Source organism: Punica granatum, chromosome 2 (assembly GCF_007655135.1).
Source record: "Punica granatum isolate Tunisia-2019 chromosome 2, ASM765513v2, whole genome shotgun sequence".
NCBI lineage: Eukaryota > Viridiplantae > Streptophyta > Magnoliopsida > Myrtales > Lythraceae > Punica > Punica granatum.
In genome coordinates, this window is record NC_045128.1 from 27,049,927 (window position 1) to 27,110,874 (window position 60,948).

Below are 60,948 nucleotides of genomic sequence, written 5' to 3' on the forward strand. Positions count from 1 at the left end.
TGGTTGCGTTCCCCTCACGGGACCCATGCTTCTCTGTATTGTAGCAAAGCTCAGTAGCAATATGCCACAGGAGAAGATACTCATCAATGTCATCATATTCGACATCTTTGAGGAAATCAGGTACAAACTCCTCCTCTCCATTCTCCATTTTGGTGGTCATTTCCCACAGATTGTCATATATGAAATCCCACAGTTCCTTGGTTAAAGGACACCTCGATACATATATGGCTTTATGAAGAGCACTGCCCCTGATGACAAGCTTATCGAGACAACGGCTTAAGGGAATTCCAGCCGCAACCTGTGCTAAACAGCGGATCCTCGCTATGCAGGCTCCACATGCATTGCATAGAAAACAGAGGATCTTCGCTATGCAGGCTTGACATCCTCCATGTGGCTTGGGGATTGTTCGAGGAGGAGAATCTCCTAGACAATAGCTAACGAGGTTGTGACAAAAGATGGCCTCCGACCATTCCTGAAAAAATATACATGTATCATTCACGTGGAGGTGAACACCTTCCTCGATCTGAACCTCCTTCGGCTTCCTTTCACAGATGAATCTTACGATGTGATACAACATATTACATGGTTTGAAGAACTTGCTTTCCTTGTGGTGTGACTGTCTAATCAGTGGCTGCGAAGACTTCCGAACCCAATGAACTCCCTGGCAGATAATTAAGTCAAGCACAAGGGGTACAACAAACAAAGCATAGCTGATTCTGATATCAACATGATTAAAATCTTGCTTCCCAGCATGAGCAAACGTGCCGAGCGCAACTGCACCCAAAATCATGGATATACACCAACAAGATGCGCCATAAAGATCCCAGAATGCCTCTTCGTTAGTGAAAAACACCTGGTACATGTAGTGGAGTTCATGTAACATCACCTGAAATGCATCCTCTGACGAGATATTATCGCGGAAAACCTCCACGATCTGCTTCTGCTTCTTTTCCAGGGGCTTGTACTCTAGGTTAACAATGAGTCCCTTGAAGATTTGAAAATAGTGGTACGCAACATCGAGCTTAAAAAAATATCCAAGCGGTTCTTTTCTTTGCTCGGACAGCACATCGAGAAGTTTTTCAGTATTGCCCTCCACTTGCCGAGAAGTCACAATCCCTTCCCGGTACTTATCCAAGGATGCAGAATACATGGAGAACACCCGATAACCATAAGAAATGGAGCCTCCAAAAAGTGAGAAAATGGTGGGGACTAGAAGCTTGTTGTTGGGGAGGGTGAAAAGGAAGGCGTAAAAAACCGTTGCGAGCTGGATTATGAAAACAGCAACGTGCCTGGTCCAGAGCTCATTATCTTGAAGGGAAAACGCTTTGATGGTGAAGGAGCCACCGAGGCACCTCAGCAGAGTGGGTGCCCATAATGCCAGGATATCATCATCCAGCCGACGAGCACTCACTGAAGTGCCGGAAATGCCCTTGCTGGCTCTCACACTCTTCAGGATGAGTCCAGTGGTGAATGTGGGAACCCAGGTGGCGAGTAGATAAGCAGACCATATAAGAGAATGGAATGCCTGATTGCCAGTTTTCCTACGAAAAGGAGCCAAAAGGACAAGAAAGACCTGAAGTGAGAGGCTCAAGATGACAAGGAATGGAATGCTACTTGAGTACCAGATGGTTATCACGTTCTCGGGAATCAGGTCGTGGTAGGTCATGCTTGCTAAATCCCTGGCTTTGCTTGAAAAAATGTGTTCTCTCTTTGGATTTGGAAGGAAGGCCAGTCCAGCCGCGATACTTTGTGTAGTATTTCTTAGATGGAAAATGACTGACTCACAGATCACCTCCATATTCATATGTATATATATACATTACACACACATGCTTTCAGGAGGAGCCTTCAAATTTTGAGTTATTATCAGTACGATTCTTTTGAGTCGTGTAAATGGAGAAAATCTACATGCGATTCAGAAAACCTTACCTTTATCTTGTTGTTAAGCAACATAATATCCTCTGCTAAGAAAGTGATTTGACGAGCGACAGCTTTAATGGATCTCAAGCATTACCAGTCTTCATCCTTAGATAATGAATGAAGAAAAAGTTCAAACTCTTCCGAGGATAGAGGAAAGATCTTCAAGGCGAAGATTGTCTCGTGAATTGGAGCTTGTTTTGATCATAGATGGTAGAGAGAAGAGCAGAGACAAAAATGTTTCTGATTATATCTCCCAACTTTTCCTTTTTTCCCGAGGCGGGTATGTGCTTTGGCATTTTTAAATCTAGGCTTCCTTATCAAAAGAGAATGTGAGTCACGGCAGCGTGGCGCACATTTTCCTTTGATTATCAAAAGAGAATGTGAGTCACGGCACCGTGGCGCACATTTTCCTTTGATTATTAAAAAATTTTAAATTTGATATTTAATGGGACTACCCGTGCTCATTTATTAATTACTTGGAATTTATATTTCATTATACTAGATCACGACCTCCATTATTTAAAAAAAAAATCTATGAGTGCTTAAGACTATCCAAAAAACTAAACCTTGAACTGATCGAAACTAATTCCAAAATTCAAATATCCGAAATTTGGTAATCGTTACGGTGTGTTTTTTCTTGAAACTTCCTGATGTTATTTGGATTTTGGTTTTTAGACTTAAAAATTGGAAAAATCGAACTGAACCAGATGATATATATTGGATTTTTCTTCATTTATGGCCTTTATAACTTTTATACAATTTACTAAAAACCATTGAGCTGACAACCCATCTCAATTCATATTTCAAGTTAATCACGAAATTTACACAAAAAAAAAGTTAATCACGTGATAAAAATAAATAAAGAATGCGACACTCAGCCCCGAGAGGACTTTAGTCCATATGTAACTTTCAGACGAGTAATGGCTTATTATGAACGATTGATGGAGTTATTAAATTTATGAAGTGTATTCGATCAAACTATTCAAAAAATTCGCATGTAATACTTTGATTTTATTTTCTTTTTTGATAATTAGGGTGCTCAGGATTTTTCCTCCAATCCCCACAATTCACATGAATACCTTGCAAGACAACGGGGCAAGTCAATTCGGCCATATTCTGTGTAAGTGGCCAAGATAAAATATTCTCTTAAATTTTTTTGGGGGGTTTTACCATAAATGGTTCATGGTTTACTCGTTTTGTCAAATCTATCATTTTTTTTGTCAGCTTTATCTTATGATTTACATTTTGCTTCAAATCTATCCCGCCATCATATATCCGTCAACGTCTAACGGTTTTGCTATAGTAACACCTTTTATGCGGAATAGATTTTAGAAAAAATTAAAAATGCGGGATAGTTTTTAGGAAATAATTAAAATCATAGGATATGTTTTTCCAAAAATTGAAACCATTGGATATATTTGGAGCCTATTAACATTTCATTAACGGACAGCAAAAATTGCGGGATAGATTTCGAGCAAAATGTAAACCACGGGATATATCTGACAAAAAAAATATATGATAGATTTGACAAAACGCGTAAACCATAGATCATTTTGGGTAAAAATCCAAAAAAAATTTAATCACGTGATAAAAATAAATAAATGAATAATGTCAAACTCAGCCTCGAGAGGACTTTAGTCCATATCTAACTTTCAGACAAGTAATGGATTATTATTATGATTGATGGAGTTATTAAATTTATGATGTGTATTCGATCAAACGATTCAAAAAAATCGCATGTAATAGTTTGGTTTTATTTTCTTTTTTGATAATTAGGGTGTTCGGGATTTTCCAACCGATCCCCACAATTCACATGAATACCCTGCAAATCAAATGGGCAAGTCAATTCGGCCATAATTCGTGCAAGTGGTCAAGAGAAAATATTCTCTTACATAATTTCTAGAGTGATTTTTAACTTGGGATATCACTAAGGAAGTCACTCCCTTGAACCTCCATATCTACCCTTAGGTCTGTTTTTGGTATTAGGCATTCTTTGTAACAAAAAAAAAACCTAGATTTATTTTAAAATTTAAATTTGAATAGGGTCGGGTCTTTATCGAAATTTTCTAAAAACCCAAGAATGAAATTAAGGTATGAAGTCGTCCGAAAGTGAAATCGGGTTTTTGGATTAGTTTCGATTTTTGGCCTTCTACTTTCATTGTGCTCGGCAATAGGCCACCCCGTCCTTCTCTTTATCTGTCCTTTCTAATGGAAGCTTTCAACTATTATTATTATTATTTATTTTAAATTTTTGCTTCTTAAACAAAAGAAAAAGGATAAATATCATGTATAATCATTTTGTTTAATGTGAACTTTATTTAGTAAAAAAATAAATGTATACAATATAAAAGAAAAAACTAAGAGTTTTGACCTTTATTAGCGTTTTCCCAAAAATTAATGATATGGGTTAATTACGTCAAATGGGACTAAGTGCATATTTTCTCAATAAATAAGGTTAGGGTCATTTTCTTGAAAGTTAGATAATCTTTATATTGTTGCAAACATTATGACAAATAATGATAGATATACAATAATTAGAAGGTAGTATGTAAGATAATAGAAGGAAAATCTCACCAAGTCTTCTTTTTTATTTCAGTTATAGAGGATGTCCATAAGCCTAGTAGGTTAGTAAAAAGAGTACAAATAGTCTTAATGAATATCGAACCTAAAATATTATGGTTACTAGGCTTGAGCGTGCGTCATTGCGTTCATCCTCTTTGACCATCAGACCTTTCCTCTCCTATGTAGGCTTCTTTTATATATCTTAAATAGTCAAATTATGTCCTTAGATGGACAAGAAAGTGGTAGTATGTAGATGTTCTTAAATTATAACCTTTCCTCTTATTTTTTTCTATTTTATCTTTTAAAACTATTCAAAAATAAAATTTAATCAATCATTTTTTATATAATTTTTCGTTTAGTATTCTGTATCCCATGTATCAGTCATGACAAAGCCCCCGGTACTTGCCAAGAAATTAATACAATATTCTTGTCCATCGACATGCACTTTGCTGTTGGAAAGACGGGAGTGAGATTTTAGAATACGATTTTTTATCGTGTTATTGGTCATTGCAAAGCCACTTAGCCAAGAATTCCTTTTTCCTTTTCTTTTCTTTGAAAAGCAATACGCCCTATTTTCTTTTCCTATTTGCTTCTAAATCAACTTTACTAGGCAAGGTGCCTGCGATTCGTCACCGGTAAAAAAATTTCTTCAAATAATTTGTTAGAGAAATGTAATATTAAGAAATTATTATGTCTTATACTTGCATTGTTTTATATGATTATAATATCTTAAACCAATAAATTTGGAATGTTTATGGGTCTTTTCGTATGGATAACGGAAAAAATATTACTTGTAATTCAAAAGTATGTGTATAATGAGTATTATATAATTCCTTATGAACGATACAATATAGAAGAAGTCTATGTTTGTGAATGAAAATTTATATATATAAAAAAAAAAAAGAAGGCATGCCTATAACTCCTCAGAAAAGGGTAAAATAGATAGAGAAAAATAAAGTAACGTGCATTGTGTCAAATCATATGTGATCAAGAAAAAACATAGAAAAGCTTGTAGCCATCATTTTTACTTGGGAACATGGCGTTATATTAGAACTTGCATAAATTTATCTGGATAAGCATAAAAATGGAAGAACTTTCATATGATAAGCATAAATATATCTATATAAAAAAAGGCAAAAAATAATTTTGTAGAAATAATTGTTTAGAACGTAATGATCGAATCTTTTGACTTGATGAGTTAATCGGGTTACATTGCTACATTGTCAGGCCGAGTTTAAAAATTCTAGATGAGAAAGAAAATTAAAACAAAAGGCAAAGACATCTAAGAGAGGGAAATGATTTCCCACTCAGAATCTAAAATTTGAAAAAAAAAAAAAGATATTGTATATGTCCTAGTTTGTATATCTAGCATGAAATTTTTTTTAAAAAAAAATTTCTAAACAAAAGTCGGGGAAATTTTCTTTTTGGAAATAAGTGGTTCGACTATATGATAGGATTATTTGGTATAAAGGATTGACCGAATTATCTAATAACTTATTTGCATCGGGAAAAAAAAAGAGAGAAAGGTTGTACACCATATGCGTGAAAATTGTGATGTGATATTTACTTATGGATGCTAGAGGTTTGCATCCATAAGTTTGCTTCTAACCATAATAATTGGATCATTTGACGTGACCGATCAACCAAATTACACCATTAACTTGCTGGCCCAAATTTAAAACATTGGACCAAAGAAGAAAAATAAAACAAAAAAAGACATCCAGGAGAGGGAGAATGTTTCCTACTCACTATCTACTATTTGTGAATAAATGTTGCGTATATATATAGTAATTTTAATATGAAATTTCTTCTAATTTTTCATAATAAAAAAATTGGGGAAAATATGTTTTGAAAATAGGTGCTCTTATTGTAACGATCATTTGGCCTAACGGGTCAACCACATTGCCAAATATCTTATTCGGGTCGAACTTGAAAAAAAAAACAAAAAGAGAAAAAATGGAGAAATTTTAGAAAACTTGGAAGCAGTGTTATAAGAACTGGATCGGATCGGGCGGTTCAACCGGTCGGACTAGAAACTGGACCTATGTCCGGTCCGGTTAGCTTAAAAATCGAAAATGCACAAACAGACTTGTGAACCCAAAAAATCGAGCGGTTTTTAGATAAACCCATCAAACCCATTCGAACCGCTCGGCCGCATGGGTTCATAAATTTTAAAGGAAATCCCCCAACCCGGACCCGAAAATGAGCTTCTTCTTCATCCAGATGAAACCCTAGCCAGATTGACTAGCTTATGCTAGAGGCCGAGCCGAGCTTCATCTTCTCCTTCGAGCATTGCAAGATTGCAATAGGTTCGAGCTTCCTCTTCTCCTTCCGTCTTTTCTCGGCTTCTCCTCATCCAGATGCAGCAGAGCGACAACTTAGGAGCGAAATCCTTAACGGCAGGGGGACACCATCAACGATCAGGGGGAGAGGGGGTATAGAATCAGAAACCATTCTCCTAATCAGTTGAATCTGAGTACCGAACAAATCCCCAAGAAACTTAACAAAGTTTGCCGAAAAGGGTCGATAGACACGATCTAATTCTAGCACGCAAAGCTTCGAATTACAATGGCGAGGGGAAGAATTACCTAAGAGGAAGTTGAAAAAGAAGGAAGAAGTGAAGAATAGGAAGGATTCCTAGAAACCCGACTTTGCCAACTTCATCGCATAAGCCATTGTTCTCCCAAGCAAGAACAAAACTAGAGAGAGAGAGAGAGAGAGAGAGAGAGAGAGAACCACTGAAGCTTCACGTGCTACAGCTCTGTTGCTTAGAGTCACAGGAACGAACAAGGTGAGGGGTAAAAAGTAGGACTAATATAAGATTTCATGTCACTACAGCCCTTAAACTTCTAGGGAAGTCACAAATTGCCCCTCTGGGCTCTTTCTCAAAAAGAAAGGGGGCAGAAAGTGGAAACATACTAATTATTATCTAATATTTATTACTATTTTCTTGTATTTTATATTAATTTTTTAAAATAATAAATATTTATTTATTTTATAATTAAACATGCGGTCCGACGCATTGAACCCCCAGTTGGACCCATGAACCCATACATCGGCCGGTCCGATGTCCAGTCCGATTCTGATAACACTACTTGGAAGTTTAAAAAGTTAAAAAAAAAACCTATATTTTTTTGTAGAAAGGAGTGATGCAACTATAATGATTAAATCATATATCCTAACAAATCCATCAGATTTCATGATATATCTCATTCGAGTAGAATTTGAAAACATAGATAGGAACCAACGTGGGATGGTTCAAGCGGTTCGGCGCTTGTTCTGCTTAAGTAAGGTCTCGGGTTCGAGTTTTTGTGAATGTAGAAAATCCATGCCGGAGAGCTTTACCCCTTAGTGGGCCGACTCGGCTCGACTAGATTAGTTGAGGCCCAACTAAGCTTTCGAATACCATGATTCACACTTAAAAAGAAAAAAAAACCATATATAGGAAATTTAAATGGTTAAAAAAATAAAAAAAAAAAACTTATATTTTCTATAGAAATAAACAATCTAACTATAACGATTGAATCATATATCCTAACAAATCAATCATTAAGTGATATCTTATTCCGGTCAGATTTGAAGACATGAAAAAATAATCCAACTATAACGGTTAAATCATATGTTAGAACAAATCAATTAGATTATATGTTATCTTACTTGTATCGGATATCATAACGTTAAAAAAAGAAAAATTGGAAAATAATATATTATTATATATTTGTATCATTATTTCTAGTATTATTATATTACATTGTTTTTGTTAAACACCCATTATGTTGTGTTAAATACGAAATATTCAATTTTCCTAAAATCAAAAGCTAATTTCAACACTTTCAATTAGTTTCAAATACGATACCATAGTTTATTGAATAAAACTTTCAATGATTGGATAATACATGAAATATTGCTGCGTTTGGATTCAAAATAACATTTTAAAATCGGATTTTGATTTTGAAAAAAAATGGTATAAATGGAGTCCACTATTTGACTTTATATGAGTTATTTTATTTTGTTGTTGGTAGAATTAAGTTAAAGTTAAATTTTAAAATCACACTGGGAAACCAAACGAGCCAATGCTGCGTTTGAATTCAAAATAACATTTTAAAATCAAATTTTGATTTTGAAAAAGAGCGGTATAAATGGTTATGTATGGGCCCACTTTTTGATTTTGCATGAGTTATTTTGTTTTGTTATGGAAAAAAAGTGGTATAAATGAGACACGCCCTTTGACTTTGTATGAGTTATTTTGTGTTGGTAGAATTAAGTTAAAATTAAATTTTAAAATCACACTGGAAAACCAAATGAGCCATTACATATATATTTATATAAACTAGTGTAATAGCATGTGTGTTGCACGTGCCTCTACTATTATTATTATTATTATTATTATTAGGTTACATAGTATGAGCCCATATGAGCAAATAAAATTCTTTAAAATTTGTCCAGGCCATTCATATTACTGCTCCATGAACGAGGCTGTGAGTCAAGGAGAAGGTGAAGGCCTTCACATTGACACCGGCAGCCTCCAGGAAGTCTTCCTCTATGTCGGAATCCTTGAAATTTCTGGATCCTTGAAATTTCTGGAAGTCGATCTTGAAATCCTCGAGATATACATTCTTCCCTTTGATGCCATGAGATGGTCAGGTGAGTTGCAACACCCGCATGATGACATTTCAAAGTAGAGCGAAGCTGGCAATATATATAGTGAGGGATAAGATTTTGACGGCGTGCATTACGACTTTGTAAGCAGTGACATATAGTGTGGGCAAAAGAAGACATGGAGGCGAGGGGCAGGCTAAGGTTGGATGGGCTGGACATGCATGGAAGAGCAGATATCACTATGAGAATTGAATGATATATATATTATGAGGACACCTACTGTCACCAATCATACAAACATCTCCCTAAAACAGCTTGTGATTGTAGGGTCCAGCAGCCTCAATGGTGTTCTCTAATAGTCTCATCTACAGTGATTATCGAATATGGACCATCACTTTACATAAGACGTTCAATGTCGACCAAGAACAATCACTATTTGTCATTGATAATTGACTTCTATGTATAATAACCTCATCGTAGGTGGTCTTTAATGATAGTCTTGAAGTCAAATACCTTTATTGTATATATCAGTAAATCTAGTCAAGTATACCTTCTTTGAGCCCCAAAAAAAAAAAAAGTCAAATATACCTTCTACTTCAAATGAATATATAAGATCTATTGTATCGTATCTACTGTTCCAGTAATCTCAAGCATATTAATCAAAAAATAGTTCTCGTTAATTCACCTAAATAGATAAGAATAACAAGACTCAAGCATATTACTCAAATCCAGTATCTTAAAGCAAAATTAACAAATTGCTCAATGTACAAATTTCAGTTCAAAGTACTTCAAAGAAACCAAAATGAGTGAGTTTGAATAATTAGCCTACTTCCACCCACACTACTTTCATGGACATGTATATATATATGAAGCTATGACTTAAAGATATTCCTGGAATTAATTTTTTATTTAAAAATAAATAAATCTTCCAACTTGGATGGCATCATCGACTTGAATTGGCAACATCTCCGAGTGGTCCTAACATCTTCCAGCCCTCTAATTTGCACGCCCTAATAGGTCCCAACAAACGACAGCAATCGTTGTAAGCCGGCTGGAAGGAAGCAGCCGTTCAGAAAAATTCTGTTCAGAAAAATTCTGTTCAGAAAGCTCCTCGTTCTGCCCAGACCATAATAAACAACAGGCCATAGCAAATACACTTGCCCAATAAGACGGGGCAGCACGAGAACAACACCTCTAGAGAGGAAGTTGAAAGTAAGCCAGTCCAAGAGGGGAGGAGAGAAGAAAGAATCACGGAATACCTGCGGGACAATGGTCTCCCACATAGCTTACCCATAGACACAGTCCCGGAACACTTGAATGAAAGACTCCACCCCTGAACTGCAGCAGCTGCACAGGCAAGAGTGAGAAAAGTTCCACGAAGCATGAAGACTATTAGTGAGAAGTCAATTATGGGCCGCATCGCAATCCAAAGGAACTTTTGGATTCTATGAGGCCCTCCCCATCTCCATATATATGAGTTTCCAGATCAAGCCCTCATTATCCCAGAAGTCTTTAGCAAGAAGATTGTGCGGTGATGAAACCAAAAAAAATCCTGATGGATCTAAGGATCAGCAGATCTGGTCAGGCTGGTCGCATGGACTTGGAGGGTTAATGGCTGCGATTTGCAGAGACATGTGATGATAAATTAGATAACTGAACAGTGAACACCCACCAATTCCAGTAGAAGATGGGATCGAATGGGCCTGGGTTCTGTTTCTCTAGAAAAAAAAAAAAAAAGAAGAAGCTGGGATTGCAAAACCCACTCCTAAAGATGTCCCTGCAATACCTCATAATGGAAACATCATCACTCGAAGAATTTCTTCGACACCAATAATCCATAGAAATCGATTTGCTTCAATCACAACTCATGCTCCTTCAAGCAGCAGAGAAAAAGTGAAAATAAATAGTTAATAAAAAAAAGGAGAACAGAAAACTATTGACTATCAAAAATGAAATCGACCAAATGGGTATTAGCTACATTAATAAAATAATATGAAATATAGTTAAGCTCCTAATCTATCATCTTCAATCCATAGGGGAATACTATCTAAGTGAAAACAGCGGTGTTAATGCCAATTTAATTTTCTATTTGGGTCAAGCCCAACTGCCACTGCCAACTGATGGTATAAGTAATTGAATAAGATGAAAGCGATCAATTCTTAGGGCCTTAGCATAGATGGGCACTTATCCGATGAAAGATTCAATACCTTTATGGTCCTGATTCATGAAGTAAGACCATTTAAAATAAAGCTGATCTTGACCAAAGATAAGCATGTAATGGGCCCATGATGCATCTTGTGAAAGTTTCTGATTCATACAAGGCAATAATAAAATTAGAAGTTCGATCAAACATTGGCTGAAGCAAGTGTAGAAGAAACTTAAAAGACAATAGCTTACAGATTTTATGCAGACCCATGATCATTATTATCAGCACTCCAGTAAATAGAATAATCCAAAAGTACAGCCACAAATGTGCAGTTTATTAGCTAAACTAAGGTATCCAGCTGGAATAAAGTGGCCTTGTCTTCTCATAATCAACACTCATTGATGGCGCCCTCTCCTTGGGTGCATCACCACAGTGATCAACTTTAGTTGAAAACCCAGAATAAATCCTTATAAATGATGGGTAAAATCGTATAGGATATTGACGTCATTGCAGAGTACCTCATGCCATAAGATTTCTTAAGCCTTATATTAGCTGGTGAATTATTTGCCAGAGCCCCATTAATAATGAAAACAAGCAGAACAGAGTTCATTTCCTTAGCCTAGTTGGGCTGTTGGTGATGATGTAATATGTAATAAAAATGGTTTTACTGCCATTGAAACAAGTATAGGTGAGGATAAAGGAATACCTTGCTATCGAATGGCATCAACAAGATCCCATTTTTTTGCACAGCATTTCTTGATCCTTATGTCAATGAGGAAGAGATACATAAGTTGCCCAGGCTATCATGAAATCACAGAAAATGATGCCATGAAAATATTAATATTACCAATTAATAGGTGGATTGCAGATCCAAAAGAATGGCCAAATGCAAAAAGTTGGAAGGATCGTGTATGTAACTGTGCAGTAAGTCGGTACAGTTTCCTTTTGTTTCTTTTCTGAAGTGATAGATTACACAATCACTTTTAGAATTTCAACAGGGCAACTCATGTCTCCTGTAGAAACCGAAAACACCGATAAAAATTGAAGTGACACTTCATCTCCAATAAAGAAGTGATCAAAACCATGGGGCTACGGTTTCAATATCAAGACAATACTCCCGTATCATAACAAAAAGTTACAATGATGCTTTTTTCCCGTAAGTGAATGGACTCCATCACAGTCCACCGGCTAATAAACATGTATATAGGCAAGAACGAACACGACCATTCGTAAGAACTCCGAACTTGCAAATAAAGCAAAAGTATCCCGAGCTTACCTATTTGGTGCAAAATTCGATCAACCGGCGCTGAAAAGAATGGGATGACTGTGATAGGCATTTGATCAAGCAGCTTCAGGGCGGGAAAAATGGAGCAGTTTGGAGATAGACATGGAGGAGAGTCTGAACGTGTGTGAAGCAATATAAAAAGGCACGATTCGCGGGACCACTCCGTGGACAGGGACGATGGGGAATCGGTGAAAAGACACGTATAGGTTAGCGGGTACACGCACGGTGGTTGGGTAGGTAGAAGCAGCCAACCTCAGCACTGTGGCGTTGAAGGGTAGGCGTGGGTTGGGCCAAGAGGAGGCCGGTGGCGAAGGCGGCTGCACGAGGATCATAGGCGGAGTGTCTGGTCGGAGAAGCCAGAAGCGGAGAAAGTAATGGATGGGGGAAGTATAAATACAAGGCGTGAAGGAAATTGTCGGGCTGAAGGGATGGCAGTGGACGGAGGAAGTCCGACGAATGAGATTGATGGCAAGTGGAAGGAAGCAATGGGAAACAACATTGGTGAAAGTGGCGGGGAGAAGAGCAACGACAGTTAAAAGAAGCAGTGAAGAAGACAGAGCAGGGAAAGAGTCGCTCGAGGAACAGCGGCGACGAGACAATGGATGGGCCACCCGTGACTGTAGGATGAGGCGGGAATGAGGTTTGGCGGCAGTGCAACTGCAAGCAGTGAGAGGCACTGGCGTGACTGGCGGGCGGGAGCCTTGTTTTATTATCTGCTGAATCGAGGCGTCTCGTCTCGTGATTGCCGAAACGGCATCAAACCAGTGAAGGGTTAAGAGTTGAGGGGCAGGGATATTTTCGGAATATTAAAAGTATTGAAAACATCTCACCCCTTTTACTTGAATACTAAAAATATTACAAATTTGTATTTTTAAGTATTGGGGTGGAAATCTATATAAAGAAATTTAATTTCTTAGTTATACTTTATATATTGAGAGGTGGAAGTGGAAGGATTTAATTAAAGAAAATAAGTTAGGAAAAGGAAAGAGAGAAGAAAGAAACCGTGTAAATACTATTAAGTATATTATATACATTTATATCATTATTTTCTGAATTACGATGCTATTCGAAACATCTATGTTACTGTATAAAATACCAAATGTAAATATATGGAATCAAAATTTACTTTGACAATATTAGTCCAAAATATATGAATACTTGAGTTCACCAATAAATTTATTGAAATTAATTGATTTTATAATATATGAATACTTGAGTTCACCAATAAATTTAAGGATTAATTAGCAGAGATCTTATAAATTTATTACTTATAATGTTATGAGAAAATATATGTGAGAGAAGGATTGAATGATAATAAATTTTGCCTAAAAGAAGAAAAAATAGAAGAAAGAATTGCAGGATCTGTTAGAGCTCGAGACACTATAATTGAAAATATAAGACTCTAATAGTACCAAATTCATTATTTCATTCTCTACTAGTTTTATTATAAACAAAAGCTATGCATAATATTGTATTGAGGAATACAAATATGCATGTGAGTGTCAAAATGATGGTCAACTATACTTTTACATGATATGGATGTTTAGTTAAATTTTAATGTAACTAAGACGTATTAACTTTGAAATTCTTTTGGATGATGTGAGAAGAAATCAAAAGAATGGACAAAAATGAAAAACATTTAAAGTTTACTGGAAAAATGTTAAAAGAGCAAAAGAAAAGGGTAAAAATATATTTTTTTAAAAAAGGAAAATAAAGGACAAGTGTCGTCATTTCCTTGCAATGAACAGTAAACAATAGCTTTTAGTATATTTAATAAAGATTCCAAGAACCTCCCACAAGCTGGGGGCCGATCTCCAGGTAAGATTCCTAAAAAATTCAACAGATGTATATATTATGATTTACAAATATTTTCTTAATTTGATTATTTTGGTTCCCTCAGATGCACCAATAGATATGGTGTACAATGCAATTTTGATCCCATGTTCTTTGAAATGTGAAAAAAGAATTACGGGTCAAATATAAAAACTTTCGCTCAATTTATTAATTTGGGCAGGAGATAAAGGCTTGATCAGATCAAGTTTTAAAATTTTAAATAGACAAAAGTGAGGGAAAAAGAGAGAGAGCGACATCAAAAAGGAAAAATAAATTATAAATTTGCAACATGAGAGTATACATGTTAAATATGAACCACGGTGTTTAGTGGCATCGACACTCTAACCCGCTTAAGAATCACGATCTCGCTTAAGAATCACGAGATCTTGAGTTCAATTCAAACTCCCAATGAATGGCATACCCCGGAGTGAAATGAAGGAAAAGATATTAAAAGGATGACAATCTCATAATGGTGTCATAATGGTAAAGAATGAGGACAGTAAAGCTTCCATCCATTACAGAAATTACTAACTATAAAATCTCGAGGACAGTGAAGCTTCTGAATGAATAAAAAAGAATAAAAATAAATGATTAATTACCTAAAAAATTACAAACTTTTCACATTTTTCTAATTCTAAAATGAACTTTTTATCTTAACTTAAAAATACACGAACTATCTATTTAATTTCAATTTTAGCATGTCATCAACTTTTTCGTTAATTTGGATGGAAATTGCAAACGTGTGATTCCGATGGCACGTGACACTTAATGATAGGACGAACATGACCCATCAGATTTTTTAATAAAAATTTTCCAAAATTTTTTTAAAAAAATTTTAAAAGGAAATTTGAAAAGGGGACTTGAGGACGGTGGCTGGTGGTAGGGGTCTTGATTCAGGTCACCACCTGCCCTATTGGGGTTTCCAATGACCACATAGGCCACTAGCAACCCAAATTGGGGGGAGGGGGTGGTGGTCGGAATAAGGAGAACCCAAAATTGGGTGTTCTCTCGATTCTAGCTGGTGGGGACTCGTTCGAGCCCATCACCCCCCGATCGGGGGATCAGTGCACAGGTCCGTATAATACTAATGCCTTACAAAATTGTGATTGCTCCTCGTAACCATAAGGGTTGATTTGTGCCCCCTCTTCGGTCACTTTCTTTGCATTATGGTTAAGCCAATACAAGATTTCTTCACGCTAGGCTTTGGAGGTGGTGGGTCTTTCTCCTTATGCTCAGCTCAAAAGTTCCTAATATTTCTCCGGTGTGAATGCGATTTAGGCAAGAACATTCTATGGCAATCGAACCAAGTGCACTTACAACCATTCCTGAGGTGGGACGCTTTGCTATAACGCATGCAATGAAGGCAAACCAATTTCCTTTGGGTTACCCAACCAGACAACATTCCGCAAGTCAAAAAATCATTTATGGTCCACATCAAAGATGCCCTTATGAAGTTTTACTTTGTCAAAGCATCATAAATAACCATCACAACGTTCCACGGTTGCTTCAACTCATCGATTAATGACTGCAAGTAAACATTTATCATTGTCTTTGGATTTTTGGGACCTGGGATGATACATGTCAATAGCATATATTTCGCCGTCATACACATCTCCGGGGGCAATTGTACGGAGTCATAATAACAGGCCAATAGGAGTACGACTCTTTCCCTCTAACAAATAGGGTGAATCCGTCCACACACAAACCAAGTTAAACATTACAAGGCTCCCGCGCAAAATTTGTGCACGACGTTAAAATCCTCCCGAGCTTTTCCATCAAACGGATGACACATAATATTTTCTAGTCGATTCTCGTAGTGCCATCTCATTTTTGACACTAACCTCGTTGGAGTATACAATCTTTGCAATCTCGGAATGAGAAGCAGATAGTGCATTTTTTTCCTCGCTACCTCCTTTGGATTACCGAGCTTGTCTGAATGTTGTTTGTATCTAGTCTACCCACACAACAACTTAAATCAGAATCATCCTTGTAATACAACATCCAAACCTTCGGGCAACAATCATTTTTTACTAAGCTCAGACCAAGAGATGACAATAATTTCTTTGCCTCATAGAAATTCTTAGGGACATTATTCATCTCCGGAGTTAGCTCATTGGGTAGTAAGCGAAGAAGGTCATCCACGCCGCCCTAAATCAGTACTCGCTTTGCATTTTAAATATATGTATCGATTTTCGAGCATACCTCAAGCTCAATATAGGAGAACGCTCCCAAATGCAATCCACAAACCTACAATATTTTAAGTTTAATTTGTTAATTAATTCTCAAATATTTGCAATTAGAATTCTCGTTGGGAAACGGTCGCTGGTTGCTGTGTGGGGCAGAGGGGCGGTAGCTCGCGGTGGCGGCGTGTGCAGCAGGGCAGGGGCAGCAGCTCGCGACAGCGGAGGCAGAGGCCGGGCCATAGGTGGCGGTGGCGTGTACTTCGCAGTGGGGGCAGGGGCAGCTCGCAGCAGCGCGGCAGAAGGACAGCAACCCGCGCAAGAGGGGCCGGCAGTAGGTCGCGGCAGCGATGTGCAGTGGCCAGGCAGAGGGCCGAAAGCCGCCCGGTGACCCGACAGCAGAGCTAAGGCCCTCGGAGGGCTGCGCTGACGACAGCAGGGGGAAGGATGGAGGCAGACCGTGTCGATCAGAGGAGGCGGTGCTGCATGCACGGTGGGAGAAGCATAGAGAGAGAGGGAGAAGCTTAGAGAAGCCGAGGAAGAAGACAACAGACGATAATGTGTCCCGAGTAGAGGGCAGCCGGCCAACGGTCAAAGGTTGACCAAGTTAAATTTTTTATTTTTAAAAGTTAGCGAGGGATTGGCCCTTGCTAATCCCCCGCTAACGGAACATTTTTTTTTAATTATTCGAGGATTAGATAGGGGAATTAGTGAGGGATCTTGTCCCTCACTATTCCGCCGGAAAATTTAGCAAGGGCCAGAATCCCTCGCTAAGTCCCCTCGCTAAAGCCTGCATTTTTAGTAGTGTTAATGGATAATGAATTTCATGGAAATTAGATGACCTCATAATCTTATTTAGTAAAAGTTGCTCAATGCCAGTATTAAATCTACCATGGGATACGAATAGTCCATGTTTTCTTTAATCTAATGAAGCGTAGAACCCTAAACCAGACGAGTGCTGATACGTGAGATTTTACTTCATCGCAATTTAGGATTTAATTATCAAGAGTTGGTAGATGTATATATATGCGAGGGAACTTATGTAGAGAACATTTTCGGTGCCCATATCTTAAAACATGTATTTGCCGATGGCATTCATGCTTATTATTGTCTGTAGGTGGTGGAAAAAGTGATCTGGACCATCACGCGAGAGGTACCGGCGGCTGGACTGGTGAAAGGAAGGGAGGGATTGGTGGACGGGCTGCTGGCGGCTGAGGTGCTGGAGGCAAAGGTCCAGGAGCCGGAGATGATGAGCATTCTTCTAGGCAGTCGAGGATTGTGCTGGTGCATTGCTGAGCGCAAAGGAAAGGGTCTGGAATGGGGCCTTGGGTTGCTATGCAGTCAACCAAGCACTGCAGAGGAGCTTGGACCAGGCACTGGAATCCACACTCGACCAAGCCGCTCCCACAATTCGTGAAACACATTGGTAGCCCGTAGGGGCTGACTCTAATGCGCTCGTAAAACACATGCACCGAGGATGAGCCCGTCAGGAACAGCGCCAGAAGTACCACACGCAGGACTTGTCTTGCAATGGTCGGATCCATGACCAAGCTACTCATGCGGCAGCTGGCTAGATATATATTGCCTGGTATATGTTTTTGTTGTATGTTGGTGTTGCTAACTTGCTTAGGAGTAAGGACCTACGCATACCGAAGTGAAGGATGCAGCAATTTTATAAGTTCTGATGAGAGTGACATGATGATCTAGCCGGAGAGTTAACCGTTTGAAAAAGATAAAAAAAAAAAAACTGTTTTTGCTGTTATCTATATGGTTTTTTAGTAAGATCACGAAGTGTTTTCAATTCATTGAATACAAATAATTTCTGTTCAAGTATCGGCTCAACCCTAGCCTGCACCAGGCACGTTTACATCTTCTAGTGAGTTTGGAAACTCGGTATTGCAGTAAAAATCCATTTGCGAAAATTTCTATCTGCGGTGATCAAAGTAGTCCTGGTTATTTTTTATTTTTATTTTTTAATTTTGGTTCTTTTCTTAAACCATGAAGGATGTGTGATTTGAGCTGAAATAGCGTCTATAACAACGCAACTGGAGGACCAGTGAATATGTCTTTCATGAGTTCCTTAAAAGTGCTCTATTTTACGGAACTTACAATTGCCATGTATGTGTTGCTCTTGCTATTACTAAACTTATAAGATGTGAATTGTTATGAATATAAATCCTCCATACATTCGCGTTTGGCTCACGTAATTTGCGCAAAATTAATGCAATTTACCTGATATAAGTAATTTATTCAAACAGGAGATAGTTCACTCCAAGTAGTATTCTCAACATCTAATTATCTTACTCGGCTCTAAGTAATTTATTCTAAATGTGAGTGATTTATGTTCAGATAATTTAGTTTTCAAAGAATGGCACGCACAATGATATCCAAGATGATTGAACCACAAACTTTCTAGTTTACTGTATATGTCATGCTTTGATTTCATGGAAGAATCACCGATGAGCATCACGAGATAATTAATCACCAAAGATTTCTAACGTTATAAATTGAATGTTCTAAGGGAAGGTTCAATACAGTGATGCTCGCTATTGACTCCTTGTAAGTAAACTTAAATATAGGGATGCTTGACTATAGTCGTGTTTCCATTATAATAGAATTTCTCCTCATACGCCTCCTTAATTATACATTTCTTTCGAAGTTATTGGGTCCTTTTCCTCACTTAAGAATCTCCTCCCATCCTTCCCTCCGTCACGAAGAGTACTGGGATTGGTTCACTTCCGATTTCATGATCCAATTAAACGCTACATGTTTACTTTTAAGACCATAATGGAAGTACGGTAAAATTGTTTATAAACTGAATGCTGTTATACAAAGGATTCTTACACAAACTCCACAAATTCCAATATGTGCACAGAATAGAATTATATTTATTTGTAGTGACTTATAAGCGATTGGGCTCATGTCCAACCCAAAAGCTTGTGCTGAGAAGTTATAATACATAATATCTTATAAATCCATTAGAATCTTATAATTTTTCTATTTGGAATCTAAAACATACCACTATAGAGAAACCAATTGATGTGGTTAAACCAAGATGCTCTAGATTCAATCCTTGTTTGAGTAACTTTCAGTACCCTCTAAAAAACAAAGAAAAAAAATTATGATCTTGTCGATTTTTATCCTACCCTTCCTTGTTTTGACAAGTTTGAAGAATTTTTCGTATTACCCTCCAATTAATTGTTAAAAAATTATAAAGAAACTTTTTAATTGAATGGATTAATTTACATTAGTTTGTAAATTTTTGGAAAAAAAACTAATATGAAAATAATAATAATAATAATAATAATAATAATAATTTTGAGGAGAGAAAAGACTACAGAAGGAGAGGAAGAAAGGACCGATGGGGTCCAAAAATTGCCACCACCTTCCTGACAAGCTCACGAGTAGTTTAAAGAATTACTTTCGACCTTGGCAATAGCAGAGGTGGCAGAGGTTGGGCCACCACCAATCGATGTTTATCTCTTATCAAGACGAGAAAGGAGGAAGAGAGAGCAATGGGAGCTTTTTCCCTTATGCCGTGTCCGTGGATCCACCGTCAACGCATAATCAAAATATTTGTATAAATTGCAAAAGAAAAATAAAATTTCACACATCTCATATTAAGATTGAAGTTGTAATTTCGCACGGGCCAATATTACTAGATAGACGTCGGGAGGCATCATGAATTAAGGTTGGACTTTTTTCGGTAGATTTTCTTTTTGATAACTCACAAGGAATATTAATTATAAAGAGGTCTTACATGATACGAGAAGAAAATTGGGGGTCTCGGTCACAATAATTAAGAGAAGCATAAAAAAAAAAAGAATAACACACTACATACAGCGAAAACGGGTTTTCCCCATTTTTTTTCCTTGGCCCACGCGAAAAACGTCCGGAAAAATCTTCCCGACATTTGTCCCAATGTTTCAAATAATGTTGACCTTGACACCATTGCCAGAGAGTTCCCGATATTTTTTGGAAAACGTCGGGAAAAACCATCATAGGCCGACATTTGGGAAACGTTGGCTAAAGACCAAGCCTAGGCCAACGTCTCAAACATTGGAAAAAATTGAGCATAGGCCGACATTTATTGCGTTGGCCAAAATCATGCCTGAGCCATCATTTATTGTGCTAGCTTAAACCATGCCCAAGCTGACCTTTACTGTGTTGGCAAAGATCATGCCTAGGCCGACTAGAAAAACGTCAGCATAAGCATTTTATTATTAAAAAAAGAGGCCTGAGCCCACATTTTAAGCGTAGGCTGAGGTCAATTTAATTAAAAAAATAGATAATATATTGTCAATATATCGTCAAGTTGTTGTCAATGGTAGGCCCAGCTTACCATTGATAACAAGATATCAATTTATTGACAATTTGTTATCAAACTCTAGAAATCACTCAGCAACTTGATGAGCTCCTCAAGCCTAAATCTGTTCTTTATGTTGTCGCTCGCAACATCCTAGTAAGCTCTGCCACTTGAATAAACCATGAATCCGTAATCAACATGTCTCAATCGATAAAGAGCACTGGAAAAGGAAACGGAAAAATTGACTAACATAGCAAAAATCATTGCTTTGCCTCAGATCTCTCATCCTCTTATTTCTCTTTCTCATTTGTTTTTGCTTATCTTTTCGACCTCAGATGTCGACCTCCCTTCCCTTCCCTCAAATCCGCAACCAATCAAGCGAAGTTGGTCATACTCCATAACAAGCTCTTGGGCTCTTCGGCGAGCTTCATTGGCCCTCATGACAAGATGGGTATTGAAGCATGAAGATTGAGCTCAAAGGAAACTAAAATCTAGATCCATTATAGGGGAAAGGAGATGAAAGAGAGAGATTGCAGACTCGAGCTAAGGTTATGACGATGACAGTGAGGAGCTTGGGATTCGGACACACATTTTGTAGGCATAACGGGGACAAGGAGATGATGATGAAGATGATAATATTGGAAGATGTAGAGGCAAAGGATTTTTATGAGGAAAAGATGGGGCGAAGATGAAGATGAAAAGAAAAGGATGAGGAGAAGGAGGATGCTAGTAACGAGAGAGAAATGGAGATGGAGATGGAGGAAGAATTTTATGAGGAAGATATATATATAAATGAAACAGGGGGATGGGGAGATGATTTTTTTGGGTTTTATTTTTCCCCAAGGGAAGGGTCGACGTTTTTTAAGAGTCGGCTTAAACATTTTAGCCGATGTTTCAAGGAAAGGTCGGCTCAATCAACCTTGTGCCAATACTGTAAAGGTCAACCCATGCCAATCTTAAGTGACAATGTGTTGTTCTATAAGGAACCAGTTGCAACAAGTTGTTATAAAATGACAACGTGTTGTCCCCTCTATTATGATGCTTGAACACTAGTTGTAACAAATTATCATAAGGTAACGACTTGTTGTCCTCAACCATTATGACACACTACACCTTATAATATAATGTTATAATTTTTGATGTACCCTATGTTTGATTCTATTAACATATAACAATAACTAATACTCGTAGTTGAATTTATGATAGTTATAAGTAACTAATTCGATAGGTTTAAGTACCTTTCATAACCCTATATAGTTATTTGTTTCTAGGGAGTATAAGAATACCTCCTTACAATTGCTAAGTTGATCTCTTGCTATATATAGTCATGCTCGTCATGGATGTTTTCTTTTGATTAGCTTCACACTTTTTATATTCATGTGAAACAATTATTTTCTTTCACACAAACATAAAAGAGCACCGATGATGTTGAGTAATGTCTTGAATTATCTAAGTAAAAGCAGACATGTGCCAAATTTTCATATGAAAATTGGAGAAACTAATTACCAATGCTAGAAAATTCATTGTTATTCTAAAACATTACACAACATTTTATTTCTTCGTGAAATTAAGTAAACCATTCTTTTGATAAAATATCACCATGAGTTTGCACAATAATGCCTTATTGACCGAGCCTCTTTAAATTTGTACGTGATCTTACTATGGGATCAAACCCAAAGATTTTCCTTAATATATCCTCACATTTTAAGAACTAACTTGATCGGGCCTCTCAGAGTTCATAGTCCAACGATTGAAGACGTGTTTCCCGTAAAGGGCTCAAAGCCATATAAGTTCCTCAATAGAGCATATACAAAACTTCTTAGCAAAATTATTCGTAAAATCCATCTTTTGATAAAGAACCACCGCATATTTGGATCGAACGACAACACATAGCAATAAGCCATTCTCTTTTCAATTTGATACAACTATTGAAGGCCATTGTAAATTTAATCTCGAAAGATTTATTTCATCAACGTCATCAGTCATGCTTTCTATGACAATAGATCATCACAAGGAGACAATAGGTTTCCTCGTTTATTATGAGCCATCAACGCCGGAGACAACAGATTACCCTAAAGTGACAATGCGTTGCCTCTCATACTTTTACACTCTAACAACACATTTGATAACATCCAGTGGAAAAATGACAAACTGTTAATAAAATTTTTGAAATTTTCAGCCAGACACGAAAGTTCCCTTCAGCCTTTGAATTTTTTAAAATATACATAAGACAAGAGCCGACGTTTTAGCCTGACGTTTTTGAAAAGATTGGTGAAACATGCATATGGCGATGCTTTAGCTCGACGTTTTTTCAAAAGGTTGGGAAAAGTATGCATACGGCGCTTCAGCTCAACATTTTTCAAAACGTCGCCTAAAATGGATCTATGCCAACGTTTACTAAAGAGTTGTGAAGAACCCTTGTGGGCCGATTTATTCCGACGCTTTGCAAGGCGTTGGGACAAAAACGTTGACTAAAGCTAACTTTGCTATAGTGATAAGAGCTGAAGTTAAGAATATTGAGCCAGCCGGATTATTCAGTTCGCTTCAATGACCGCCACTGGATCAGCCCCATCAATATGGCCTGATCGATCCGCAGTCACCAACCTCAGTTATTTCAAGGCTAGCCAAGATCAATCCTGCCCCATCTCGATCTGCTGCGCACAACCCATGATCAGGGAGGGTGTGAAATTGCAACTATATATCCATGCCAGTTTCAATGGTTGTTATTGCTCAATGTCACGTCTAACATTCTACATATTTTTCAGTACTAGACGAGCAATTGACATTAACTCAATGACTAACCATGTAGCCCGCATATGATATATAAAATTCTATATATATATATATATATATATATATATCAATGCGAACACCAGTAGAAAAGAAACTAATTGATAAGGCCAACTTGTTGAGGCAACATGGTTGTATATATATTTATATATATAGATCGGCATATGAGATATATATATATATATATATATGTATGTATGTATATCAAAGACTTAGTTGCAAGTTTCATTTTGGCAATAAGATATAGATACATTTGACAATGATTTATTAATTATTTGATTCCTACAGAGGGGAAACATGAAAGTCGTTATTCGATGATCTAGTGTAAAGCATGCGTTGGCCGGCCATGCGTAGAACTGATCGTGCTATGTAGCCGGGGGTGGTGGCAAAAGTCGTGTCCGAGATCACATGGGCGGGATAGGAGGGTGGAACGGTGAGAAGACTGGGGGTAATGGCGCCGGCATCGGTTGCGTACGATCAGATGGAGATGAGGCACAGTCTTCCAAACAGTCAAATATTTGGTCGGCGCATTGTGTAATGCACTGGGTAGGGTCAAGGAGGGCACCTGGATTCAAGAAACACCCGGCCACGCACTTCAGGGGAGCTTCAAGGAAGCACTGGAGGCCACAGTCGATCAATCCGGCCTCGCAGTTCACTAGGCAACCCGAATAGGTCCCGCTCTTAATACGCTTAGCCAGTTCATGGTGCGAGGGGAGAGCCAGTTCGTGGGCTGAGGACTGGGCCACTAGGAACAGCGTGAGGAGCATTACACGCACGCCTTGCCTGGCAGTGGTCGGACCCATGGTTGCGCTAGATCGACCTGATCGTGATATCTATCGCTCCAGTAGTAGTACTATTGCTCAGTAACTAAGAGAGCCACTGAGGGGTAAGGTTTTATAAGTGCCGACAGGGGCATCTGTTGGAATGATGCGTTTGGAACTCTTTTATCGACCATGAAGGAAGTGTGAATTTAAGCTAAGTAGCGTTTAGAACTACTTGATGAATATGTATTGGGTGATTTGCGAATTGCAATGCTTAATTATATACGCAAAAAAAAAAAGAAGATTAAACTTCCATGACGGGCTCCTTTCTGAATATTCACAAAGGTTGTATATAAATAATAATAAGAATCATGTTATTTAAAAATAAACTTATTATTTTTAATATAATAAAACATCGATTAAATAATGAGAATCTTATTTTTACATTATTTTATAAAAAAAAATATGAGCTTGAATACAATTACAAGATTCTCATTAAATAACAAATCATTTTAGAAATAGTAAGAGCCTATTATTTTTTGAAGCATTTTATAAAATTGCGTCTTAAGGATGTTTTGGAACTCAAATGACTATGAGGAAAAGGGATATATGTACTTCATCTACCTAATTATCACGGCTTGCATGAATGTTCTGCAAGTTCATGAGACGGATAAATCCATTCATATAATTAAACTGCACTGCGGCATTGAAAGTGAATCACTTTGGCAAAATATATGGAATATGACTTTTACTTTCAAGGGCATCTTATACTGCAATTACCAATATTAGCATGTCTTACTAGATTCTATAACTTCAATATTCACAACTACTTTCGAGCAAATAAGCAATGCAACTCATTTTCATCGAATTGATGTTTCAATTGAGGTCAATCGATTGATGAACCAACTCTTTTAATATCCTATACACCTAAGATTTGTACAATTTTTTAAACATGGTTTTTGGGAAGAAAACAATTAAAACCCAGGTGGAGCTTCGGCGGCTGGAAAAACTAGCTATATGTTGCCTTTAGCAACCACCAGATAAAAATTAAGATCAAGCTATAGCCTCCATCTATTGAGTGTTAAATAATCAAATCAGGTCGTATCTATTAAGATTAACCGATATTCAATGAATCGAGGTTTGAGACGTCAATCAGTCGAGTTAATCCCCCTCGTCTTTGATGTCACCGAGGAAATTGAGTGAGGCAGTAATTTGGAACGTGCCAAGAAAGATTGAAGACCTTCAGGTGGGCACTTTCCCTAAAGAAGAATTCAAATATGCAGGTCCAAAGGATGGAATGAATTATGTCCAAACAAAGGTGGGGACGGAGAAAAGCATATAAGTATCTGAGTTGTGCCTTCGGACAACATTGTTAATTTCCGTAGTAATAATAAGATACTACCTTACGCCCGGTGCATGTGCACCCAAAGTAACGTTAGTGAGGCAGTAATTTGGAACGTGCCAAGAAAGATTGAAGACCTTCAGGTGGGCACTTTCCCTAAAGAAGAATTCAAATATGCAGGTCCAAAGGATGGAATAAATTATGTCCAAACAAAGGTGGGGACGGATAAAAGCATATAAGGGGCCGTTTGGATTCAGAGTTAAAGTGATTTTGATTTTGATTTTGATCGTGAAAAAGGACAAATGAGATGTGATTATAAATTTGACTTGGAAAACGTATGTTTTTGTTATGTAGTGTGTTGAGTTAAAGTTAAAGTTAAAATTTTTGAATTGGAAAATGTGTATTTTTATTGTATAGTGTGTTGAGTTAAAGTTAAAGTTCAAATTAATTTTCTTTGAATCAAAACGGGACCTTAGTATCTGGGTTGTGCCTTCGGACAACATTGTTAATTTCCATAGTAACAATAAGATACTACCTTACGCTCGGTGCATGTGCACCCAAAGTAACGTTTGCTTACAGTCTAGAGCAAAGCGGCTTTGTGCAGATTTAATGTGTTTGCTATTAGAGTTGAGTTAAATTGAGTTTTGATTTTAATTTATTTGTAAATGATTGTACTGTTGAATTATGAGAAAAAGTGTGAAAAAATAATAAATAGTTGAGATAAAATAATGATTGTGATGTTGAATTGTGAAAAAAGTAATAAATAGTTTAGAGAATTTAATATTAAAAATTGAATTGAATGGTTAAAAAAAATTTAAAAAGAAAAAATAATAATTGTGTTGTTGAATTAAAGACAATTGGAGTTGAGTTAAAAAAATGTCTAAATCCAAACACACCCGTGCCTTATTAAAAAAATTACATGAGCTATTAGGATTGCTGCAGCCATTACAGAACTCGGGGTGGTAATGAAGTAGATAAATCGGAAAACGAACAATCTGGATTGACCCGAATAAAATCTAAGTTCATTTCTTGGCGTGATGTTGAATTTAATTAGAAATTTCACCAGAACCAAACCAATAAAAAAGAAATCAACATAAATATTATTTGGCATATTATTACTATTGGATTTGGAAGTTGGATGTGGTAGCTCAACGTATTTTCAGGGTTATGACTTCACTTCCTACTTTGCTACTGTTGTTTTTTAGTTGTTGCTCTCATGCTACTTTGCTTTTAATGTTTTAGGAGCTTCTTGATAAATGAAATGACATGGTGAATTGTGCATATGTATAAATATATATTCTCGGACTTAGATTTATGTTCTCCATTTCAAGTGTATTGATATATATATATATATATATAGGCATGTACAATTCTCCGTCTCAACAAATAAAAGATTACTATCATTACATTGATGGGTAAAACTTCCTATTGTTTTGGTCCTTAATCAATTCTCAAGTCTCAAAAAAATAAGCATAAAAACTTCAGAACACAAATATGACGATAGTCAAGACAGATCGGGATAAACTAATAAGGACAGTCATCCTCTTTAAAATTTTAACCAACTATAAAAAAATTACACATCATTCTTTGCTTTGTTATGAAATTACTTATACTATCTCTAACTCAAAAAATTTATGTTCCTAGTCACCTCTAAGGACCTCGACCCCTTCATGCAAATCATGTGTCTGTCATTGAAGATAATCAATTGAAAGAAAGACATGAATCGAACAGCTCATTACTGGTGGACACTTTTTTTCTTCGATAAATAATCATAGAATTAGATGAAAAATGGGTCACATGTATTGTATTCGCTCGTGACCTTTATATTCAATTCCCTTATGATCAAGCATATGCTAACCCGGAAAAAAAAAATCCTATAATCGAAGATGGAAGCTATGGTGGGTTCCTCAAAAAGACAAGCCCGTATACTCCCGGGTGCATGGAGCTTCATTTCTCTCTGAAATAATATAATAATAAAACAATACCAACCAACCGAAGCTCCGATGTCGACGTCGATGTCATGTCATGTGGTTCAGTTGGTGAAAACCAAACGGCTAGAAAGAGAAGATGCAAATCTTGACATTGACGGCCCCTTTTCCCTTCCGCCGGATCTGATTCTCCGATCCCCCCCCCCCCCCCCCCCCCCCCAACTTCTTCCTCCCCTTCCTCTCTTCTCTCTCTCTATCTCACCGCCAGCCACCGCCTTCCAACCCACCCACATTCTGTTCTGTCGCTCTTCTGATCTGCAGCAATGGCGACGATGGAGAGCTTGATCGGCCTCGTCAACCGGATCCAGAGAGCCTGCACCGTGCTCGGCGATCACGGCGGCCAAGGGATGTCCCTCTGGGAAGCCCTCCCCTCCGTCGCCGTTGTAGGTGGACAGGTACATTCCCTGCGCGCCCCCCTGCACTTTCATTTCCGCACCATGTTCGCCGATCTATGTTGGCTGAGGTTCTGAAGCATTTGCATTGATGATTTTCAGAGCTCGGGAAAGTCTTCCGTGCTCGAGAGCGTGGTCGGGAGGGATTTCCTGCCTCGTGGATCCGGTAAGTGTTGGTTTTTGAATAAAGTCGAAATTTCGGATCTTTAAGCGTTTTAATCAACTTCAATCGATCTGTTGCTTCTATTTTTTCTTTTTTAATCTCTTGAAAGTGCCATTGCCATCTCAGTCATCTTGATCATTTACTTTCGGGTTGATTCAAGGTATTGTGACTCGGAGGCCATTGGTGCTGCAACTTCACAAGACCGATGGAGGGCAAGAGTATGCCGAGTTTCTTCACGCCCCAAAGAAGAGGCTTACTGATTTTGGTACTTTTCTGCTCTTGTTATACTATCATTCGTCTTTTGGTCATATCGGTCATAGATACATGCCTGTTACTAGATAATGTGATGTCATAATATATCATAATTTATGCTCAAGGAGGACGAGTGCAGAGTGATTATTCTTCCTTATTTATCATTGGAAACACTAAATTCGAGTGTTGGATCTTGCTTCTTCAGCTCTTTACTGGAAGTACATCTGTGGATGACATTAACAGTCCTTAGCTGTAGAAAAACATTGTATTCGCTTTGACGGGCTGAACTTTGGTGCAGAGGCCAGCTGATTATTTGTTTGTTCCTCATGGATTGGACCTTCTAAACGCTTAGCACCATTTTGAAAAAGCAGATCCTGTGATAAAAAGAGGGCAGTGTCCGTAATCTGTATCCTGAGGTTGAACTGAATCATTAGATTGACATTATAGCATGTCGGATTTAGATTGACATTATGTCATGTGGGATTTCCGAAATTAAGTTATGATTTGCCGTTTTTGGACGTGTAGCTGCTGAGGCATTGAAGTCTCTAATGATCATTCCTCATTTGAATATGGCCATCTTTTTATCTTTTTCTTAATGCAATTTTATTTCTTTTTTCATGGTGCATGTGAAGGGAATTGGGATAGACATTAACCTTTTCCTCAAGTTTGTTCGGGTAGCAGTTGACCTTTGACATTTATTTGCAAAAGTGTAGTAAGTGTAAAGAATCTTATTAATGTTATGGTTGAACAAAGCTTATTCACTATGATTTCTTTTTTATGATGCAGCTGCTGTTCGTAAGGAAATTGCAGATGAGACGGATCGTATTACTGGGAAAAGTAAACAAATATCAAATGTTCCTATTCACCTGAGCATATATTCTCCGAACGGTATGTGTATTACTTTTTAATTAGGGTGCAGTCTTTTTTTCTCCTTAAACTAGAAACAGTAGCTCCTTGATAAAGGACTGTGTCATGTCGCATATTCACAAACAATTTAATCTAAGTGCTTTTTCTCAAATTATTTGATTTGAGTTCTGCCATGTCAAGGGTCGCCGAAGGATGTATTGGAAAGTATGTCATGTATGCGCGTCTTGCGAATAATAAAATTCTTGATAAGGCACTGTACATGATATAATAGGAGCATGAGCATTTCTGACCTACTTAGCTAGGAATATGCTGAAGTGCTATGGCTGCTCTTGAGGTCCTTGGGACCGCATGTGCAGGTTGGTTTCTGTGTTATATTAATCATTTTGACAATGATTTTTCTTGGCAGTCGTCAACTTGACCCTCATTGATCTTCCTGGGTTGACGAAGGTTGCTGTAGGTAAGTCTTCAACAACACTAGGTTTTGTCATTTGGAAGCACTAATTACTTATATTACTGATATACCTTTTGCATATGGCTTTACAGAGGGGCAGCCAGAGAGTATAGTTCAAGATATTGAGATGATGGTTCGTTCCTATGTTGAAAAGGTAAGGAAAATCTCCAGCCTTTCATGATATTACAGTTTTCCCCAGAAAGATGTTAATGCTCAGTTAAGGATGTTCAAAGTTGATAAAAGCACACTGAACTCAAAGGCAGCAAAATGATTTTGCTGCTATAACAAATGCAAGAGTTCTCTGTGGATAGAAAACATGATTTTGTGCAAACAGCCAGGGCCTTCACTCTTATTGTTTAATTGGGAAACTGCTTTCTCTCTGTTTCTTTGTGGTATTAAATTGTTATATTATGTTCCATGAAATATGTTAGAATTGCAGAGAATTCTTCACAGAGAGCTGATTTGATATGCTCTTTTAATTCTTAAAGGCCTAGTGCAGTTTATGAATCAGGCCACTGTCTTAATATCTCCATGCCTTCTCCAGGAGTCAGTGGATTTGTCTCCTTAATATTGCTTCTTAATTAGCTTCCTTTTTTCTACATAGTTTAAGGTTTCTTTTTTAATTGGCTGGATTACATAATTATATGTTACATTCTTATTTTGCAGCCAAATTGCATTATCTTGGCTATTTCTCCGGCTAACCAAGATATTGCTACTTCTGATGCCATCAAACTTGCCAGAGAAGTTGATCCTTCAGGTGACATGAATAATAAATTGTCAAACATTAATTCAGTTGGTCATATATTTGCTGATTATTTTTAGTTGATCTGGGTGATACTTAGCGATCCTCTTTTATTTTTACAGGGGAGAGAACATTTGGAGTTCTGACAAAGCTTGATTTGATGGACAAAGGAACAAACGCTCTTGATGTTCTTGAGGGAAGGTCATACAGGTTACAACATCCTTGGGTTGGAATTGTGAATCGGTCACAAGCTGATATCAACAAGAATGTTGATATGATTTATGCTCGTCGAAAGGAGCAGGAGTATTTTGAATCAAGCCCCGAGTATGGGCACTTGGCACATAAAATGGGCTCTGAATATCTTGCTAAACTCTTATCTCAGGTTCTCGATTTGATTCTTTAATAATCTTTTTTCTGTTAAATTTTCCCTTCACTGATATATGAAACACTTTAAAATTGTCTTGACCGGCTTTCTCTCTTTTCCAGCATCTAGAGCATGTTATTAGGCAACGGATACCCAGTATACTTGCCCTTATCAATAAGACTATTGATGAGCTTAATGCTGAGTTGGACCGCATTGGCAGACCCATTGCAGTAGACTCAGGGGTCAGAGTTTGCATCCATAGTAGAACTTCTTTGATTAATTAATTTCTAATTTTCTTGTACTTGAACTACGTTTCTTCTTTCTCCAGGCCCAGCTATACACAATTTTGGAACTTTGTCGTGCATTTGATCGTGTCTTCAGGGAACATCTTGATGGAGGGTAATTGCTGTTTACTTCTCAGATGATTGTGAATATTGCTTTTGTTTCTTCGATGACATTGAAGCATGTTTTTCAGCTTGCTTGTTCCCATTTGATTATCTTGACTGGACATGCTAGTGAAAGTCAGGAGTTTTTCTTAATAGAGTATCTTTTGGACTTCTACTCTGTAAGGTAAAATCGTTTGTGGATTCTTAATGGTTGAAAATAATAATAGACGATTTGCCTATGCAGAGCAATTATGTCTTTTGATAGACTAGATGCTTTTTGTTGTCATTTTTTCACAATGCCATACGTTGTCTGAGGCGTGTTGCTGCCCAGGCGACCTGGTGGAGATCGGATATATGGAGTTTTCGACCATCAGTTACCTGCTGCTTTAAAAAAGCTACCTTTTGATCGTCATCTCTCCACGAAGAATGTACAGAAGGTTGTATCTGAAGCAGATGGTTATCAACCCCACTTGATTGCTCCTGAGCAAGGATATAGAAGACTTATTGATGGGTCAATCACCTACTTCAAAGGCCCGGCTGACGCTTCAGTGGATGCGGTAATGCTGCTCGTCCTCCAAGTTCACATTAATTCACTATGTGCATTTTAATTACCATAACGTCTTTGCTTTTCTTTTTATATGTTATCTTCTTATGACTTGCATGACTGCTTATGCCATGTCTTGTTTTTCAGGTCCACTTCATTTTGAAAGAACTTGTCCGCAAATCGATTGCTCAAACAGAGGTAGGCAGCTTACTTTTGACAGACGTCTTATGATAATTTGGTTGGAAATCTAATGAGAGGAATGTTAGTTGGAAGGCTTAGTTCTCTTTACTGTTATTAACATTATTTTATTTTTAGAACAATCTCAGGTAAATCGACTCTGACTACGACAAACTCTAAAGGCTGATTTTGATTTTAATGGGATTGCAGGAGCTCAAGCGATTTCCAACACTTCAATCAGAGATAGCTGCTGCTGCAAATGATTCCCTAGAAAAATTCCGCGAGGAAAGCCGTAAAACAGTTGTACGGCTTGTAGATATGGAATCGAGCTACCTAACAGTGGAATTCTTCCGGAAGCTTCATCTTGAACCAGAGAAGAATCAGAACCCTAAAGATACCAATAACTCGAATATTGATCGCTACTCTGATAATCATTTTAGGAGGATAGGTAAGTACTTCTGCTCCCTTCCTTGGCTTAAGTATGCTTAGTTGGTTTTGGGGTCCTATATTTGCTTTTCTGCTGCTTTTTCTTTTTCTGAAAAGACCATCAAGTGTCACCACCTCATATCTAAAAAGTTGATTCGTGCTTCTCACTCATATCATTTGATTGTAGCTGTATCCAGGATTTAATCTTTGATCTGTCAGCAAAGTTAGTTGATCTGACTGCCTGCTGTCTGGTTCATTTCTCAGGATCAAACGTGAATGCCTACATCAATATGGTGTGTGATACGTTGAGAAATTCCATTCCCAAGGCTGTGGTGTATTGTCAAGTTCGGGAGGCAAAGAGAGCACTACTGAACAACTTCTACGTCCAAGTTGGGAGGCGGGAGGTAATGTGATTAGATCAATATTTTGCAGTCTTTAACGGCTTTTGTGGATCAACTGAAGCTGAAATGTTTGACACCAAGAATATTGAATTTGACGAATGAACCTCCTGATCATATAGAGAATTCTACAAGTTAATCTTTTTCTCTGCAAAACCTTGTTTATGCACTCCTTTTTCTATTCTTGAAGTAGAATAATTCTATTTCAGTAGATTCTTTACTAGAATGAAAGAAAATACAAAACACTCTCCGGGGAGAAGAACAATATCTCTATCCTAGAAGGGAAACAAAGTTAATCAGCATTGTTAATGAGAGTCCTTGAAGAAACATTGTCTAGTGGGTTAACAGGTCTCCTTATCTCCTGAAGGAACATGTTCAGCCTTAATGATCTTTTTCCATGCCCGTAACCATTGTTAGGCCCTCAAGGGAACACGATATGAAATGGACTTCATTCCTTTAATATTAACAAGCAAAGAAAATATATACTTTACCTCAGTAGCTCGTATATTGGAAAATTTTGTAGAAGGAACAGCTTGGGCAGATGTTGGATGAGGACCCAGCGCTCATGGAGAAGAGAAGTCAAATTGCCAAAAGGCTCGAACTCTACAAGTCAGCTAGGGATGAGATCGACTCAGTCGCATGGAAATGAGAGAAACAGGCTACGCCTGAGTAACCAATCTCAGGTACAAAACCTATTTTTCAACTGAAATCAACACTGGAAGATTTGTTTCCACTTAACCGACAGTATTCTTTACTATCTTTTAGAATAAGGAATTTTTGTTGGGAAAGCTGGGATTTGGACCTCACCAGTCTTCGCTTTGGGTGCACGCACTTCTTCATCTATGGGCTCGATTCTTTTTGTGCTTAAGATATTCAATCTCAGAATACAAACGATTTTGGCTTATTATACGCGATGATCTCATGCATTTGACGAAGACAGCCATTTGTTCATTATTAGTCTAGGTTACTTTCCTTGTAGACACGATGGCAATGAACTTCTGTACTTTTGATGAGTTTATATTGAGTTGGTTTACAGTTTGAGTTATTTCAAATCAGCAACAAGCAAATGAGTTGTGCTCGGTATTTTCTCCATGGATCGTATGTTGAGGTTTCGATACCCCTGCAAATGATAGGACCGGGACAACATGGAGATCGGGATGGGCATTCTTACGAGATTTTAACCCTCTATAGTTAACAAGATAAAAGTGAAGCAAATTCATAGTATTTGTAGATTTTGAGCTACGTCGAGCATGGCGAACTCGAATGAACTGAGAACAGCACGTTCACAATGCTTTTGGTGATGTCAGTGTCCACAGAAAGTTAGTTTCATATGTGACAAGATCGATACAAAACCTGGATTATGAAGTTATGTATGTGGAAGAGATTTTGATCGAGCAACAAAACTCAAGTCTGTTTCTTGCATGAAAATTTCAAATCATCCATATCAGGAGTACCAGACACAGCATGCCTGACAGGATGGAGCTAAATTGACAGCAGATGTACTAAATTGAATGAACGCACCGAGAGTCGTCCAGTGGAGAAAACAGTATAGCTACAGCTAACTTTGTCTACACATTTCACAGTGACATGTGACCTAGCTACAGCTAACTTTGTCTACACATTTCACACTGACATGTGACCTAGTTGTCCATCAGACCCAATGCCGAAAGCATCACAACCACTACAATCATCAAAATCAGCATTTGCTTTTATCTACACTACCATACAACATCGGCAACATAATGGTCCGAGATCCCCATTCTCGCAGACCTTTTATACAGGCAGAAAGTCAAACGAGTTCATGGCATACCAATACCTAACATAACTACTAAGAGCATCACAATAAAGTTCTCCTGATGGAGCAAAAAGCAAGCTAGATCAAGGGTCCGAGTCTTGTCTACTGGCCAAGCACAGCTCATGCAACTCGTTAAGTATCCACTCTTCACCAGTGTGACCTCCCAATACCAACACCCTCGTGCCTCCCACGACACAGGTGCTATGGCCCCAAGCGAATTTTGGTGGTTGTCCCGGGGTATTGAGAGTCCTCCAAGATGGCTTCTCCTCTGAAGGGTCAAGAAGGAAAAGTTGTGAGGGCGAGTGGAGGCCTGCAATCGAGCCGCCAAATATCAAGATCCTGCCACATGGCATGCTCACGGCCACGTGATCGAGCCTTGGGGGCGGGACCACAGCACTCTGTGCCCCAACGCCACCACCATACGCGCTGCACTCGAGTTGCCTCCATCGTGGCTCCTCATCGTCAAGGTTGATGGTGTAGGCCTCACCTGAACGCAGCTTCAAGTGCCCACTCTTTGCAAGACCACCAAACATGAGGAGCTTTGTTCGCCCATAAACCGAGAGTGAGTGACCCAATCTTGAGGGTGGGGCCCACGAGGTTGGGATCTCTTTCCATGTGGGGTTTTCAATGGTGAGATCCAACAAGTAGGTGTCGCTCAGGAGGACCCCCGCATCAGTGCACCCACCCGAGACCACCAGCTTTGATCCCTCCACTGTGCATGAGCTGTGCCAGGACCTCGGCAGCGGCGGTGCCCCACCTGAGACTTCCTTCCATGTTGGTTGCTTAGCGTCCAGATCTAGCACAAACACATCATTCAACAACCCTTGCCTTCCACACCCTCCAAACACAACCAATGAAGACCCGTTCACGCACGATAAAGTGTGGCCCCAGCGCCCAGGAGGGGAAGACTTCACGCTAACACGCCTCCATTCAGGATTGGCAGCATCAAGGTTCAAAACAAATGTGTCATCCATCGGTTGCATGTTCACACCTTCTCCTCCAAACAGCACAAGCCGATTTCCCGCTGCACAGGCACTGAAGTTGCACCGAGAGGGCTCCACTGCTCCCCCGACAGTGAACTTCTTCCAATGCACAGCCTCCAGAGTGGTCAATTCTCGAGCCAAGCGGCTCCATCCCAACTTTTTTGTCATCCGTTCAAGTGTCCCTGTTACCTCTCTTCCCCACGCATTCTGGCAAACCAACTTTCTCAGATGCTCATTGTTTGTCAACTGTCGGATCCTCCGGCAGGCCGACCCGAGAGATGCCACATCCCTCGGGGTCAAGCGGGACAATATGTTGTGGGCCAAGACTTCATCAGAAAGTTGGAGAATGCCACAAATTTCTTGATGCTGCTGCATCAATGGTGAAGATCCATCCCTAGGAGTAAATTCACCTGTCTGATCGTACTCTTGACTGCATTTCTCCTTGAAGACGGGATATGATACACAGTTGAGATCAATTTTTGCTTCGGAGAAAATTTGGATGCCTATTATGTGGGTGACTATTCCATCATCGTCATGTATGGGAGCAAGTTTCAGTCTATTCACGAGTGGAGTACCATCCTTTCTGAAGTTGAGGAGCTCGCCTTGGAATTCTATTCCCTGCTCGAGACATCTTCTAATGTCCGAAACCACAACAGGGTCCACTAGAGGGTGTCGTCTCTGAGCACGAGGATCTCGATACTGCAAGAACCGGCTGAAAAGAAAAAACCAAACTCACGGAGTCAAAGACATGATATATCAATATAAGCGTTTATACAAAAGGAAAATACAGAATGACCTCGAATATTAATGGTTCGAACTATCAGAACAGCTCAATAAAATAGAGTACTAAAAATTATATGTGGCATGTGAAAAACCATAAAACAGTAACTTTATGAAAATTATACCAGAATTGTTAAACAGAGCAGAAACCTGCCTTATTCCGTGTTTCCATTTCAAACCCTTGACATAACATTTGAAATGACTTGAAATCACAGCACCCCAGGCTGTTCCCAGTGCAGTGAACACAATCCAACAGTATAGAAGCAGTAAAATAGTAATCACGTGACCCATCAGTAGAAGTCCCATACCATCATAGAGGGCAAACAGTGCAGCAGAGACGACAAATATCAAACCATTGTTTCCAGATTTCCAACTACCCTTGCAAAAAATTAGAAAACTGAAGAACAAACTTCAGAGCTGCAATCAACAAACTCTCCTCACCTGCCTTTCAATGTTACTAATGAAGTTGTCTTTCAAAATGATGAAGAGCATTCGATTATTTAGGATATAATTTTGTGGCTGCCTCTAATTCCATCAATGATGCATTTGGGCATCTCCAAAATTCAACGTCATCATAAAACTGTAGTATGATCTTGCAATATGCAGCATCAGTTAGTTAGGAGCAGGTCTTACTCAAGGTTAAAAATCTCCTGACACCTAGGTATCAGCTACAACAAATATATCATCCACCAACCGTTACTAAATTGGAATCATCTATTATTTGTTCGCTCACTAGTGAAAAAGGAAATAATGATCGGCAGATTACCTTCAACCAAATTCATCCTATAACCTTTTGGCCAAAAAACAGAAACTCGTCCTTACAATTTAATGGCAGAAACACCTAAAAGGTACAAAGAACTTTGATAGCTAGCAACTCATTACAACGACAAACTCTGCCTTTTTCCTAACTCGTGAAATTTCTACCAGCCATGTACTATTATCTGGAGCAAAGAAGGCTTCTCTCAAACTCTCAATAATGTTACACTAATCTCGCCTCCCAATTGCCACCTTGATGGTGAATTTCCCATGATTCTCACTTTGGGGCTTCTAAAACAATATTCAGTAACTAGATAAGCTAATTGAAATCAAACAAGCCGGTTTACTCTCACCTATACATCAACATTCCTGAAAACATTGGAGACCATAAATGTCGATATCTGAATTTTTAATATCCAAAATAGTCAGCAAACAAGTTATGGTAAATTCTTTATGTTTACCATAGAAACTTTAGTTCCACATGTAACACTGACCAATTTTGGTATGTCTGTAAAACTTAGTAGAATCTTCAGTCACTACAACCATTCTTCTAATAACCAAGATCGTTTTCAGATCCACCGAGCCTATTTAATCTTACTCCTTCAGCAATATTTCTACCGAACAGACAACAAATAATTTCCCCGAAAGAAAAAAGAATAAGAAATTTCCCAGCATTTTCCAAATGTTCCAATACATTTCCATCTTTCCTTCAAATTCCCACTCCAACATCGTAACCCAAGAGAAAGAGATAACCTATAACAACCTTTCAATTTTCCAGTAATGACAGATAATCAATCACAAATTTTTCAACGCAGAATTGAATCTAACTAGTCATGAGAGATGAAATTTTCTCTAAACACCAGGTAGGAGCTTGCACATGTATATCATTCGCAACCTATAAATCAAATGAAGTGTTAAATTTAGCTTCTCTTAAACCAATTTAATATTGAAACGAGATTGATCAGATGATTATATTTAATTCTTCATTTTTTTTTAACCACATACCGACAGAGACACCTAAGACCAAACTTTAAAGACCATCAGGTTCATTACAATGACAAACGCCGTCTTCTCTTTAACATCGACCAGTTAAGATGTCATCCCTAATGTAATTCTACCCTGAATAAAGTGAATACCAGTTAAATGATACACGTTCCTAGTGCCTTCTCTCAATTGAATTACTGTGAACTTCCTCCCGGTCCTCGCCACGTAGGTGAACTTTCTATGATTCCCATCTTCTAAATTTTAGTTAATTTATTGAATTAACTTACCAAAATCCCAGAATGCATTTATATTCTTATATCCAGAAAAATACTCCAGAAAGATGTTGAGGATCTTTAATGCCGATATCTATCACTTCCTTGCTTTTACAAGAGTTGAAGCACAATTCTGAATCTTTACTAACGAAAGTTTCAATCCCACAAATACTCTGCCCGAGCTTGAATGTCTTCTGCAAGACTCCCTACAACCTCGAGACTCATAAAAACATGTACTTCGTAGGCATAACACTGTAGGATTTGTTAATTGCATACAATACTATATTACCCGTGATAGCAAACCCTCTTTACCAATACATTTCCATTAAAAGGAAATTTGCCCGAAATAAAAACAGAATTTTGTTGCATGTTTCTATATTACTGCTATGAACACCCATCTACGTGCCGAACTTCCACCCGAACATCGCTGCCCGAAGGGACTAGACAAAGAAACCCAATACATTCATCCAAAGTTCCAGCAGATATCAAGTAAACAATTACGGAAACTCTGAAGCAGAACCGAATCCGACCACCCATAAAAGTCAAAAGAACAAGAACAAGGACATTACCAGTTCCGACCGAGGACCTCATCGGCGCGGTACCCGGTGAAGTTCTCGAAGACGGTGTTGACGTAGATGATGGGGAAATCCGGCTCTTGAGCATCCGACACCACGAAGGAAGTGGGCGACGTCGGGTAGAAGAAGAATCCCCCTGTCCTAAGCGGAAGCTCGTCCCCTTCCTCTTCCTCTCCGCCTACTTCTCCTTCATCTTCTTCTTCTTCCTCTTCAGCTACCATGCTGTAATCGCCTCTCCTGCTACATTTCTGCCGCTTGCCCGAGCTCTGATGGAGCTCTGCCTCCTTCTTGGCCATAGAGATTCCCACTGCTTCACCCACAAAATCGGTCGGAAGCTGCCTAATGCGTCCGCTCGGACAGGATGGGAGAATGGAAGAGGAGGAAGAAGAAGAAGAAGAAGGAAGGTGGGGTCGGTCGGTGAGCTGTGCTGCGGGCTGTGGGAGATTTTCTGGTGGAGTCGTGCTTCCGTTGACAGACATCCACCGAAATGGTCATGCTTTCCTGCTGAAATTTCGGAAATGCCCCTAACACTGCCTTTGCATTATTAAAAGAACAAAACTTACTACAGCTCATTGCTTTAGCTAAGAAATCATGTGCTAACTTGCGACCATCATTACATCGAACATATAAAATTGATAAGATTTAAATTATTTTGACGGTGCCGGTATCGATAATTCTGCATTTGAGTTAACAGACAGTGTTGGCAGAGCGCATAATGAGGGAAACAACAAGTATATAAAAACATGAATCACCATTTACGTGAAGATGTCTTTTAAAAAATGAATGTGTGTAGGTCGTGTCCGATGTAGACAAACTCTCTTGCTTGTATTAGAAGGTTAATAATGGGATGTATTGATGGTTGTTGATGATAATAGATTTCTCATTATAAGAGAAACTGAGTAATGATAGCTTTCTGGATTTGAAGTCTCAGAAAGCATATGTTAGTGATATTGTTGACCACTTGTGAAAGGAGAGACCCTCTGTGGATTCTACAAACAATTTTTTCGTGGAAAAGTATTACTTATCAAAAGTAATTAAAGATAATTATTTTAATGATTACGATTTCATATTCATTATAGAAAAAGTAGAGAAGCGTCTTTAAATAGAACCGATATGATATAAATAATATTTATTGTAAAATGAATTACAATGTATTTGCTATTATTTAAAAGAAAATTAATTGGGTAAAAAAAACTATAAGGACGTGGGAATAATCTAGCACGTGCTGATGGAGTTAGTTTTCGTGAAAGATGGAACATTATCTAGTAAATTTTTTTGGTGAAAGATCTAGGTGAATTTTATTACGGGGGAGGGTGGAGGGTGACGATGCCTAACTGCAGTCCCTGTATTGGTGGCAGTTTTGTGATTTAAACGAAGTGCAGGGGCTAGTTGGAGGGACATCCACGTAGGTGCACGTGGAGACACGTGGCGCGCAGATATTTCCAAGGGAAAATATCTTGGGGGAGAGGAACTGGTCACTCTCCAGCGCCCACGTCATAGATTTGTCAGGAAGATATTTTTCTATATCTGAGAGAGAGGGAGGCGGGAATCCACCGGATTATTATCCCATGGGCCATGCGGAACCCATTTTTTCTTCCTAAAAAATGAAGGTGCTGTTGGCCACTTTTATTTTATTTATTTACTTTTCCTTTTCTTTTTATTTTAACGCATTTTTAAACATAAATTAGCCGCTTACCAGCGCACTGCATGGACTTTTTATTTATATACTTTAATTAATATTACATGCAATATTATATATATATATATATAGATAGATAGATAGTGAAGATGACTTGTAAGTTCATTCCATTAGTCGAGAAAACTATTTTGATAGTTATTTGTAGTTTGATTGTACGTAATTTTGTTTTTTTACGATCTTAGTTAATACTTTGTAATTTGCATTTTCAATAATAACGTAGATGGCATCGAATGTATAATATTAAACGGATAATAATTTCTAATACTAATTATATATGAACAGTTGATTGCATATAGATAAACATTTATTATTGAAATATATAATGAAATATTAAATAATCACATATAAAACTATGCAAATTATGGGGGAATTTTTGAAATCAACCCATAAAAAATAATATAAAGAAAAAATGTTTTTGGAAAATAATATGAAGAAAAAAAATGTGAAAATATAGTATTGTTATGATATAATCTTTGTATTTTTATATTTTCTCAATTTGTTGTAGGCTCTTTACTCTATTTTTCAATTTATTAATTTGCCTAGTGTTATTTTTAAAAAAACATGAACTTTTACGTGAGGAATCTCTTATATGTTAATATAATTGTAAATTTCAACCAAATAATCATATCAAAGTACGCGAAATATAGATTAATGAGGATAGGATATTTGTCTAAAAGCTCGAATTGATTAAATAATATCCCATGAATATGTAAAAGAAAATTACTTACTCAACCTATAAGAATGTTTTCTAGAAATACGTATGGTTAAAATTATTATCACTATAATGAACTTAAAAAAATGTTAAAAAGTTTGGAAAATGCATTGATATGAAACATGAATGGACAATAAACTACAAACTGAGAATTTATCGAAAAATACTTATGTGGAAACCCCTCATTGAAGGAACCCGAAATTCTCATGAGAGAATTTTTAAATTACTGTGTATAAAAAAAAAGGGAAAAGAATTATAAAAAATGAGGAAAGTTAAATGAAGAGTTTCAAACATGAAACAGTGCACGCAATTATTCATCTCTCTACCATTACAATACCAACAAATTTATGCTTTCTATTCCCTTTCTTTAATTTTTTTTGATTATTTTTGGGACTTATAAACTACATACATGAATATGAAGGACTTATCATTGAGAGTCTTCTAAACTTATGAAAATGTTGATGTGACATAATATCATTTCATGAAACCCCCTACTGCACGATACTAGGGAGCCAAAGTTAATTATCTATAATAGATAGATAGATTCAAAATTTTCCCCCAAAAAATACCCTCAAATCATAAAAGGAAATGTATATGAAAAATATCATACATTTTAGTTTTAAAAAATAAAATCACGTTATTATTATTATTATTTTCAGATAGAGCCGATCCCTTAATTTTTTGTTCAAATTTAGGAGAAATTCGAGTCTGAAATTTTAAAAAATATAAAAGTAAGTTGATCTATAAATTAACTAACTTTATCCACCCTTTTCCTCGCATCTCAACGTGTTGATCATATTGGTGGTGATCGTCAAATTCGTTTTTGATCGAAGAACAGACACGCAGAAGTGGGCGGGCGAGGTGGTCAATTGAAGAATTGTGGTCGAAACGAGCTCAATTGAAGGAAGTTCAAGCTGAAAATTACAACACTAGGGATCGATCTTCAAGAAACTTCGCATATATTTGATCGTGCCAAATCCGATCTCGTATGGATCCACGGCTTCTTAAACACATACTATGGGAAGTTAATGTTCTTGATGAAACCTATGGCCTAGTCACCAATCTCGAAGAATCGAGCCACCCATCAGTACCCATACGCTGTAGTCAAGACTTTCTTGATAATTCCTTTCTTTGGGCCTTCTGCTGAGAAAGAGAAATGCGATTAATTACTACTGGAATTTTTTTTTTTATCTTTGATTATAAAGGAATCAGCAAGAATTGTTAATACGATATCAAAATAAATTTGACTTATTACTTCTTCGGTAAACATGCTAAGCTGTTGGTAGAAGAAGGGATCAAAACTTTTTGATCGCTCAAGTGCAAGAAAAGACGATAAAAAAAATTAAAAGAGCCACCATATAATGTTAATTAGTTGATTAATAATTTAACTTTCATCTTATGGTGTTTTAATTTCGCACCCAATGGGATTGGGCTAGCAGTAAAAAGGTGTGACTTTCTTGAGGGAGTTCCATATTCATGTTACCTCGAAAGTCATGCAAAAGAATACTCCATATTTAGTTACCCTACACAGTTTATGACCGACTTTACTTATCCCGTGGGCTAATAGGGCTTTATTTTTCTCGAAAGTCATGCAAAAGAATACTCCCTATTTAGTTACCCTACACAGCTTATGACCGAATTTACTTATCCCGTGGGCTAGTAGGGCTTTCTTTTTTGTGTAGACTGTGATTAGTTGGGCAAAATTCGAATCCTCATTCAAAAAAAAACTTTTATATCAGCCCAAAATCTCATATAAATTTGAAAATATTGATGGATTGACTTGACTTGGAAAACCAAATGAAATCACGATGATTTTATTTATCTAAATTTATAATGGTGATGCTACCACGATTGGTAGCAAAAATAACCACCACGGTTATTTTTAAATCCCCTCGCATAAGTCCATGCACATATCCTAATTGTTTTTCCTTAAGGACCCTATAATTTCCCTATCCATATTTTCAACTACACATTTTATCGTCGTTGCTCTGTCTAACACCGTGAATGAGCCAGATCTGTTTCGATATTAAATCGAACTCAAATGCCCCGGTTCAACCAAATAAAAAACTCATGGGCACAAGCTGAGGGTGAATGATGAAGAGGACGATGACCGGAGATTGCTGGCGCTACCTAAGTTGGAGACCCGTGGGGGAGGAGATCCTAGAGTCGAGGCTGGAGGTGGTGGGCGTGAATGGAGATACTCGCCACTTGAGATGGCCAGAATACTAATGTTGCATTTTGTAATATAGTCAAATTTGATTTAGTAAAATTTGACGAGATGAAAGTAAAAGTAATTGAGAAAAGTATGTAAGAGAAATTGAAGAAATAGATAATAAAAAAAAGTAATGATTGTGTTGTTGAATTGAGAAAAAAAATGTTGAATAGTTAAAAGAATTTAATATTGAAAAATTAGTTGTAATAATAGATAAAAAAAATATGAGAGAAAATTTGAAAAAAAAAAGTAATAATTGTGTTGTTGAATTGAATGAAAATTAAAGCGAAATTAAGTTAAGTTAAGTTTAACTTCATTACCAAACGGACTAGTTTTCAGCCTTTCTAGCAAAGGTCTCATGCTTAGTTCTATTGGCTTGTCTAGGGCAATCCTACATTTCCCAAATTCAGCTAGGAATTTAGCGAGAATTTTCCAACATGTGATTCAAGTTCCTCTTCGGTTTTGAGTTCAATCCTTGAACTTTGAATGCGGTAGCTATGTTGCTTGACTCGAGCTTTTCCCTAGTAGACTTTATTGAACTTTTAGGCCGGGAGGTATGAGGGAGGAAGGGGAGGGGTCGAGCTCGGAGCATTTGAGTTTGGTTTGATATCGAAGTGATCTAACTTGTCCACCGGCCAGACCGGACGTCAATACGAAGATGCATGGTCGAAAATATCAATACTTGAATTAAGATAGGTGAATTTTAAAGTAAAAAAATCTTGAAGCGGGAAAAAAGTGTGACAGTGTGAATCAAAATTTAAAATTAAAAAAATAATAATAAGTGCAAATCTGAAAAGGAAGATAGAGACCCAAATAGAGAGAAGGGAGAAGACGAATCGTCTGTCTCTCGTCAAACTCTGAAGCTCTTTCTTTTACCTCTAAAAGTTTGATTTCGAGTGCGATTAAAGGCTTTTAGGGTGATCAGAGTGTATGACTAATGAGGGTTCTCAAGTGAAATGGATCCTCCCGGCCGTGAAAATCTTCTTCAGGATGACTGGGATGCATGTCGCGGTAAGTAGTCGACTTTTTGACTCGAAAATCGACTTCATCATGTTTTCCAATTGGATTGAACGTGTACGCTTGGGGATCTGGATTGGACTGGAGGGTCCTAACTATTATTATATATAAGTAAATAACAATAAAAACATAAAAACTGGTCCATCTTGTTGTGGGGGAGAGTAAGTGGGCTTCTCCTACTCTCATCCCAATCTTTTTTCTAAATAAGTATTTGTTAATTATATTATAATTAATTGTACACATATTGTGCATTTGTGATATTCAAAAGTTCAATGGATTTGAATATTTTATGTGTGAGCAAGGCCAGTTGGTAGATAACTAGAACATAAGGTTCTCATGATTGTGGCTTTTTCCGAATCACAAGACTCTCACTTGATAACTTACTTAATTTAATTTCTTTATTATTGTAAGTACACATTATTTTCAACATTGTGCATTATGTGGTATATCAAAAAGTTCAATTGATCTAATTATTCTATGAGTAAGGCCAACCAACTAAGGGATAAATTTCTCTTGATCGTGGTTTTTTCCTAATCACAAGACTCGTACTCGATACCTTACTTAATTGGAACATATATAGAATCACTTAAAACCAAACCGACCTATATTAGTGCAAAGTCTATTTTAATTTATCACCATAAGTAGTCTCTTTTCATTTGTGACATTAAAAATACCTTATTTTTTTGGTGGAACACAAGAAACCTCATCCCATTGACAATAATTCTTGCTTATGCCTGCATTTGTTCATGACTGTGAAATGCTTTTTGTGATTTCAAATAACTACTGCAAGTAAATTATGTCAATTTAAATCAATAGGCCACTATCGCGATTATAACTTGTAATTAGAAATATTAAAAATTTAAATTAAGATTTGTGGGAGAAATGTTAGCTTTAGTACAACATGAAATATTACTTAATATAATCTTTTGAAAATTTTGGATCATTTACTATCAATCGAAATGTATTGCTAAACAAACTACTATAATAAAAAAGATTTTTCTTTTCGAAAGGTCCGGGTATCCCACCCTAGTGTGTGTATGTATATATATATATATATATATATATATATATCAATCTATCTCTACTAATATAGAGGAATACTAAGACTGAACTTCAAGCTATGAAGGGAGAGGAGAGAAGAGATGAGATGCGAATTGAGATGGGAGGATAAAGTAAAATGAAAGAAGGGAAGGGTTCAAGCAATGAGAAGAAAATGTGCCAAAAAAAGGCAAGGAAGGCCCAATCAAATCTAATAAAAAGAAAAAGATGGACAGAGACCCTTTATATGTATATACACATCCAATTATCAATAATTGATTTGTTCCCTATGATGCTTAATATCAGACCATGCTAGTGCTGATCAATTCTAGGATTGATTCTTTTCTCTATTAATTTATGAAGGAACTCATACTCCACAAGTTAAAAGTCTCCTCATTCGTTTGCCGTAATATCATGTGCTTACTGCATCAGTCTTTATTCTCTTTGAGTCTTCTTCTTCCTTCATTTCTTGGGTACGTAGAGAAGTGTGAAATATGTCTATTGTTGCCATTTCATTCTATAGATAAAATGGTCGGCATGGTAAAGGTGGTTGCACATATAAATACAGTTCAGATATGTTGCGATGAAATACGAGACCATGGCCACTAAAAAGTGAACTTCTTTGGATGCACTCCACAATTAAATTTGGGAGTGGTCTCCATCCTATGCCCGTCGCGCGGTGTGTCACTTGATCACATGTCATGTTAGAATCTTTCAAGAGACTTTGTACATAAAATTATTGGAAGAAAAAAAATTATGAGGAAGACGAAAGAAAAAAGATGGAAGAAGATAGAGAGACAGAGATAAATAGTATGTAAATAGAAGAAAGAGAGGAGAGGTAAATCAATAAAAACTAAATGTATTATCAAGTAGCAAAAAAATATATACGGATGAATATATCCAAATCTCCTTTACGTCTCTGTTAAAAATATTTGCTAGTTATGTGCCATTTGACTTAAGCTTGGGGAACACCGATTTCTGCTAATTATACTGGGAAATTGGTGAGGATATACTGATAGTGTCAGTGCTTATGCTGATTCTTCAATATATTATCGACTGGAAACGAGAATTCGAACATTGAGTAATGGAGGGTTACAAGTGCCTATGAGAAGTTTTCATTTAAAAACTCTCAGCTCACGGTTGATGATTGTCTTCTCGATTGTTTGAAGTATTGAATTCTTCGTAAAACCCACGGCTCCATATCAGTGGACCTTTCACTATTAAGTAATCTTTGAGAAGGTCAATTGAATGCAATCGCTCTTCGGAGCACCCACAATGGGCCCATTTTTCGGTCCCAGTTTGTGCCGCATGGCACTTGGGACCGAGAAAATGTCCCTCTGCCCATTGTGGGAGCAGAGAAAAACTGGACCGGTCCCTCTGTTCCGGGACCGGCCCATTTGAGCGCCGCTCATCTTCTCTCTCTCGAACTCGCCTAATCCTCTTCCTCGCCCCGTTCCTGCACACGCCCTCTCTCTCTCTCTCTCTCTCTCAACAAACTCAACATTGCCATTGAAGCTCCCTCCCAGCTTCTCTGATATCGATTTCCCGTATTAATTCCACCAATCATCGTCGTACCGTCCTCCTTCGCCCCGACGCCTAACCTCTGACCAAGGAAGACAGTAAAGAGAGAAGGAAGAGGAGACGGTCAGGAGGAGCTCGGGATGGTTGCGGCTCTTGGTGGAAAAGGTGAGAAAAAAGGGCATCAGAGCAACCCTCGGTGGAGCACGCCGCTGCTGGTGGTGTGTGATCGAGAGGCGCCGCTCATCTTCTCCCCTTCCCCTCTGTTCTTTGCTTCCTCCCCTTCCCCTGTGGTTTCTGGTCATCGATCAGTTTAATGTGAAAAAAAAAAACCAAAAATGGTGGGGCCATAATTGGACAATTGTGATCAATTCGACAATTCATTGTGAGAGTGAGGCCCAATTTGCGGAATGTCCCAATTTCATCTTATATGACAAATTACTGGGTCTCAGGTAAGTGGGATTTGGGCCTCGCCATTGCTGATGCTCTCATTACAACCTTTTTCCAAATTATGAATTGTACCGAAATCGGTACAATTCAGCCAAAACAAAACAAAAAAAAAGAGTTTAATTGACACAAAAAAATTTATATTTGTAATGTTGCGCAAACGATGGTCTTTTTTTTTTTTTTTTCCTTTTTTGTTGCTTAATGCCTATAGTCCTCAAGAGCACATATTCAACAAAGAGAACTTAACATGTACACATATCTTCCCCTTCTCTAAGTCCAGCTTAGCTCCAGTGACCAACCAGTGCCCGGGACTATCTTGCGGGCCACGACAACGTTGCGACGTATCCACATACTTGAGGAGCTTCTGGGTCTGTACGGGCATGGGCGGTCCAGTGGGGAAAACACTGGAATCCATATTAATCAAAGCCTCTTTCTTCTTGTTCTTCTCCGGGTTGTAATTTCCCGTCAGCGAGGTGCCTATTGCCGAGAGCAATCCCGACTTTTGGGACATCTCTGCGGCTCCCCTGTCCCAGCTAGACTGTACCAAGGAGGAGCTGGACACCCTGGAGAACCGGAGCCGGAGGTGAAGGACATTCTTCGAGTCGTGCTTCTTCACGTGAAGTTGAGCGCCCGTGACGATGTAGGCAGAGTCCTTTGCGTACGATGGGCCTCTGGGCTCGAACTCGACTGGGGCAGTGCAGATGTGTGAGAACTTCTTCCCTTGTATGCCTTCCAAGTATTGACTGCTCGATACCTCCTCTGATCCTTGCCATATTGGCGTGGGATCGACCTTGTCGTCTAGCATTGTTGGCGGGTTCCACAAATGCTGGAGATGAATTCCTAACCTGGTACATTTAGTTGATAACAGCAAATTTACTTTGGAGAACATGACATTTCACATATGCTGATGAAAACGGTCAAATTGGTTCCCTCTCAATTTGCAAAAGCTTCCTCTCGAGTTTTTTTTTCCCCCCCCCCCAATAAAATTTTGAATAAATTCTAATCATGACCGAACGACATGATCTCAAACGATCTACAATCTTATGACAGATTTTTGAAATGACATTTTAATATAAAATCATAGCATGAATACATTTAATTAATATTTCGTCATGGTATTACCTGTTGCATTTCATGCCCTCGAGGTATAACCTCATCCCCGTCACAGGCGTACTTCCTACTACAACCTGACCAAAATCATAGTCAAAATAATTTAGGTGTTGAAGATTAGAAATTGGTCAAATTCCAAATCATGGGAGAGCAAAGAATATTAGATTATTGCTCATTTTATTTTGGAGAAGACTCCCAAAAGAACAAAAAAAAAATTATCCCTTGCATCTTTTGTTTTTTTTTTGGGTAATATGTCCCCTGTATTATACGTACCATAGAAGTGTTTACGTAGAGGTTAGGGCCCATTAGGGTGACACTGAGAGAAGGCAATTTGGCTGCCCTATTGGTAGTGGGACCCAAGGGAAGGTCATTGTGGACAGGGGCCCACAGCTTGTGCGTTTGGAAGTCAAGAAAGTATTGCAATTCTTCTATTGGTGGCTTGTCTGCATGTACAAAATCATCCATGCCGTAAAATCAACATTATTAGTTAAAAAATAACACAAAAATCGAGTCCAGTACAGTTACACTAATCCAAATAACTTTTTATAGGCTTAATCTGGCAGGACGCTTCTTATATGTCGAAGCTATAGCTATATCGAATGCAATATCTCTTTGCAAGTCAATATCCAGCTTCTATGGTAATGAGGTGATCAAAGTTAGGAACTCACATCGGAGATAGAGGTTGATGGCATGGGACAGGAAACCGTTGCCGGGGGCGCCTTTGAGCAGAGAGGTGATTGGGATGAAGCTGAAGTGAATCGCATCAGGCTTGGACGGAACTGTTAGAAGCCACTCGCAGTGGCTTGTACACGATAAATCGCCTCCTCTCTTCGAGCACTTCACTGTAATTCCCTGCACAACAATAAAATTCACCTACTTTACAGCCAACCCTAATTATTATTGTTAATCTTTCATTAACGTCATGCATATGGATCCACAATGATCATAAAAATCTTTTGTCGATCAACATGTTTTTCCAGTAATTTAGTTATTAATTTTGATCTCATTTTTATGTAGGGAGCTTCATGCATTGACAGTGGACGAGTGCGAGAGCTGAAACAATGCCGCCACATAAATAAGCAAATGATGACCGAACCTACATCTTTAGGGCCGCTTGTCGAGATGTCACGGAACGCGAGTGGCTGTGAATCGAAAACGTTGAATGCCCGTGGTGTCTGCACAATTGACGGATAATTACGATACACTCGCAGTCATGTGGGACCAATTAATGAAGTTGGAATTGTACACTGAGTACCTTGAGTTTGGATTCCTTGGACTTGCAGTGGAGCGGGGAGAAGGTGCAGGCCCCGTTAAAGAGTTGATCTCCAAGTTCGTCAAGGTGTTCCTTCAGCTCTGTGGGGGCCATGTTCGATGACTTGTCTTGCCTCACTAATACGATGTCATGACCTCCTACGGTCATTCCCACTATTACGTGAGTTCCATACTTCTCGATGAATCTGCACTCCCCCGGTAAAAGTTGTAGACAACACAAATTATATGATGAATTAGTTTCAATTAGTGAAAGATCACCCCCACACTACATATGGATGAATAATATGACAACTAGTTTTGTGATCAGACATACTCAAGACCAGATATTATAAGATCTCGCGGCTATGAGCGAGCCTTTAACCGAGTTATGTAACTTTAGCATGAGACTGATATGACGTTGTATATTGATTTTTTGTAGGCCAGGTCTTTAGTTTTGTAGGCCATTGATTCGGAACAAAACGGTTTTACATTCGACTCTCATAAATAGGACTTTTTTTGCCACTTTTATATAAGTCCATGCATCCTCCTTGTAATCTAGAAAAAGAAGGAAGAAGTAAAAAGGAAATGAAGGGGTGTGGTGCAACTGCTGCAGATTTTACAAGTATTGCATTGCATGATTTCAGAACTTCACGATCAGGTTCAAAAGTAAGAATTAGTCTAAGCTAATAGAGGAAAGATAGGAAAAGTGAAATTAAAACAATAATGTGCGGTTTCTAAAAGGGACATCACTTGTGTGCTGATCTGACTCAAACTTTAGATTACTCAGGGCCATTAGCCTTTTGAGTACTATGCAGTGCAAACCGAAAACAGTGGGTGTGTGTATTTGCCAATTTTCAGAAAACAAGAGAAAGCATTTTCTGAGAGTGTTTCCACACTGCCCGCGGTTGTTTTTATTTTCTGAGAGTGTTTCCACACTGCCCGCGGTTGTTTTCAATCTATTTGACTGTTAAGGTTCATTTTGCTTTCCCTTTTTGTCTGATCAACTGCTCCAGAGGAGGATGTAAGTCTTCGTTTCTTGTTCTAATTTTCATATCTGGGGATGTAATTTGTAGGTCGAGTTTCAAACTCCTCAACTTCTTTATTAGTAGATTGAATTTCATCATGTTGACCTTAGGGCTTAAATTAAATGTATATATTGAAATGGCAACTGATCATCTTGACTCTTCCAAATTGAAATTTATACAGAGAGACTTCTCTTTCAATCAACTTAATCAAGCGATGAATGTCAAAGATCAATTGTTCAAGTCCCTCGAAACACAATGTCCCAAAAAAAACCACAAAAGACATTCCGAAGAAAACCATTAGTTCTGATCATATGTTATGAATCAGCCGAAATATCGTTAAGAGTTAATACGGAAATTTAACAGGCTTGGGTTGAGTTGAATAGGGGAACCCCGCCATTAGTTTTAGGACATATATCACAAGGGCTAGGGGAGGACACTTCTAAATATTAATAGTCCTGATTTTTTTTTATTTTCCCCGGTGTGTATCGTATATTCGAAATCCTAATGGACCTCGATTAATACAGTTATCGAGCCGGGTCGGTCAAATGATTTGTCTGATTTGTGGAGATCAAATTAGAGGTCATGCTTGCATCATTCCCAGCGAATCTGAGGAGCCGTTGATTGGGTTGACTAATTTGTTCTTTCACGAAATGGGGATGGACCGAGTCAAATCTCTATTTCTACCCCAAATGATTGGTCAGACCAAGAAAAATTGGAGAGCTTCATTTAAGAGACAGGAATAGAGAACATCGTACCACCATCCATCGTTTGCATTGCATAATGTTCCACGCCACATCTAAAAGATTTTCAACATTTATATGTCCCGATCAGTTTTTATCAGATGGGCAGTACGATTGGTTCGGTCATAAGTCCCATCGACCAGATGCAATTCTTTCCATTCACTAGAGTTAGCCGACCTAGGCGGCGGGGACTTATTGTTCGATTGTATTCCCTGTCATGAAGGTTAGAAAAGTATGAAAATCGTGGTCGGTGGGTAACAGAGCTAGGCAGGGAAATTTGGGTGGTTCAGCTAATTTTGGGGGGAAAAAATTCAAAAAAGAAAAAGCAACAATTCCCCTTGAAAACGATTTGCGAAACTTCACAAGCAGAGATTTGTGCACTTATTAGATCAATCAATTTACCTATTTATTGGTTTTCCCTACCCTAAATCAAATTTCTAAGTATTTCCTACTATGCACATTTATATTCATTCAGTGTCTATCAATCAAAAGATTCGTATTTAATAACTTTAGGTATTGGAGAATGAAAGGGCATTTAATTCAAAAATTGAAAGGTAATAATACTAATTTCTAGATTTTCAATAAAATATGGGATTGCCAATTATATCATAAACTGAAAGTTTGAGATTCATATATTGTATATACTTTATCCTTGTATTGTATATGCAAAGACATCAAGGATATGTGTATCTTTGGAATTGATATAATTTAGGAGATTATTAACTACCTTTAATGTCAGTAAGTCTTTACTGTCAGTAAGTTTTTGTATATCAGGTGGAGATATTTTTTCTCCCTTCCGCCCGTAGGTTTCACCATAAAAGAGATAGAAATATAATTAATTAAAGGGACACAAATAGTCCTAATAATTGATTATAAAATCTCTGAAATTTAATTAATTAAAGGGCACAAATAGTCCTAGTAATTGAATATATTTTGTTTTTAACTCTTCTTTATTATAGCTACTTTAGCGGACTCCCAGAACAACCAATTATCCGTTTGGTTTCATGATGTGATTTTAGAATTATGATTTTAATTTTAACTCTACCCACTACACAACAAAAACACACGTTTCCCAAGTCAAATTTATAATACCATCTCATTTGTCTTTTTTCACAATCAAAATCAAAATCAAAATCAAACTTAGTTTAACTCTGAACCCAAACGCCTCATTCCCATGATAATTTAATTTTTGATTGGTTAATAAAAGTTTGAACAGTGAAAGTCAACTCTTGAGAATATGGAGAAGCATTACGGCCATGAACTCCTAATATGAACCCAGTTATAAAAAGAGATTCGATGTTCAACCTTCAACAAGTCAACATATTAGACCGTACAGGCTCGTTAAGCTCGACGCAGACAAAGCAATTTCTTGCGTTATCGAACGTATACAACATATCACCGGCTGCGATTAATGTTTTTAATCTTGATCGATTCCGTACATGTAAGCACGACCCACGCATTAATTATTAGATATACGAAGGCAAAGAACTGGGATAGGGGGACAGGGAGATGTTGTTAGTACCTTGCAAGAGCTGAGGGATCCCAAGAAGAAGGAACCGCGTTCCGGACTTCATCAGAGAGGACGAGTGGGTACCGGTCAATGTGGAGATTGAACAATCCAATGAAATAGCCGTCGAGTCCCAAGTATTTGGTGTTAGCCGCATCAGTGGCCCACGAGTTGCTCGGAAAGCCAAACATCGCATTGAACAGTCCCGATGGGACCTTCCCGGGCACCGATGATTTTTGGTTGAAAAACTCAGACATCTATCAGAAACCAAGTCAGAATCAGAGGCTTGTATGATTCCAGAACACCGGAAAATTTTGTTTAAACGTTTTTGATCGAAGAAGATGACCATTTGTACAAGATGCCGAAGGAAGGCTGATTAGTCGAGGAGTACTACTAAATACTATACCTTGTTGAATTCGAGAATGTCTGATTGGTAGCGGCATCTATCACCCTTGTCGCATCTTATGTCGATCGGGACATCATTGATGGGTCCGAAGCCAGGCACGAGCAGGGTCTTCTTCTTGGTTTCGTTGAGCAGGACTAGCCGGTCATCGCCTTTGCAGTACTTGAGCCGGAAATCGGAAGTTAAGTCGAATCCTTTTCCGAGGCAGCTGAGAGCCCTCTCTACTATTCCATTGCTCATCTCTATCTTTTAGAGAGAGTTGGTGGAGATGTTTATTATTTGCAGAATTGAAGCCTCGAAGATATAGTTGGTGAGAGAAGGGAATAGAGGGAACAAGTTTGGAGGAGAAAACCAAGACTGGGTATATATGTATTGACCGGTCATTGGATGTGTGTGTGTGTGTATATATGACAAGCTGGAAAAAGAGGATAAAAGAATGGCATGAGACTTAGGAAGTTTCCCTCCATTTGTATATTCGGAACAATTAATGTAAGAACGCTGAATGACTGTAGGAAATTAAAATGATTTCATCTTCTCATGACGTGGTGAGAAATAATCTATAAAATTGTGTTCCAATAATAATATTTTCTAGAACGGCTAATTAACACCCGTTTGTCTGTATATTCCAATCTGATTAGTGCTGATATAAAATCACCTATGGTGGATAAGACTGAGACTATGGCAAAAAAAATTTTTTAAAAAAAGGAATAAATTGACAGATTAGATGATAGGAAAGTAGGGTCAGGTGATAATCAAATCCCTGGGCAATCCCTTTCACAAAATCAATGGGACCGGTCTCTTTAAAATTCAGAAGATGGAGGACATCAGTCTGGTTAAAATAATTCTATACTTATTTCTTTTAATTAAGATTTTAAATTCGAGTAATGTGAATAGAAAAATTTTAAAATGGGAGAATTAGTCAGCAATTCGACTCCATTCTAAATTAATTTGGGTACATTGAATATACAGATATAAAATGGTACATACTGAAATGAAAATGAAAAAGATTATAAGATGGACTAAAATCCAAATGAGTGAATGAAATTCGAGACGTATCCAACGGTGACGAGGCTGAACCCCACATACTGAGGGCACTAGAGAAAATCCTTTTTGAGCATTCACACGAGTTGGAATTATATTTCACAACGGAATCATTCTCATCCTCTTGGGGGGAAAAAAAATGTGATTCCGTTGCCGGGACTTGAACCCGGGTCTCTCGGGTGAGAGCCGAGTATCCTAACCAACTAGACTACAACCGATTTGGTATTCCTGCCAGTCTTTATTTACTTTAAAGGGGCTTATCGGCAGCATACATTACATTTGTTACAACGTACAATCGAGAGATTTTCGAGTCCATTCATCAGCAGGGATTCTCATGTCTATCTATATTCATCTCATATTATCAATTTTAAACCATGACACTAGCGAGGGATGTAGGATTTAGCTCTCAGGGGACAACGTCCTTAGAGTTTACGTAGAAAATAATGTGAATTCTTATACAAAATATTAAAAAAAAACGAAGAAAAAACTTATAGTTTTGAAGGACCGTATGAAAAAATCCCTTGATTCGGGAAGGTTTACGTATAATATATAGACGTGACTCAAACTTTATTATAGAATGAAAATAGAAAATTAGGAAGTTGATCGAGGAAAACATCACTTTCCTTTGCATGATATATCTATTACACATATATATTATATTCATAAAAAACATAACGAAATATTTCACTACTTATGAAAAAGATTGATTTTCCTAATATTTATATTATATATTTGATCTCTGTTTATATACATATAGATATATTTCCTTAACCATATACATATTTGAAGTCATAAATATATATATATATAATATTATGTATGTTATACACGTTTATATATATGTTTTTCATATTTTATATGTTTCCATGTAACAAAATTTTCTTAGTATAAACTATTGGTATATTAATAGTAGAAAGTTATATATGAAGAGGAAATTATATATTGAAACTATGTGATTGAAAATTCTTTAAAAAGTTAAAAAAATATATATGGTGCAGATATGTCGACATGAAAAGACTTACACCTTGTTTGGGATTACTCTAACTATGTATATATATAATTTAATTGAATTGTTGAATTATGAGAAAAATTGTAAAAAAGTAATGAATAGTTGAGAGAAAGTAATGATTATGTTATTAAATTATAGAAAAGTAATAAATAGTGGAGATAATTTAGTATTAAAAATTGAATTGAATTGTTAAAAAATTGAAGAAAAAGAGAAAAGTAATAATTGCGTTGTTGCATTGAATAAGTGGAGTTAAGTAGAGTTAAAAATAAACTCTACAGTCTCGACATGTTTGATTTTAGATTTTTTTTAACTCTCTTCATTTATCATGAATTGAACAACATAATTGTTACTTTTATCTTTTTCTTTAATTTTTTAATCATTCAATTCAATTTTTAATACTAAATTCTCTCAACTATTTATTACATTTTCCACAATTCAACGACATAATCATTACTTTTTCTCAACTATTCATTATTTTTTCTCACTTTTTCCCATAATTCAACAATACAATCATTACTTTTTTTATTTTCTTCCCCCACCTTATTATTATAACCCCAATTAAATATATATAAATATAGTTGGAATGGAGTAGAGTTCCATTTCCTAACAAGATAGTTTCGATGATGTGGCAACTTGAGAGAAGGCAGCTTTAATTTTGATGAGGTGACGGCATGAGAATTCGGCGCATTTCGTTTTCATATATATATATATATATATATTTAGATTTAATGGTGCACAAAGTTTGTTTATAAAATCTAACCCAATATTGGGCCAACTCGACTCGACTGGATTAGTCGAGACTCAATTGGCTTTCGAATATGAGGGTTTACACCAAAAAAAAAATCTGACCCGACAGTTTTCAATGGTCAAATCTAATGCCACAAATTTAGCCGTATTGAAAATTTAGTATGTTGGTAAATAAGAATATCAACGTTCAATTTTGTTATGCTAGTCAATAATTTCTCTTCCAAAAAAGTTATTCAAATATTTAAGTAATATTGAGTAATATTGAAAAACATTAGTCGAGATTATGCTAAAATAGTAAGTTATCAAATATTTAAGAAAAACATAACAACTTGGAATCTAATATAATCAGTACAGGAATTCAGAATATAATTTTCTTCATCCCGATATGGAGCGCGGGTTTAAAACTATTGGTAAAACCACCTTTCAATTGCCAAGAATTCTAAAACTACTCATTAAGCAACAAACAATTGTTCAATAATAATTATCCTAATAAATGAGAATTTTAAATAAGGGACAAGGAAAAGAAAAATAAATAGTTGTAAATCAGCCATTACTACGGCTTAATATTGAGTTTTCATTTATTTTCAGTTACCACATGGGTAAAAATGCGGCGCCGGATGAGCCACATCAGCATTTAATAGTCAGACTAATAATTTGGCTTAATTCAAGAGAAAACATAACGTTTTAAATTTTAAAATCAAATCCCTAACGTTTGACTATATTAGAGAAAATGGGACTAGGATCAGAGAAGGTGTGGGGCATCCTCCCCCGATTGCCGGTTGATTCAAACCTCGACGGGGGTTGGTGCCCTGCAGAGGCGTCCCCACCCCTCTAATTTGAGAGATTCCAGCCGTTGTGATCTCTCATTCTTATATTATTATTTTTAGGGGGGGGGGGGGGGGGGGGGGGGAGGAGGAGGGGGTGAGGAATTGTGACCCGCTGATCGAAGTTGCTGACGTGGGATGAGCCGGTCATTAACCACAATCTGTGGCTCGGTGATGGCACCCTCACTCCCTTCTTGGGTCCAAATCCCATTTTATAATTTATATTATTTTTTATTTTATTTATTTGTTGATGACACCTCAAATTGTTATTTGTGCAAAACTCCCTCACACGCGTCCACTTGTGCACGAGTTCTCTGAGAATGAAATCGCACCAACAATCCATTCGTTATTTGATGAAATTCTAACGGTTTGCTATGGGGTGTAAAGAAAATGAAATTTTATGCTATATGGTGAAACTATTTTCATTTGTGTTGCATCATGGAAGAGCTCGCCCAATTGTGCTATAAGGTGCAATTTTACCTAAGAAGATTAAAATTGGTTATTTGAGATGAGGATAACATAAAAGTTAGTTATAAAAATGTAAATCAAGTTTATATAAGAAATTTCTAGACTAAAATTTTATCATAAATGTGTCAAATATATAGACCATGTATCAATCAAAATACATAGTAATACGATCATTAGTTTAAAAAAAGCTGAAATATTCCAAATTAATCAACACACTTATAAAAAAATAATCTAACTTAATAAAATATTTTTTTTAAAAGTTTATTCATTATTATAAATTATTATTATTATTATTAAAATAAGCAAATCTAAAAATATGAGTAATTGTGATAAGAAATGATAAATATTTCAAAGTTTATTGTCCCACATTAGAAAATAGATTTGAAATCTATGAATTTATAAGATGTTAGAAATCTATTAGCCTCAACTTTTAGGTTATAGATAACTTAATTATTTGTGAGGGACGATGAAAATTTTATATGGTATCAAAATAGGTTATTCATCAATCCCTATAAGCTCACAACATAGTAGGTCCAATTCAAGATAGCCAAAGCCTCATATGTTAGTTTGCCCTGAGTGTGAAACTCGTGGTCAAAATAGTCTGAGTATGGAGAAAGACGCTTTCTCACCATCAATTAAACCCCACCCCACACCCCCCCCCCAAAAAAAAAAGAAAAAAGCCAACAACTCCTCTCACTCATGTGAAAGAAGAAAAAGCACCTCATGGTTATATCCCGAGCATGAGAATGACCCGGCTCATGGCCAACTCCTGAGGGTGGGTGTTCAAGCCTACGTGGCACGTGTTGCTACATTACAGTAGGTGTTGAGAGTTTGTTGTTGTACATCAAAAATATATTAAAAATCCATGGATTTATAAAAGCCTACCACAACATATTAATTTGAGTTTTTGAGTTGAAGATGAGCTCTATTGCTTGTAAGGTCAGTGACAATTTTACATGATCATATATATATAATCCAAATAAATCACCACAAAATACTAATATTTTTAAATCTACGGTCAAATGAAAGAAATGATCGGTATGAATAATTACATAATTTAAAAATATTAATATTTGTAAGCAAGGATGTCGTGAGCTTTATCTTCAAAAACATAATGAAAATGAAATTTGTAATATAATATTGAACTAAATAGATGTGATAGATATGCATTAACAATCAAATGGTATGCATTAGGCCTGTGCGGATCCGGGTACCCTACATTTTTTTATAGTATCCGGACCCTACCTTGCAAAATATCGGTTCCGAAATTTAAGAATCAGAACCTACCCTTTTAGAATATGGAACCGGACCCTACTCGGAACCTGTGGTACACCACATGTTTCGGGTACCATGTAAACTACATAGGGTTGGACACAGTGGACAGAAGCTTCGACATCTGCCATGGTGTCTGTACCTACATTCAACCTTCACCTTGGCAGTTGGTACCTGTGGGACAAGCAAACAACCCAAAGCAATCACTTAGGAGCCCTACCACCATCGCATGGCAACAACAAATCAGAAACCAAATCGAATCATACATCCATAATTCTTGATTGCGAATGAGCAAATCTAATGCGCCGACGAAAAGCTCAACGCAAACATAACCATTCACCACCAAAAGCAACAACAAGAGAGATCTAACGGATCCTAAGATCTAGCGACCGGATCGACGCCTATTTTGAAGCAGATCTATAGTCTGCAAGTCCAGCGGGAAGTGAACAATCACCAATCTCACTACTTTGTGGGAGAAATTGAACAGGAAACGAAAGATCTGGTCAGATCGAGAAAAAGAAAGTGCGTGTGTGTACCTGCAATGTAAGTAGAGGTGGAGGTCTCAAAGTCGGCCTTGTAGGGGTCACAGTAGACCCTTCCACGCACCAAGAGATGGGTCCTTTGTCAGGCGGACGGCGACCGCGATCGTCAGGAGCACAAAGAGAGCGAAGAGCATCGTAAGTTTCGCTATTGCAGTTGAGAAGAGTTGGAGAAGAGAGAGTAGAGTATGAGAGAGTGATTGGGGCAACGACTGAAGGATACGGTGACTGATCGCAGAAAGAAGCTGAGGGAAGAAGAAGATGGATAGGCGATCTTGTGCGAGAGGTACACGCTAGCGTATGATGGACTTCTGTTTGGACCGTTGGATTTGATTTGGTAGTGCCTATTGCTGATGTGGCGTTGAATGAGTGGTAGGTGGAGAGAAGGTGCAGCAGTTAGTATGGGGGCTCACATGCGTCCAACTGTTCAAGGGTTTTAGGGACCGGTTCCGGTTCCGATTCTGGTATCCTATTAGCTGGAACAGGAACGGGGAACATGATTTCACCTGTTCTCGATTTTTCTACCCAGACCCTACCCTGTTTCTCGTTGGAACTACCCAGAACCTACCCGTTAGAATAGGGTCCAACCGGTTCCGGGTCTACTCTATACCCGTGCACACCCCTAGTATACATTATGCACGTAGTATAAGAGAATCACTTGTACAATCCCTATTTAATCGGTTGAACTAATTTCAATTTTTTTACCCAAAAATACCCAAATTTTATCGAAGATTGTTGTTCGAATATTTAAATTAGTAATTAATAAATATAAGTACTTTTAATAAGAAACTTAGTCTTTTAAAATATAAATAATTACAATAAGAATGGTAATATATAAATGTATGAAAGTAACCTTGTAACACACGGAATACAACATGAGTTCCTGCATAATCAAAGCAAATACTATTCCATTCTATCTATTGTGTGACCAATCATCTTCCTCAATGTAATTTGATGGAGGAAGGCCATTATTAATTTGCAAATTCCAAAAATTGATATATATCTAGTTCTACTTCAATAAGTTACTCCATATGTCACGATTGGTCTAAAAACCACACAAAGCGCAAGCATATTATTGATCACTTAAAAAAGAGAGTAGGATGTCTGTGTAAGACAATTAATCAGAGGAGTCTACGTTGACTGTCCCAGGTGCAGTGATCAGTCTCTTGAGAGAAATTGCCCAAACCAACGCCAATACATTTACCTACATATTTAGTTAGACGCGTTGCTTGTGGGACTGAAGAATATATAACGACTTACGTTGGACTTGTTCATACGGTTTCCATGTGAAAAGTGGGAAAATTTTGCAAGAGCGAATAGCATTTCGTTCACATTCTGTTGAATGTCTTT

The 60,948-nt window shown here is 37.5% G+C and overlaps 5 protein-coding genes, 3 long non-coding RNA genes and 2 other non-coding genes across 21 annotated transcripts in view; 5 read left to right on the forward strand and 5 right to left on the reverse strand.

Moving 5' to 3' along the window:
• Nucleotides 1-1,917, reverse strand: part of LOC116194769 — a 2,687-nt gene extending 770 nt beyond the window's left edge. The window contains exons 1-2 of the mRNA XM_031523657.1: nt 887-1,917; nt 1-661 (exon numbers count right to left, since the gene is read on the reverse strand). The exon at nt 1-661 is cut by the window's left edge and continues 770 nt beyond it. Of these exons, the coding sequence (XP_031379517.1) occupies nt 1-661; nt 887-1,804 (1,579 nt within the window). The 5' untranslated portion in view covers nt 1,805-1,917. The remainder of the gene's footprint in view (nt 662-886) is intronic.
• Nucleotides 1,918-9,740: 7,823 nt separating this feature from the next.
• Nucleotides 9,741-13,322, reverse strand: LOC116194166. Of its 11 annotated transcripts, none has more exons than XR_004154367.1 (4): nt 12,504-13,320; nt 11,289-12,027; nt 10,868-10,954; nt 9,741-10,696 (listed from the first exon to the last, which is right to left on the reverse strand). It is a non-coding gene; the product is annotated as an uncharacterized LOC116194166 (long non-coding RNA). The 11 variants fall into 11 exon arrangements; XR_004154370.1 differs by adding an exon at nt 12,075-12,285 and having other exon boundaries at nt 9,741-11,388; nt 11,934-11,989; nt 12,504-13,319; XR_004154363.1 differs by having other exon boundaries at nt 9,741-10,954; nt 11,289-11,388; nt 11,934-12,027; nt 12,504-13,314.
• A 3,250-nt stretch (nt 13,323-16,572) lies between these two features.
• Nucleotides 16,573-18,240, forward strand: LOC116197328. Its single transcript, XM_031527437.1, has 2 exons — nt 16,573-17,122; nt 17,643-18,240. Exons 1-2 carry the CDS (start codon nt 16,876-16,878, stop codon nt 17,738-17,740), a joined length of 345 nt encoding a protein of 114 aa, XP_031383297.1. The 5' UTR covers nt 16,573-16,875; the 3' UTR covers nt 17,741-18,240.
• A 9,604-nt stretch (nt 18,241-27,844) lies between these two features.
• LOC116194582 (dynamin-related protein 1C) lies at nt 27,845-33,926 on the forward strand. 2 transcript variants are annotated; one of them, XM_031523431.1, is made up of 16 exons: nt 27,845-28,107; nt 28,207-28,270; nt 28,428-28,532; nt 29,306-29,407; nt 29,793-29,843; nt 29,930-29,991; nt 30,504-30,594; nt 30,702-30,961; nt 31,066-31,185; nt 31,272-31,342; nt 31,661-31,886; nt 32,021-32,071; nt 32,261-32,498; nt 32,741-32,880; nt 33,398-33,557; nt 33,640-33,926. In XM_031523431.1, exons 1-15 carry the CDS (start codon nt 27,976-27,978, stop codon nt 33,521-33,523), a joined length of 1,839 nt encoding a protein of 612 aa, XP_031379291.1. In that variant the 5' UTR covers nt 27,845-27,975; the 3' UTR covers nt 33,524-33,557; nt 33,640-33,926. The 2 variants fall into 2 exon arrangements, with proteins under 2 accessions (XP_031379291.1, XP_031379290.1); XM_031523430.1 differs by having other exon boundaries at nt 33,398-33,926.
• Nucleotides 33,927-34,291: 365 nt separating this feature from the next.
• On the reverse strand, nt 34,292-39,464 carry LOC116194580 (adagio protein 3). The gene is made up of 2 exons (XM_031523429.1): nt 39,014-39,464; nt 34,292-36,364 (listed from the first exon to the last, which is right to left on the reverse strand). The coding sequence occupies exons 1-2, from the start codon at nt 39,313-39,315 to the stop codon at nt 34,753-34,755; spliced, it is 1,914 nt and encodes a 637-aa protein (XP_031379289.1). The 5' UTR covers nt 39,316-39,464; the 3' UTR covers nt 34,292-34,752.
• A 6,515-nt stretch (nt 39,465-45,979) lies between these two features.
• LOC116198346 lies at nt 45,980-46,065 on the forward strand. Its single transcript, XR_004155281.1, has one exon. It is a non-coding gene; the product is annotated as a small nucleolar RNA snoR53Y (small nucleolar RNA).
• Nucleotides 46,066-47,617: 1,552 nt separating this feature from the next.
• On the reverse strand, nt 47,618-54,129 carry LOC116197409 (MACPF domain-containing protein At1g14780). Its single transcript, XM_031527556.1, has 8 exons — nt 53,702-54,129; nt 53,311-53,552; nt 50,028-50,229; nt 49,873-49,947; nt 49,441-49,624; nt 49,046-49,215; nt 48,785-48,849; nt 47,618-48,507 (listed from the first exon to the last, which is right to left on the reverse strand). The coding sequence occupies exons 1-8, from the start codon at nt 53,936-53,938 to the stop codon at nt 47,877-47,879; spliced, it is 1,806 nt and encodes a 601-aa protein (XP_031383416.1). The 5' UTR covers nt 53,939-54,129; the 3' UTR covers nt 47,618-47,876.
• Nucleotides 48,373-49,441, forward strand: LOC116197411. The gene is made up of 2 exons (XR_004155033.1): nt 48,373-48,510; nt 49,322-49,441. It is a non-coding gene; the product is annotated as an uncharacterized LOC116197411 (long non-coding RNA).
• On the forward strand, nt 49,478-50,487 carry LOC116197410. The gene is made up of 2 exons (XR_004155032.1): nt 49,478-49,616; nt 49,790-50,487. It is a non-coding gene; the product is annotated as an uncharacterized LOC116197410 (long non-coding RNA).
• Nucleotides 54,130-54,884: 755 nt separating the features above from the next.
• TRNAE-CUC lies at nt 54,885-54,957 on the reverse strand. Its single transcript has one exon. It is a non-coding gene; the product is annotated as a tRNA-Glu (tRNA).
• Nucleotides 54,958-60,948: the final 5,991 nt, after the last annotated feature.

Coding starts and splice junctions, on each gene's coding strand:
- LOC116197328 (XM_031527437.1), top strand. CDS start 16,876: ATGTGCAGTGGCCAGGCAGAGGGCCGAAAGCCGCCCGGTGACCCGACA. Junction 17,123..17,642: donor CAGCCGGCCAACGGTCAAAG/GTTGACCAAGTT, acceptor TATTGTCTGTAG/GTGGTGGAAAAAGTGATCTG.
- LOC116194582 (XM_031523430.1), top strand. CDS start 27,976: ATGGCGACGATGGAGAGCTTGATCGGCCTCGTCAACCGGATCCAGAGA. Junction 28,108..28,206: donor TCGCCGTTGTAGGTGGACAG/GTACATTCCCTG, acceptor GATGATTTTCAG/AGCTCGGGAAAGTCTTCCGT. Junction 31,887..32,020: donor CTGACGCTTCAGTGGATGCG/GTAATGCTGCTC, acceptor CTTGTTTTTCAG/GTCCACTTCATTTTGAAAGA.
- LOC116194580 (XM_031523429.1), bottom strand. CDS start 39,315: ATGGCCAAGAAGGAGGCAGAGCTCCATCAGAGCTCGGGCAAGCGGCAG. Junction 36,365..39,013: donor GAGGTCCTCGGTCGGAACTG/GTAATGTCCTTG, acceptor TTTTCTTTTCAG/CCGGTTCTTGCAGTATCGAG.
- LOC116197409 (XM_031527556.1), bottom strand. CDS start 53,938: ATGAGCAATGGAATAGTAGAGAGGGCTCTCAGCTGCCTCGGAAAAGGA. Junction 50,230..53,310: donor GATCCCTCAGCTCTTGCAAG/GTACTAACAACA, acceptor GGGGGAGTGCAG/ATTCATCGAGAAGTATGGAA. Junction 49,625..49,872: donor CGACAAGCGGCCCTAAAGAT/GTAGGTTCGGTC, acceptor ATTGTTGTGCAG/GGAATTACAGTGAAGTGCTC.